The sequence below is a fragment of the Physcomitrium patens genome, chromosome 3 (genome assembly GCF_059467195.1).
Source record: "Physcomitrium patens ecotype Gransden chromosome 3, ASM5946719v1, whole genome shotgun sequence".
Taxonomy (NCBI): Eukaryota; Viridiplantae; Streptophyta; class Bryopsida; order Funariales; family Funariaceae; genus Physcomitrium; species Physcomitrium patens.
Genome location: NC_143412.1, coordinates 8960688 through 9032776, shown reverse-complemented (window position 1 = coordinate 9032776; position 72089 = coordinate 8960688). Strand labels below are relative to the sequence as shown.

At 30.0% G+C, this 72089-nt stretch overlaps 1 protein-coding gene and 2 long non-coding RNA genes across 8 annotated transcripts; 2 read left to right on the top strand and 1 right to left on the bottom strand.

Moving 5' to 3' along the window:
* The first annotated feature begins 36948 nt into the window (after positions 1 to 36948).
* On the top strand, positions 36949 to 42121 carry LOC112280598 (uncharacterized). 5 transcript variants are annotated; one of them, XM_024516244.3, is made up of 8 exons: positions 36949 to 37197; positions 37936 to 37999; positions 38092 to 38799; positions 39379 to 39429; positions 39591 to 39782; positions 40044 to 40149; positions 40301 to 40399; positions 40562 to 42121. In XM_024516244.3, exons 3-8 carry the CDS (start codon positions 38669 to 38671, stop codon positions 41549 to 41551), a joined length of 1569 nt encoding a protein of 522 aa, XP_024372012.1. In that variant the 5' UTR covers positions 36949 to 37197; positions 37936 to 37999; positions 38092 to 38668; the 3' UTR covers positions 41552 to 42121. The 5 variants fall into 5 exon arrangements, with proteins under 5 accessions (XP_024372012.1, XP_024372011.1, XP_090104826.1 ...); XM_024516243.3 differs by having other exon boundaries at positions 37932 to 37999; XM_090248700.1 differs by having other exon boundaries at positions 37932 to 38799.
* A 2097-nt stretch (positions 42122 to 44218) lies between these two features.
* On the bottom strand, positions 44219 to 47548 carry LOC112279531 (uncharacterized). 2 transcript variants are annotated; one of them, XR_016502062.1, is made up of 3 exons: positions 47028 to 47548; positions 44928 to 46657; positions 44219 to 44749 (listed from the first exon to the last, which is right to left on the bottom strand). It is a non-coding gene; the product is annotated as an uncharacterized LOC112279531 (long non-coding RNA). The 2 variants fall into 2 exon arrangements; XR_002969040.3 differs by having other exon boundaries at positions 44928 to 46621.
* A 22-nt stretch (positions 47549 to 47570) lies between these two features.
* Positions 47571 to 50058, top strand: LOC112279530 (uncharacterized). Its single transcript, XR_016502063.1, has 2 exons — positions 47571 to 47674; positions 49724 to 50058. It is a non-coding gene; the product is annotated as an uncharacterized LOC112279530 (long non-coding RNA).
* Positions 50059 to 72089: the final 22031 nt, after the last annotated feature.

The window sequence follows — 72089 nt, the reverse complement described above, 5'->3', positions numbered from 1 at the left end:
CCAAGTCAGGTCTCATACTAGGTAAGAGGCCCGTAATAGGACCAAGATTAGATGTCTTCTGAAATTGGATCTAATTGGCTCTCCGAACCAGGCTCATCCGACGTTGAATTGGTCCTTTCCCTTCCTGTTGACTCCCATTATTGGAATCGAATTGAGTATTTTGTTATTGGTGAGTATGCCCCGGCTGACTGTAACGGGGTTACTGAACCTGGCCTCTCAATATTTGCACTAGAATTGGCCGTCGCATCTAACATCCAAGGTGACTAAATATTAATAAATCTTCTTTATTTATATTTTCATCATATAGATGTGTTACAACACGACAATGCTATACTAGTACGCCAAAGACAACATCAACTTAATCCAAAATACTGATTTATGGTAAAAGAAGAACTGGATAAACTCTTAGAAGTTGGATTTATCTATTGAGTTCCTTTCAGTGAATGGATTTCACCAATTGTTATGGTACCAAAAAAGAATGAAAAAGTTTACATCTGTCAAGTTTTTCGTAAATTAAATGCAGCTACCAAAAAGGATTATTTTCCTTTACCATTCACAGATAGTATATTGGATGCTGTCGCTAGACATGAATGTTATTCATTTCTTGATGGATTCTCTAGTTATAATAAAGTTAAAATTACAAAAGAAGACCAGTTAAAAACTACTTTTATTACGGATTAGGGGACCTTTGCCTATAAGGTTATGCCGTTTGGGCTTTGTAATGCACCAACTACATTTCAAAGGATATTGACGTAAGCGTTTGAAGATTATCTATGAATTTCAATGGAAATATTTTTAGATGATTTTTATACATTTAGTATGAGAGCTAGGCATTTAGAATGTCTAGGTCAATGTTTGTATCAATGTACCAAATATGGAATTTCTTTAAATTCAATAAAGTATCAATTTGGTGTGCCTTATAATAAACTGTTGGATCATATAGTTTTGATGGCAGGCATTGCTACAGATCTAGATAAAATAAAGATTATAGTAGAATTAAAGCAACAGACACTGTTACGGGTGTTTGAGCATTTGTCGGCCATGTCAGTTATTATTGGCGATTTATTTATCTATTCATAGTTATATGCCTTTCCTTGATAAATCTCTTGAAGAAACCACCAATTGATGGAACCAATCTATTTTGGATAAAAGAATGTACAATTGCATTCGAAACATTGAAATAGAAATTAGTTTCAGCACCAATATTGATGGCACCTTATTGGACAAAACCATTCCAAGTTTATAAGGATGCATCTAATGTTGCCATTGATTCTGTATTAAGCCAAGAAGATGATCGAGATTTTGATCACCCTATTTATTATGCAAGTTGTCAATTGATAGCAGCTGAAACAAATTATATAACAACCGAAAGAGAAGCATTGAGGATGATTTATTCCGTACAAAAGTTTTGACATTATCTTCTTGGTTATAAATTTGTTTTTCATCTCGGCCATGATGCTTTAAAATATATGATTAATAAGCCTCAATTGAGTGGTTGTATTGCACGATGGGTTTTACTCTTGCAAGAATTTGACTTTACTATTCATGTAAGACCAAAAAAATCACATTCCAATGTGGACCATTTATCTCGGTTATCCAATATATTGGGTAATGAACCCATTAACAATGTACTACCCAATGTGGAACTATTTGCGGTAGATGTAATTACTCCGGAGTATAGTGAAATAGTTCAATACTTAACATTTCAAACCTTCCCATCCAATTTTAATGAAAAGCTTAAACGACGCTTATTATTAAAATGTACACCTTATATGATGATTGGTGAAGCTTTATATAAATTAGGCAAGGATGGAGTTTTGCGACGTTGTATTTATCAAACTAAAGTATGTATTATATTGGAAGGTTGCTACTTGGACAGTTGTGGTGGACATTTTGTGGAGGACAGCACGGCTCGTAAAGCTTTACAGACTGGTTATTGATAGCTAACAATATTTGTAGATGCCCACCAATTCGTCCATCATTGTAACCCATGACACAGAACATGTCGACCTACTGGAACTTCAAAAATGCCATTGGTACCAATTCTGGCTCAAGCGCCTTTTAAAAAATGGGAAATTGATTTTATGAGACCAATTACACCAACCTCGAGAAATGGATAAAAATGGTATATACTGGTAGCAACGGATTACATAACAAAATGGACTGAAGCCGTAGCTACAAAAACCGATAGTGCAAGTATAATAGCAATCTTTTTGTATGAAAACATTATTACATTGTTTGGTTGTCCACGAGAATTGGTTAGTGATCGAGAAACTCATTTTATAAATAGTACAATCGAAGTACTTACGGCTAAATACGAGATAAAACATCATAAGACTACACCGTATCATCTTAGAGCCAATGGACAAATAGAAAAGACTAATAGAATTTTATGTAAAATCTTAATAAAAATAGTTTCAGGAGCGGGAACAGATTGGGATACTAAGTTGTTCGCAACTTTATGGGCATACCATACTGCGTATGAAGTTATTACCAATGCTATCCCTTTTCAATTGATTTATGACCAGGAAGCAATATTACCTATTGAATTGGAAGTCCAAAGTTTACGAATTGTTATAGATAATAGATTGGGAGATCATGATTCATTACGGCACTTTTTAGAAGAATTGAAAAAATTAGATGAAACTAGAGCCAATGCATTAATGATCATGGAAACTACACAAAAACAAAGGAAGACTTATTATGATAATAAGCTTAAACCAAAGGCTTTTATGCCAAATGATTTGATACTTCTTTATGATAGTCAATTTAAAAATTTTCCAAGAAAATTTCAAGTTCGATGGCATGGGCCATATTGAGTTATTGACGGATTTCCAAATGGTTCAGTGCAATTGGAAGATTTTATGGATACTATATTTACGACATGGATCAATGGCAATCGGCTTAAATTTTACTATACATAAACTCAGGACGGGTTTTTTGTTACAAAAGGGGGAGTTGATCCAATTCATTAGACCATAGTAAGAAGTAGGAGGGGGGCTCTTGATAAGCATCATATTTTCTTTTGTGGTTAAGGAGAACTGGATGGCAAAAAAGGAGAAGATGGCAAATATGGTGTTTGAAAAAGCAAGGATGGAGACTGATTGGAAGGAATGGCAAGAGCGGCTGCAGATAGAGGTTGCCATGTTGCAGACTAAACTAGCCGCATTAGAGAAGGAAGCCAATAATTTAGTGCGGGTCAATACGCCAATTTCAGCGACAACACCTTTAGAGATACCTTTGAAACTGACAGAAGAATGGCAGAAGATGTTAGAGGAAGACGACAACCAAATTATCATCTTGAGTCTCAGGTATGGGAATTGGGTTTGTTGAATGAAGATCTGATGATGCATTTGGATGGAAAACCATCAAACATTGAGGTAAACGATGAAGATGTAGTAGAGGAGGAGGTCACCAATTCAAAGGGTGGTAAGCCAACGCCATTGACTGAAGAAGCCAACGCTGCTACGTCTTTATAAGTTGAAGCTAAATAATGTTTACGAGGGCTCTGCACAATTAGGAGTGGGGCTATGTAGAATAGGTAAATAAATTTTGTAGTAAGTTACTGGTTGGTTATTAACAACCTTAAAAATTAGACTTATAATTAGGTAATTTAGTTAGTAACAGTAAGTTGTTAGTAGAACAAATGATTAAGAACTCAAAAGTTCATAACCTTTGGAATCTGCTAGTTGATGGTCCACCTTTTGGTAGGATAAAAAGGTTGGGAAGAGGGAGATCAAGGCCAGACTGTGAGAGTCGTAAGCCGGAATAAGCTTGGTGCCACTTCTTTATTTTCTTTGCTTTTATTATTTACTTATGAAGAATTGTGATTGAGAGAAGTATTGTTGAAATTGTGATTAGAATATTATGGAATATGACTTTGGACTGACGGTTTTGGAGAAAATCTATGACCTTAAGAATTGAGATTATCGAATTGTGTTTTGTTAAGTGAAGATATTGAATTCTGTGTGATGAATTGAGAAACTGAATATAATAGATAAGCTGGAGATTAGTAATTGAATATATATAAACTGCAAAGAAAGTAAGTGGAAGATGAACCGATAAGAATATGGAAGTATTATTGAATTGATATTTGTAGAATGGATTATGTTTTGAATTAAGACGGAAGTAGTAAGCCTTGGTATTTTGTAGTTTGATAATTGATTTCAGATAGCTAGAATATAGTCAATTGTGACACTAACAGGCTGTTAGGGACATAGTCCTTAGACCTTTCTAGAGACAAGTTTCTAGAACCTTCTAAAAAGAAGTCTCTAGAAACTTCCAGAAGATTCTTTGAATATTCTCTTAGAATATTCTTCAAAGATTCCCTAAAGATTCTTTGAAGATTCCCTAAAGATTCCCTTAGAAGGCTCTAGAAGATTCTTAGAATATTCTAGTAGATTCTAGGAAGTTACTTGAGAAGCTTCCTAACTCTTGGGTAGTTGCTCGAGAAGCTTCACAGTTCTTGGGAAGCTTCTTGATGCGCTTCCTTAGAACCATAGGCCAGTAGTATATATAGGAGTCGAGGCTGGAGAGTTCTTCAGTCTCGACAACACATCTCTTGGAGTTCTAGCTCACCTTTCTGGTGTTGTTCTTGTACTCATCTGTTTAATCTAGTTCTGCCACTTCTTCTTGAACTTCTTATTAGATTTCAAGTCTGTATTTTGTATCCGTGACACAGACTCAATTCATATAACTAGTCTTTCTCCGTGTTCAAACCCACCTCTATTAATTCAATTGCTTTGGTATATTGAAGCTTGAACACAACAAGAACAACACATATTGACACTAGTAAAGAGAAATTAGGTAGAAATAAATAAAAATAGATAAATTTGATATTATCTAATGGAGAAGATTTTTTAAAGCTTTATATACATGGATTTGATTTTTTGTGTGTTTGTATGTGATTGATAGATTGAAAATTTGATCCACAAATTAGCCACTTGTTGTACAAATTGGACATGCAGTATACATATTGAAAACTTACTTTGTAAATTAATCATATATCGCATAACTAGGACATGTGTTGGATGACCTATAGAATATTGCTAACTAATTTCTTAATTAAATATTATATATAGAAGCAAGAGTAAAGTCTTTATTATTCTTGTGTCAAGGCTATAAATCTTAGAAAATTAAAAGATCAATACATTATTGTGTTTTTTGAAAAGATTAGAGAATCTTTTAAAGATGATATAATATTAAACTAAAATGCCTATTGTCAAAAACAAGAAGACTAAAAAGCCTTAAAATAAGACTAAAACTAGAAAAGTATTGATAAGAATGAAGAAGGCTTCATTCTTACCTTCATATATACTATCAACTAAGAGCTATGTGGCAATATCCTATAAGTTCTTCAACATGTGTCTAATTTACATAACACATGTTTTAACTTACAAAATATGTTTTTTATATGTATGCCACATTGTTAGCTTCTACCACAAATTATCTATAAGTGCGATATATGACTAACTTGGTGGCCAAGTTTCTAACCTACTAATCAACTATAAACATATATAAAATCAAATATGTATCAAAAAAGCTTCTAAGAAGCTATGCTATACAATAATATTAAATCTACCTATATTTATCTTCAACCTAGTACTTCTTATCTAGGTAAATATATATGTCTATGAAATTATCTTGCCTTCTAAGTATGAGTTCCATGAGGAGCAGTCATTATATATTGAAGAAGTTCAAGATGCGGAAAATTATATTTGCTACATACTTTGATCTTTGATTCCTTTGAAGGTGGTTGATATGTCCTCTCATTCATTAATAATATCTTATTCTAAGGCAAAAATACCACCATGTTATTTAATTGTTGTTGAGGCCTTTTTAACTTCGTGCAAAGAAAATATTGGTAAGACCATCACAAGTTGTTTCTACCTCTAATAAAATCACTAAACTTTAAAAGTTTCTTCTAAAGTCGTGATACCAAATGCATTGTATTTCACTATCTATTCGAAAAAGAACTTGTCATTTTTTAGGATCTTCATCTCAATTATGTTGTCTTGATGGTTGTCACAATTGTAATGTTTTTTTTGATAAGTCAACAAATAATAGATCTTAAATTGAATCAGTTGGTTGTTGATTTTCCATCTCTTTAGTACAACAAATATACATAAATTAAATATATATATATATATATATATATATATATATATATATATATAATCTTTCTTCAAATATATTTTTTTTTGTAGCAAAGATTTATTATTCTTCATTTTGATTTTGATAGAAGTCATCAATAAAAAGTCTCAATCCACTTTACTGCATTTATAAGATTCTTAGTTGGCTTCCATGTGCATTCTCACTAATATCATATCCACACTAATGAAAAAAATATTCTAACTTATTTCACTATTGCCTTGAATCTAAGATTTTTTCTTCATCAAACGCTTGATTATTATTCACTTCTATAAGAAGAGGTGGCATTTGTTATTTTTCCAATATATTCACTATCTTATATGGTTCAAGAAGAAATACATTGTTGTGTTGTAACATGACTATATGATAAAAATATAATCAAAAAATAAATATTTAATTAATATTTAATCATTTTGGTTCAATAGTAATTCAAGAAATTTGAATATGGCTTTTATAAAAGCTTCTTATTTTATTTTCTTCTCTTATTAGCTAATAGATTAAAGATTGTTTAGTAATTTTACCTTCTAAGTTGTAAAAATTCTTTTATTACCTTAAAAAGGCCGTAAATTAATAAAATTAGAATAAAATTTATAAATAATTAATATGGTTGATACTAAGATTGAATTGAAGATAAAGTTAGGCTTAATGATTTTTAGAATAGGTTGGATTGATATTCAAGGACCAACCATTTGTAAAATAGGATCAAAAACAAACCTCTAACTACTAAAATAGTGACTAAGAGCAGAATATGGGAGCATTTAGAGATTGACAATTGAGATTGGAGAATAAGCTTCAAGTTTGTTTCAAAGACATAAGGCCTATTTTTTTAGAATTTGGAATGACTTTACAATTATTGTTCAAAGTTAGAGTTTATATTAATGACTTTGGATTCATACAATACAATCAAGACTAGCACTCTGAATTAATTTGTGTAATTGGTATCACATCTATGGTTCAAAATTTTATTATACTTAGTTGATTGGATGTACTAAGTGTATATAAAATTTATTTTAATCTAAGTGTGAAATAGGAAGATATTTAGTTTTTGATACAAAAAGATATCAAAAGTTAGCAATTTGAAGTTAGATAGGATTTCTATGATATTTAAAAATCAACTAATTAGAATAAGGTGAAAATTTAGCATGATATTAAAAGACTTGAAGATCAAGCTATATACCTATTTTGAGCTGAAATTAATGATTGAAAAAAAATGGTATTAGAATATTTGTATTAACTTTTAAGTTAGCGACTAAGTGATATTAATGTAATATTTTGGAAATTTTTTCACAATTTATAAATTGGATTGAATTGAAATTTTCCTAGCATATAAAAGATTTATAATAGCATTTGTATGTAAAATTTTGCACCAAGTAGATGATTAAATTAGGAGTTACAACTTGCTGAAGGTTATTGACTAGAATTAAAGCTTATAAAGAAAAATTAAAATTATCTAATTATGAGAGTAATAAGGTAATTGGAGTTTGTATGTGGTTGAAGTTAGTAAAAAGAATATTTTTGAGTATTTTTTATTAGCTTTAAGCACTTTGGAATTAAAATTCAAATTATATTCTTCTTATATATGTGGACCCTATTAAGGTTTCTTAGATATTTATAAAACATAATTTCACCTTCCATAGTCAGGTGCCTAATATATTTTTGAATAAAATAATATATAATATGACAGTGTAAAATATGAAATAGATCTTCATAGACTTTGATAAATGTAATCAATAAGAAATTAGATTAATTTATTCACAAATAGGAAATCATTCAAGCTTAAAATAATTCAATCTATCACAAGGGTGGTTAGTCAAGATGCAATGAAGTAATCATATCTTATTGCCAATATGGAATTGAATTTATTCCTTGTGATAGGCATCTACATTAGTCTTTTGTTGTTCTTGAGTTTCTTTTAGTTGTGCCTTTATTGTTGTATGTAGCTCAGATAAACAATTTGTCAAAAAATCTACCATAAGATTATAAACTTTTGAGAAGTCAAAAGCATCAAATTATAGATATTAATCAAAATTAGCAAAAAATATATTTTTTTCATAAAATAATGTATTATATTGTTATAAAGAAATTATTTTAATAATAAAATAATTATCAAATCATCTTATTGGTAGTTGATAGTATACCTCAAATATTGCTTCAAAATTTGATTTAAGTTTATTTATATGATTTGTATAATATAATATAAGATTGGTGTAGATGCTATAATTTGAAATAAGTTCAATAGAGTATATCATCTATTATATATCAATAAGTTTATTTATATGATTTGTATATACACAATATAAGATTGAATTTTTTTAAAATAAGTTCAATAGAGTATATCATCTAATCTTCTTGTTTATGATATTAAAAATAATTCTTCTAAGTCTCATGAAAATTTTAGGTTTGGATTTTAAAATAATCTATTTTATTTCAAAGAAAAATTATATATTCCAAAAATCAAAGAACAATTATATGTTCTTCAAGTTTGTCACAATTTTTCAACAATCAAATATTTTGGATACAATAAGACTTTAGACCTAATATTAAGATATTCTTAATGGCTTCAAATGTAGAAGATATTCAAAGACTTTGTACAATCTTGTAATATTTTTTCAAAATTAAAAACTCCTTGTTATTGATTTTATGGACTTTTTCAACTATTATCTATTTTAGAACAATCATGGTCTTTTTTTTCTATGAATTTTATCATGGATCTTCTAGTCTCAAATTTATATGATTCTATATAAGATTGGTGTAGAAATAAATTTTGTCTTAAAGGCTTCAAAAGATGCATCAACTTCTTTGCTCCACTTAACTTTTGTCTTTACATGTCAAATGTATAACAAGAGCTATAACTTAAAAAAAGTTGTTGATAAAGATCTAATATTTGATAAATAATTAATAAATATCAAAAAATATTACATATTTCTAATTATTTTTTAGATTTTCCAATCTATGATAGTTTTGACATTCTTAGGATCCATGATAAGACCATCATTTAAAATGATGTATTATTAGAAATTAACTTAAATAATATAAAATATACACTATTTTATCTTGGCTTATAAACTTGAATCTTTGATAATATACATATATTTGCAAAGTTTTTTTTTTTTTTTTTTTTTTTTTATATATACTTCACAAATAAGATGAGAGCTCCTATTGGAGATTTAGAATGGCATATAAAGTTTTTAGTCAAGCTCTTATTAATGTACTCTTTGAGTACAACTAATTTATTTTATGATAAATTATAGATGGTTTCTAATGATTGTTGAGTTCTATGAGTCATCAAATTAATTCACTAGTTGTTTTAGGACAAAAAAAAGCATTTAGAATGCTTAAAATCATAATATATGGTGAATAGTATAGAAATCTTTAGACAAATAAAAAAATTAGAATATTAATTATAAAAATAGAATCTTAGTAAGTATTGGAGGTAATTATCTTAGTTGATTTAGTATTTCTATTTATTATTGAGTATTAAAGATTATTTATTAAGATCAATATTTATATTTTTTTATCTATCTATCTATTTCTATATATATATATATATATATATATATATATCACTTGTAAAAAAAACTATAAATATTAGTTAGTAGTTAAAAGAAGCATAAAAAGAACATCATATCTTTTTAATTATTTATATAAAAAGTAAGATTTATAGTAGATTTAAATTTATTTTATTATTAAAAAAAATTATAAAGATAGAAAATTATAGATTTAAATTGATAATAGTATTATAAAACCATTATAAGAATTTTTGAATATTATTTAGAATTTATTTAGAAGTTTTGAAGCATTTTTTAAGATTTTAATACAAAATAAATTTTACTACTTTGGGAGCCATTATGAAGAAATGGAATAAGATTTGAAGGTGACATAAGGTTTTTAAGCTGATTGGATATTTGTGAATGCCATAGTAAAGTCAAAATTAAAAAAATAGTGGATCTACTAATAGAAAATAGGAGGACTAGTAGCTAATATGGTCCTTGTAAGAAATGAAGTGCACAAATCCTATATGGGTTGTAATACCTTAAAACTAGTTAGGAAGATAAGACTAAGACCTTGTGGCCTCTCTTAGACATTCATATATACTACATGTGAGCCTTGGTGAGGCTCGAATCCTTAATCTATAAGCAAGTTATTTTTAAAGTAAAATATTTTAATATAATTTTTTATTTATTTACTTCTTATTTTTAAACCTTCATAAATTATTTATAATAATTTATATTTACATATTTATTATATCATTAAACAGATAAAATAATAATAATAATAATAATAATAATAAAACAGATTTTTATATTATTGGATAAAAATTCAATGAACAGATTATGATCAAGTTTTAAATTGTGTAATTGCTTGATTTTGCTTATTTCATTTGTTTTATGTTTGATTTTCTTTTTTTATTTCTATTTATTTCTTTTACTTTACATCACCAATTATAAGAAAATTTTAATTGAAGTTATCTAATAATTTGAATAAAAGGGTGAAATTTACCTTAATAAGCTCTACTTTGAAGATCAATAGAATAGTCATAGAAAAGATGCTTTAGAAGAGTAGTTTCATTCTTATCCTTAAAATTTTCTTAATAATCTTGATATTAGCTTGAAATGTCATTTGAATTCTTTTTTCTATCAAAAATAGTTATGGCATATATAGCAAAAGTTGACCCTTTTTTTTGTTGCATGCATAAAAGTTCTTGCATCTACTAATAAAGATATGGTTGTATTGAACTAATGGATTTTTATTCAACTCATAAGATCCTAAATTAAATTACAAGAAAATTCAAGGTTATAAGCAATCTAGTATAATTAAAGATTATACTTTTTTAGCCTAAATAATCCTAAAATAACTAGATTTCATCAAAATGTATTCTCATTGAATATTATTAAGCTATTGTGATCTTTAATTGCTATATCTAAAGGATCTACCTCATAGATAACATTTGCAAAGGATAACAAATAATCCATATCACTTCTACATGTATGAATTTATTTTTCTTGACTAAAGATATTCTTTATTTTTTTAACAAAGACTTTGTCTATAAAACAAGTTGAGGCTCTTGAATCTAATAAGGCAAAGACTTTGTAATTTTTTGGTTCCAAATAAATCCTTATTATAAAATAGAATCAAAGAACTAAGAAGAAAATAGGACCTTTACTACGTATTACATAAGGTTCTAACTACATTATTTCTATTGTAATTGAAAAAACTTATTTTCTGAAATATAATCCTCTTTAGTAATTATGCTCCTTATTTTGTCATTATGTTGCTTCTTTGGATAATATTGAACAATGTGTTTAGGTTCCCTACAATATAAGCATAAACCTTCTTGATAGCATTGAATTTTTTGTTACTTAGTAAGAGGCTTAAAATATACTATATCAATTTGTATAGGTTTCATTATTGATAAATTTAGAAGCTACCAATATAGCTTGATTTGTATTTTTTCAACTAGATCTTTGTTTTTGACATCTTTTAAAGAGTCAATTATTGCATGTAATATCTTAAGTAATAAATTCTTTTAATGAGCCTATTTTTAGTATTATCTATAATAAATCTGTGATTTTTTCTATTATTCCATATCAAAATTGATTGATAAGGATTTTGTCATTTTAATCTATATCATAAGTAAGATTTTAGAATTTTGTAGCATATATAATAATTGAGCATAATCTTTATCATTAAGACACAAGTTTAGTCTTTGCTATCTTTTTTTGATCACTTTTTCTTAAAATGGCTATAGGCACTTTTAAGCTTGAATTCAGATTATAAAAGAAATTCGAATCTTTTTCCATGAATGGTACAAACCAAGAGAGATCTTTTCTAAAAAGAAATATACCTATGAATCCAACTTGAATAAATCTATTAGGATATTAAGAAGGATGCAAAGTTAGATAGAACTTTATTTCTTCTAAAAATCCTTAAAATTTTGATCTTGTTCTTTTCAAACTTCTCAAGCATACTTATTCCTACCTCTCTCATATTTGGAATAATAAGACTTTTTAAATTTAGTTATTAGCTTAATTTACTTTCTGATCTTAATTACATAATTTTTTGACTTAGATTTTAAATTTTATTATTGATCTCTTCTATAGGTATCAAAATACTATCTCCATTATAGATATTAGAGATAAGTAAGATTTTGACCCTCAAAATATTGACAAGCTCATGAAGATCTACAATAGTTACAAATCTATTCTTACTTTGATCAAAAGTAGCATCTATAATTTTTCCTTCTATAGACAACTCAAAAAAATTTAGAAGTCAAATTAGAAGAGGATAATCTACAACCTCTAATATCAAATAAAAGTTTTTAAAAAGAAGAATAGTCCACTCTCTTTAAGAAAAACTAAAAATGAGTTTAAAAGTAGGTAGTTTATAACCTTTAAAATATAATAATAGAAGTGATGTAATTCATTCACTTTTAAAAAAAATAATGACAGTAAGTTATTACTTTTGTCAAACTATCAAAGATATAAATCTTAGAGAATAAAAGATTAATACACTCTCACATCATTCAAAAAGATTTGAAAATCTTTCAAAAATGATATAATATCAAATTAGAATGAATATTTCTAAAGATAAGAAAATTAGAAAGTTTTAAAACAAAACTAAAGACTAAAAAGGTGTTGATAAGAATGAAGAAGTCTTCTTTCTTGCTTCCATATATACTATCAACTAGGAGCTATGTGGCAAAATCTTATAGGACCTCTAATACTTGTATAATTTTCAAGACATGTGTCTTAACTTACAAGGCAAATTTCTTATATGCATGCCATATTGTTAGCTTATACGACAAGTTATCTACATATGTGATATATGGCTAATTTATTGGCCAAGTTTCTAACCTATCAATTAACTATAAACATGTAAAAAGTCAAATATACATCTATAAAGCTTTTAAGAAGCTACACAATAAAATAATATCAAATCTACCTACATTTACCTTCTATCTAGCACTTCTTATCCGTGATATCATGTTAACTCCATTTATATTCTTAATCTTGTTTTAAGGATATCTAATATTTTTATCTTTAGAAATAATTAATATTATTCCTTCTTATATATATATGTATTTTTTATTATGTCTCTTTAATAGAGACTTAATTTTTTTATTCATATTATTTAGATTTTTGTCCTTGTTCTACTAAAAAAAATATATTTGTAATATTGGAGTTTTTTTTTTTTTCTTGACATTAGAATTTTTTTTGATAAGACAAAATCATATTAGAAATTATAGATTATCCATTTCTAAATTAAAATTATTCTTAAAATTATTTTTAATCTAGAGTCCTCATTTCTACTTATTTCATGTGATATTGGATATTTTCTTTAATATTTTGTTATTATAGCAAAGTTTTTTGAAATGAAAAATAAAATCATACAAATAAAAGAGTTATTAAGATAATTAATGTATGCAATATATCAACTCAATGTTACAAACATATATTTATTGCAATTATTACCTAGACAATATGAATAGGTAGAAATAAATGAAAGTAGATTAATTTCATAATATCTTCTAGAAAAGCTTCTTAGAAGCTTTATTGATATTGATTTGACTTGATATGTGTTTTTAATTGATTGATAGGTTAAAAATTAGAAACTTAGTCAATAAGTTAATCACATACCACATATGTTGGTAGCTTATGGAACAAGCTAACTATATAGTGCCCATATAGAAAACTTGCAAGTTAAGATACATATTATACAAAGTCAACACATTTTGGTGGTCCTATAGAACGTTGCTATGTAGTTCCTAGATAGATAGTATATATAGAGGCAAGAGTAAAGTCTTATTTACTCTTGTCAATTCCTTTCTTGTTTCTAGTCTAGTTTCAAGAAGTATCTAGTTTTCTTGTCTTTTGGTAATAGCAATTCTAGTTTTTTTTTTTTTTTTTTTTTTTTTTTTAACATACATACTTTCTTACTTCTATTTTGTTATACTTCTTTAAAAAAGTTTCACTTATTTATTTGCTTTCATTAGGTTCTTGTTCTTGAGACCCAATTGACTACTACAAGAAACAATAAGATTTTTTGGAAATAAAGATATAGAAATAATTGGATTCCCTTCAACATCTATATTAAATCATATTGATTCTATTATTATAGAAAATTATTCAAACAACATCACAAGTATTAGAAAATCAAAATTGGTTTACTTTATAGATTTGATGGTATAAGTATAAATTTTTGAGAATTAATGAATTAATTATAATTAATAATTCTTCTTCAAATCTCAAAGTTATCTAACTTCTAAATCACAAGTTAGGTTTTTTGAAACATTGATTTTATATTCAATTTTTTTCTGATTTTTATCTTTTTTTAGCAATATTGTCATATTATAATATAATTATTAGATAAAAGAGAAATTAAAAAATTATATAAAAAGGTGATTAATTAAAAATAATATAAAAAATATCTTTAAATTATAGATAATAATTAAAGAGGTAGTAAAATTAATAAGTATTGATATTATTTTTTTACGAAATGAGCTTCTACTTATTTTTTATGGCAATAAATAAAGCAAAAAAAATTAATTGAAAAATGTCATTAATATAGATCTCTTAAGAAAAAAATTAAGAATAATTTTAGTAAAAATTATATTAAGAAATCAAGAATTGATATCTAGAGAGGACCAATTATCAATCAAAGGCTGAAATCAAATCTTGAGGCATAAAACCGTACTTCTATGGCAATTCTAGGATTCTTTAATTAATTAATACTTCTTTAATTTTGAGCTTAATTTGACATTTTATTCAAAGTTTATTGAAATTTAAAGAAATTGAGGTCTCAAGAATTAGAAATTAGAAGATCAATAAATTTTTTAAGTTTTTTAGTAATTAAGTATTAGAATTTGATTTAGATATAATTAAAATTTAATCAAGATTTATTTAGAATTTATTTAGAATTTTTAATTTTAATATTTCTATAAAATTTCATTACTATTTCTTTAGAATTTTTATAAAAGTTTGTATGATTTCCTTTAAAGTTTTTTAGGACTTCTTTATATTTTATTTATAATTTCATTAAGACTTCAATTAATTTGATCAATATTTGATTAGGATTATTAAATTTTAATTGGAATATTTAAAGTCCTATTAAAATTGTTAAGATGTTGTTCTTGCAATTTCTATTTTACCTTCCACAACCAAGTATCTAATGCATTTTCAAAGAAGACTTTAAATAATACAACATATTTGGTGAACACAACGTGAAAAGCTTAAGGTGGAAGGTATTTGGTTTCTTGGTTTGTTTGGATTGTAGAAAAGAATGGCAAGCATGTTGGAAGATGAGTTATGGATGGTAGTTCAATTAGAGCTTCAAATAGAATTACAAGTAAAGCTAAAAGTGGAGGTTCTATTGAAGGACAAGGTATTTATGTTGATCCTAATTCTAAAATCATGTTTGAAGCCTTTTCTTTATTTATGCTACAATAAAAAATTAAAGACTACAAAGAAGATATGGCAAACAAATCTTTATATGTAGTTGTAGACAAAATTGATCAATTTGAAGGAAATGATATTTCAAATAATTTAAAGTACTATGTTAAAAAGATGGAGTTGAAGTGTGATTTAAGATGAAGATGGCTAAATTATTTAAATCATCTTTTGCTCTAAAAACAAAAAAATCACATCAAGTCTATTACAAGTTATTTTAAAGATTCATAGAAAATAAATTTTCAAGTATTGAAAGAAGAAGTTTTTTTAAAAAATAGTGATTGGATTATAAAGAAGTTATTTTTTGAATGCATTAAAAGGTTTTAGAAGGATCTTTAAGTAATAAAATTATTGAGGGAGTTTAAAATATTATATTTTTATTTCTCAAAAAATATATATATTATTAGATCTGTATAAAATAGATTTTTTTTAAGTGGATAATAGAGAATTACAATAGTAGTTACAAATTTTGCTTAAAATTGAAGAAGAAGATGAAGGATGAATTAAAAAAATTAAAAAAAAGTGCAAGAAACTATAAGATTTTTTGCAAAAAAAAAAATGATAAGGTGGATATTCGAAGACCATTGTAAGCATGTAAGGTAAAAATACCTACTACCCATCATACTTCTATAATTCAAACTTCAATAGCTATATCAAAGATAGAAGAAATGAACATTGATGAAATCATACATAGAATGTGAGATTGGCAAATAAAATTTGTAAAACTTAAAAAGAATGGTTAATCATCAAAAGTATTAAGAAGAAGAGATAAAAATAGCAAAGAAGAGATAAAAATAATAAAAGATTATAAAAAAAAAAAAATGTAAGAAAATAAAAAAATATGATAACAAAAAAATCCTATGCATGAAGAAATAGTGGAGAAAGTTTCTACAAAAAAAAGAAATTTTTTTAAAGAAAAAAAAAATCCTTGTTTATAAATTATAATCAAATATTGAAGCTACTTTAGATTTGAAGAATATATTAAAAAAATGGATTTAAGGTAGAAAGGTTGAATTTATAATTAATAAAATTATAATTACAAAGCTTAAATTTTATGAAGTTTTCATTTATATAATAAAGAAAAAATAAAAACCTATAAAAGATACTATAATATCAAATATACAAGGAACAAAGATAATAGAAAGCAATGTAAATAAAAAAATTAAAACGTAATTTTTTGGAGATATTTTATAAGTTAGATTTAAATAAATAAATAAAAGATTCAAAATTTTAGTTATTATTTTCAAAATTATTAATCAAATTCTACTAAAAAAAACTTTAATAAAATTAGGAGAATTAAGAAGAATCAAGTATAGCATTGATTAATCAATGTTATAAAATCAATTTTATGTCAAATATATATATATATATATATATATATATATATAATAAAAAAATCACTTATTGATATTGAACATGGATAGATGATAAAATCAACAAATAATTCAAATAGAGATTTATATAAAGTTTGTTCAAATATCAAAATTGATTATTAGAGATTTTATTTATGAATAAAATTTCTTTGTATAAGTTATATTTACATATCCTATTATATTGGAACAATTATATATTATTGCCACATAAATAGAGACAAAGATTGTGGATGATGGTTCAGCTTATACAAGGATAAGAAGATAAGATGGAAAGAAGACAATTTAATTTCTAACAATGTGTACAAATCATTAAATAAAATTGTAATAAATTGAAAGAAAAGCCATTATTAAATGAAAATTTTGAATAACTTGAAGGTTATTATTAAACTCCGTTGTAAAATAGGATTGTAATGATTTAAAAAAAAAAAAAAAAAAAAAAAAAAAAAAACTTTTATTTAGTTTAAAAGATAGGATATTATCTACTAAACTTATCAGATTGATACAAGATAATTTATTGTCATTTAAGACTTTTAATGAGATGAAAAGGATGGAAAAATATTATATTAAAAATATTGAACAAATTTTGAAAGAAAATAGATATTTTTATGAAAATGAATTTATTTCAAGAACATTTTAAGAAGTAAGATTTTTAAATATTATAAGAAAATTAGATTATTTATTAAAATATGGATTATAAAAAAATATAGTTATTAATCTATATTTTCAATTATTTTATGATGAAATTAAAATATTTATAAAAAAATTAAGTGAATAAGAGGTATATATTGAAACTAAGTATAAATTAGTGGCAAAGAAGATTAAACTAGTGGCTTTACCACTACCATATAATTATAAAGAATAGATGAGTGGAGCATCTACGTAACCAAATTTAAGAGATCTTAGGAAGATAGCACATGAATTTTTTTAATTAAATAGTATATACAAAAGAAAGAGGGAGGCTTTTTTTATTCTTGTCAATGCTTTTCTTATTCTTAGGCTTATTGTAAGAATCCCTAGTCTTCTTATCTTTGGCAATAGCCATTATTATTTGTTCTTGAATATTCATATTTTTTCATTATTTTTTTGTCATCTCTTTTTGAAATATATCTCTTTTTTAATTTACATTCTTATTTTTGATATATAGTGATATAAGTTATATTATATATATATATATATATATATATATATTAGAATTATAAAAATATATTAAATTTCATATATTATTTTTTAACTCGTATTCTTAATATTTTGATCATATATAAATATGTATATTAATAAAAAAATTAAAAAAAATTATCTATTATTTTTATATCATTATTTTAAGAATTATTTAAACATATGTATCATTATATAAAGATTGTAATTTGATTGATATAAGTAATTATATTTTAATAATTAGTTATTTTTTATTATAATATCTACTTATATTAATAATAAATAATTTTTACATTGAATGGCCTAATTTATATTAAATATTATGGTTAAAGAAAACATTCAAATCTACAAAGGTGCAACAATGTTTAAAAGGAGAAAAAAAAAGTGTATCTATTTCATTTAACATATTACTTGTAAATATTACTTTTATATCACTAGTAATTTTTAATATACATACATACATACATACATACATACATACATACATACATACATAATTTTACAAAAAGATTAAAGAAAAAAAATATTAGACTACTATTTTAAAATAATATAATATATATTTATAATAAAAAAATAAATATTGATGCTACATATAAAAATAGCAACTAAAATTGTACATGTTCAAAAGAAATGAGCATCTGTTTGGATCTGAATCTCACCTCTATGGTCAATTAATACTCATTCCTTGGATTAGTTTACTGATGATGGTAGGGCCTTCGTTGGTCAATACTCTCCATGACCTAAATTTATCTGCTCATTGTAGAAGTTTTCACTAGCATTAAAAAAACAAATAATAGATAAATAAATATGCCTTGAAAACACTCTACTCATTCCAATCAATAAATAGAATTGACTTAATATAATCATGGCTCTCAAACTGGATAATCCTAAACTTTGTTTTCTAGTTCATTTCTCTTACTCATAATAACTTCATTAACAGTAACAACCTTAAATTTTAATTATATAATCAACTATCATATGAGAGGGGAGTAATCGGTAAGAAACTGTAGACTAAGAAAGTTACAAACATTCTCCGAAGAAGGCAAGCATGAGGATCTCTAACACCCTAAATGGATCTCTCCACTCCCCTCCCGGATTTAAGCCTTTACCCTAAAGCCACACCACACGTTGAACCCACCTCTATATTAAACCCACCCCCTTCAAATACAGGCCCCGGCATTTCATGGGCATGGATATATTTGCAGGCGCCAATGTTAACAAAAAAAGGAAAGAAGTAGAAAAATAACAATCCAACGGGATGCGTTGATGCCTTTGGTTCATGATGGTCAAGAAGTTGGAATCGGGAAATTGAAATCCGTCTATTTAAATTAGTTGGGCGCTAAGTGTCTGTCTTTGTTGGGGCCTTAACATGAGCGATCGGCCAGGGATTTTTTGCTTACTCGGGCAGGGATTTGCAAACCCTAAATGGAGAAGGGGCATGGGTAAAAATAGGAGTTTATTTTATTTTACTTTAACTCCAACTTCTTGACCATCAAATGATGCGTATATATGTAAAAATATATGAATTTTGCATGGATGTTTCCTTCTTCGTTGATTTTATCCTTCTATGTGGATGCAATTTTTTTTTCTTGGTGTAAAGCTTCATTTCAATGTGTTACTTCGAAACTATGGCCATAATTTACTTTTAAAAGCATATATATCGGAACAGTGAAAAAACATTCTTTGAGGCTGGTGGAATATCAGTGATAAAATCATGGATCCTTTCCTACCAAAATATTACATCATAAACAATGATTTGTTTTTTATTTAATAATTTATCATAGAGATTCACCCATGTTGAAACGAATATAACGTACTGATGCGACAGAATAAAATTGAGTTATTTGAAACCATGAGGAGATTTGGTGGAAAATAATCGAATATATAATATGTCCAATTTGTGAACATTATTTCTTTAAATAGATTTCAATTCAATATCACGTTAGTTTAGCCATAAACAAACTTTCTGTTCGTAATTTACTTTTTAAAACCACACATAAGGGTCATGGCAATGGGGAGTTTGAATGAATCTATTATAATATTGAAACATCCACACACACAAGATTACATACCGACCAATTTTAGATGAAGTAATATTCTCATTTCAAAAGCATTGATGGAATATTGCACAGAATATCCATTTAGTGGGATCTCTGGTGGTGAGGGAGGTTGATGATGTGTTAAAGAGTCTATTTGAAGACTATGGCAGTTGGAGGGAAACGGCTGTTGACCAATAGGCAGTTGGGATGTCAATTATAGTTAAATTTCATATATTCCTCCTCTTCTATTCTGTCTAAATTCTATGTATGAATGGAGAGATGAAAGGGAAGGGATCACACAAATGAAGCAATTGTGGGGAGGGGAATAGAGACATAGAACATTCTAGACCCTAAACGTGGCCCATAGTCCTTGGCAAGTGGAATGCATTTTGGTCTTCTTTGGTGGCCTTTGCCAACTCAGACAAGGAATGGGAATTCACTACACCAGAAACATATGCAGAAAATTGTATTTATGATCAGTATTCATTTTTCTTCAGCAAGTACAGTGTTCAATCTTTCCTTAATCTATACAGGAACCATAATGGACCCACATTTTTCATCACAAGTAGATATCATATTGCATGTTACAGGTTGATATGTGCTTCTGCCAACAGCGAACTTCAAATAAGTCAGGCATGGGGTTTCACTATAAATATAGAGTTTTCTGCAGTCACCCATGCCCAAAAGGAACCAGCAAATATAGGGAAATGATGTGGCATATGATATGGCATGCACTTTTAGGGATTTACAGTGTGAAAAATGAAGAAGCCTGTGCAACAACCTCCAGGATTGGTGCTGATAAGCAACGGTGCCCTATCACAATTGGAAAAGCTCTTTCTCACCCCCACCACACCCTAAAGCAGAGTGAAGCAGGATTGCCCTAAACAGGTGCCACAATTTTATGGCAAGCCCATGCTACTCCCCCACATCACCAACCCAATACTGTGCTAGAGTGGGGGAAAAAGCAGGTATTCTGTTGGAGTAGCCATCAATGGGGATATGTAATTGGCTCCACATGTTGGAACTGTTATTCTTGTCACATTAAAGTTCATACACTTGCCACTCACTTTATGTTGTTATCCATCTTCAGATAAAGTTGGCAGATCATGGCACCTGCACTCTCAACACTCATAAACCCCAGTGATAGAGAGGAAGCGGTTGGTTGTAGGAAGGGTATTAGCACCCACATCCTCCTCCTCCTCCTCCTCCAACCCCTACAACAACCAACTGCGAACCTGGCATGAATGCACCCTTGATTGAATGCCTTTGAAAAAGGGTGACAGTTAGCTGTAATTGTTGAATACCATGTGTTTGCAATAGAGTCCCTGGTTTTGGGGGAGGTTGAGCTAACTACTGGTATGGGCTGGTTGAATAGGGAAACAGTCCCAATTCTTGCTGTTCTCCATGTTGGACAAAGACCCAATTGCTCAATGTAGACACAAAGTAAATAATAATATCACAGCAGTAAGACTAAATGATTGGAAAGGGTTCAGCAGTTGTCTTGGATATTTGGGATGCTACTACATCAGTGGTCCACATGTGATTGTGTGGGAGTTGGGTTGCAAGTAACATAAATTTAGGGCACCAGATATTTAGACAGCTAATCAAGATCAAGTAATCCACATGCCCATATCCCATTGCCTTCTGACCATTTGCTTTCATGCTGTTTTGGGCATACAAATTTAGCAACATTCATTAACAAGCCTTTGGATCAGATCGTCATGTCCACAGGGTGTCATGAATGTAGGAAATAGGAATTATTCACAAACACACACACACACACCCTTGTGTTGTGAGTGCACTCATTCGAACAACATATTATTTATTTATTTATGTTGTTGATTTGCTTTTTGTTTCTGTTTTTGTTTTTTTGTTTTTTGTTTTTTGTTTTTTATTTCACTCCAGGGGTTCCTTGAAAATGTCCAGGGGGGCCTCTCTCCACGTCTGTTGTGGGGAACATTAAAATCGAAATTGAACCCAATCTACCTTAATTAAGAAGGTTTCCTTTTGCATTGAAGTGCGGGCCCATGTTAAGTGCTCCTAACTTATTATTATGGGCAAGAAGGGGAAGGGAGCCCAGCAAATAACCAATACAATATTGATAAACTGCCAAAAGTAGGAAGTGGGTGCATTTACCCCCCTGCACCATGTTGCGAATCTCTGAGCGGTCACGTTGGAAAAGCAGTTCGATTTTTGCGTTTTCCAATCGGAGCCGAGCCTCGTTCCAAGTCCACCAATCACTGGAGCACCCTCTTCTCCCCAATACACGTCTAGATAAAGATTGCACCCGCAACGCTCTCGTCTTCGTTCATCCGTCCAGCTCAATCCCTTCCTGTCGGTGAGTTCCGATGGGAAACAATTTTTCCTTCTCCATACTGCCTTGCAGCTCTCGTTCCCTATCGTCCAGCAAACAGAAAAGCTGCCCAGCCTGGCATTGGGCGGAACGATGTTGTGAGGATTGTGTGCGAAGGCTGGAATCAGGTGAAATTCGCTGGATGGACAATCTTGTGGGCATGATCCAAGCACTTCCCACGGCAAGGGATTCCGCAATCGATGCTGGATTCCTCCTCCCCTGTTTTAACCACTCACGCTCATTTCCACTATTATACGGAACATCAAATGATTTTTTATTTTATTCATATTTTCTTACAGCTGATCCTCGAGTTGGGTTCTGTTTTTCAACACAGATAGGGCATTGTAATAATAATAATAATAGTAACAACAACAACAACAACTATGTATATTAAGCTCGATGTCTTGTTGGACCCACCACTATTTTGTCAAGGATCTTCTGAAATCGTTGTAAGTGCTTGCTGTCTCTCTTTGCCTTGCGACAGAATTGGGCAAATGGGTTCATTGAGTATCAAGGAATCCTGGCTAGAGACAGCGTTTTTCTATTGCCAAGTTGGCAACTTCCCCTTCTTCCTCACTACGACAAAAAAGACGATCTCGCAACCAAGTGCTTCGCTGTGCTGATGAGGTGGTGGGCGCTGCCTCAGGAACATTCCACTTGTCGTCTTCGGCCTCTGCTGCCTGGACTCGTCAGAGTTTTCCACCATCTCCCGCATACAATGATGAAGGCAAGGTTGATTCTGTGAAAAGACTACAGCTAAGCACATTCTTCCCTCCTCCCCCACCCTTCCATTAATATCACTAATACTAGTTTCCCACAGAAGAACACAATGGTTTAAAAACCCTCTTCCCAGGGATTGGGTTATTTGAGTATGAACCCTAGTGAAAAGAGTTGGAGATCTATCTGTTTTTAATCCACTGAAGAAGAGAGCTGTCCGTGTGCTGTGCTGGTGGGAGAGCATACCCTTCAGGTTGGGCCTGTTCTCCCTGAGCCACAGTTTTGTAAGAGGCAATTCTGACCATTGTCCATATGCTTCGCAACATGTTTGTTGACAGGAGGGACAGCTGGGGTCCCAGCGGATCGCAGGAAACAAAATGTTGAGAGATTGTGAAGCTTGATGAGAAAGCAACATGTGTGTTTTTTCACCTCAAATTGGTATGTTCAGGGCTGGAAAAAGAAGAAGGAAGTTATTTTTCACTGTTCAGTCTCTAAGCTTGATGTGGATTGTGGTCATTATGCACTGCAAGAACAAGGAAATCAGTGTCAAGTGGACAAAATAACCCCTCAATCGTCACACCAATCACATATTTTTCCAAATCTTTGGTAGATTTTTGGCATCAACTGATTTGGACATTGTTGCACATCAACTAGGCCACATGCAATCACCACTTCCACACTTTTTAAGTTATTGAAGCTTGTAAGTTCAGTCCATTTAGCTTCAAGTGCATCGTTTGAGCTTTATCCTCAAGGTTCAATTAGTTGAAACACCTTCAAATTAGCAAACTGATCAAATACATTTTGTCATTTTATTTGTCTCTGAGGTAGTTATCAATGTCAGTGTTTGCTACGAAACTTAGAAGTTAAAAAAATGTACTGCAAAAGAAACAAGCAAACAAACAAACAAACAAACAAATAAATAAAATAAAATAATACACTTGGTCTTGATATGTAGATTTCTCTCCAGTGGAGATCACAGCGTGTGTCACACATTGGAACTTGAACTTGTCGTCGTCAGAGATGCATGAAAACGGAAGAAACATTTCACGTGCCCTGAGAACAAATGAATGGGTTAACACATCCAATGTTCCCCTTGCTCATGACACCGTTGCCAGGAAGTCTGTCAGGGTCACACTGGGCCCATTAGTATATTAGTTTGTATTGGTGAATTAATGGACACTTCAAAAAAGCAAAAATGTCAATATGCTAAAGTATTCAAAAATAATTAAATAAGAATATATAAACTCGCCTTACTGAAAAAATCACGTTTCTGCTTTTAAAACAAGAAATAAGAACAAAAAATCTACCTGTATTGTAACTAATAAAAGTTCTTCAATCTACTTCAGCCACGATTTTGGCGTCTCGGTATTCTAGAGTTTGACGGTTCTGTCGTCATCTTAAAATTTCTAAACTTGAACCACAACTTGTCACTAGATCCTAGATTCTATTTATTCAGCACATTGGTTACATTGTTTATATGTGTGCGTATATGTATGTATATATATGCATACACATTCGTATCCATCCAAAAATAATAATATAATTATCGAAGTATAAATTTGATACAAAAAACATAAGAACCGTACATTAAAAAAAACCATTCAACTGGAAGTTATTTATATTAATGTATTAATTGGTTACATAATCATTCCTAAAAATAGTTTCAAATCACAAAAATTCATCGAATTATGTTTATCACAATATTTATTACTTACTTCGGATTATTTATTTTATTTTGGTTGTTGGTTCAGTGATATTTAATTTAATTCGAACTAGTTTGCAATAAGAAGGTCGTTCTAACCAAGGTTTAATTTCCAAAACTGTATATGTTCAAAATAATCATGTATTATATTATTAAAATTTATGAAGAAAAGCTTTCTCTCTCTCTCTCTATATATATATAGAGAGAGAGTGAGAATTGATTATGATAAACTGAAATCATGGTTGAAATCATAGCATTATTGACAGGACGTCCAACTGTTTGTTTGATTTTTAAAATTCCATTTAAGGAATCTTGTAGTTTCTCATATGCGGCCTTCCGTTTAGTATTTCAGAAAACCAAGTTAAGTTGTCATTTGTATGTCAAGGTATTAAAGTACTTTTGTGAAAGAAATTTCCAGCACAACATTGTTGTAGACAATAGTTTTGCATGAATTATTATTTTTATTATTATTATCTATTTGCTACAACAAAATGAGTACAAATTCAGTTGTATATGTGGAACTGTTTTTTTGCTTTTTTGTTTCTTTTGGAGAACTTTCACATTCTAAATATGTTGGAATATTACTCTTATTCACGTATCTATACAATGGGTTTACTTCGTTGGTGTCAATATATATATATATATATATATTACTCTTCCACACCTGAAAATTCGATAAAGGTGGCTTGTTCCCTGAAGTTGTGTTGTTCCTTGCTCTAAATGGGATGAATGGACCTCATCCGTAGATATCATTTCTCTGTTCATCTTGGTTTCTGCAACTGATTTATCTATCTATAGACCCATCTACTTTTGTTACTGAATCCTTTCCTGCACATGGTTGTAGTTGAAACAGTATGGTACCCCCAAATTGTTGTTGTAGAGTGTAATGTAATTGAGCCAATATGTTCAATAATCATTATAATAATTTCGAGTTCATTGTCTTAGACTAATAAAAAAAAAACAGGAAACATGAGCTAACAATGCCTTCACATCCTATTACTTGGGCATGCATTGGAGTTGTTTAATGTATGGGTATTTGCTTCTTGTGTGTATACCATAGTGTTGAGAGTTCAAGTATTATAATTCTGTTGAGTGGAACTGTAATGTTCCATCTAATTAAATTTCAATTTCTATATCCAATTATTATTTAGCCATCCAATTTTTTCCCAGTTGCTCAAAGAACAAACAGTAAAATCTTGTTTTTTAAGCATTATTTATTTATTTATTTATTATCATTATTTTTATGATCTATTGATTGAACATTAATTTTTTAAACCAAAGATCTGATTTTGTCGCTATAATAGATTGATCTTTTGAAACTTCTTTCCAGTGCCTCCAACTACAAGAGCCTAAAATTATTGTATGTACAAGCAGTTTTTTTATGCTTGTATGATTCAAGCTAGTTATAGTTCCAAAATCTTTGTATTGCAATTTTTAGTATTAAAAAAATGTATAAATACCATATCACAGAGAAAATGGAATAAATTTGAGTCTTTAACACACATTTTGTGATATCTTTATGCAGGATTATTTGAGTGTTTGATACAAAGAGATGCAAAGATACATATTCCACTTATTCTAATTCTATCTAAATTCCTAGCATACTGAAGGGTATATTTCAAAAATAAGATGTAATATAATCATATTAAAAATAAATTATTTAAATTTTGCAATTAGATACAACATGATTTCTGTTCATGAAGTAATAAAATATTACATCTTGGTTAAAGGTTAAAAAGAATCCTTTTAATTTAAGTTCTTTCTTTTGGTTTTTTTTTAACATCTAATACTTTGTAATAAGATATTTAATTTTATTCAATAAATATTGAAAAAGATAAAAAAATGAGGTTTATAATGAAAATTATTTCCTTTAAAAAATCAAACCTTAAAGTTAAATGTTCCCTACAAATATGTATTAAAAAAACCACCACATCTTTGTTTTTTTGTTTTATTATTATTATTATTATTATTACTATTATAAATATGATTGGTAGAAAGAAATATTTTGTATTAAAACTTAGAAACTATTCTATCACATTTATTTATTTATTTTTATATGAATCCATATTAATTCTATTTATATTTATTTTTCTTCTATTATTATAATTACATAATATATATAGACATGAAAAGATTAATGAGGGTTTTTACTCAATACAATGATATATTTAAATTAATAAGATTTTTATTATTAATTTTATATTAGATATAATTTAATCTAATATTAAAGAATTTCTTACCTTTAATATAATTTATAAACTTATTTCTTTCACATGAATTGCTAAAAATGAATATACTTTATTTATTTTTATAAATTAATTATATGTCATTATTTTTAATTATTTTAATATAACTTTAAATTTAATTGTTGTCTACAATTCTTATAGTTTCAAGTGTAATTAGTATTGTGCTAAATATAATAAGACTTAATATATAATTTTTTTAAATGATTACAATTAAAGCATATTGTCTTAAAATTACAACATAAATATATTAAAATTTAATTATTACTATGTCATAGTAACATAGAATCTATACTTCTAATTGTGTTGCAATAATCATATTCAATATTTATTATTTTATCATAACTATCTTTTATATTTTTGGCACTAAGTAAGCAAATGGTATGCAAATGGTATGAAGGATATGAATCATAACAAAACTCTAAAGAAATAATACATTCTTGTGATATTAAAAAAAAAAAGGTAGATAATTCAGAAATATATATAAGATAGAAACTAAAATGATTATTATCAAATACAAAGAAACTAAAGGTTCTTGAGCTAAGACAAGAATACAAAAAGGCATTGATAAGAACAAAGAAGGCCTCTCTTTTGTCTCTATATATACCATGTAACTAAGAAGCTACATGGCAATGTTTTACAAATCATTTGATATATGTCCAACTATCAAAACTTGTGTTTAACTTGCAAGACAAGTTTTTCACATATTTTCTATACGGCCCATTGGTAAAATAAGTGGCCAACATATGCAACACATGACAAATTTGTTGGTCAAGTTTTTAACCTTATAATTACTTGCAAATACTTGTAAAGTCAAATCCATATCAATAAAGCTTTCAAGAAGCTTCTCCACAAGATATTATTAAATTTACTTGCTTAAATTATATTCCATTCTTTTTATTCTTCTAATTACTAATTCTAATATTAATATCTTTGACATTATTCTCTCTTCTAAAAACAAGTTCTACAATGAGAGGTGATGACATATTAAAGAAGTCCAAGTTGCGAAAAATTGTATTAGCCACATATTTTGATTTTTTATTTTATTTATATATTTTTAAGATACTTGATAGGTTTTTTTAATTAATAATAGTTTCTTATATTAGAGTAAAAATACCACCTTATTATTTGATCATTGTTGAAGTCTTTATAAAATTTTAAAAATAATACATTTGAAAGATCATTAAGAACAATTTTTATGTCTACCTTCAATAAATATTATCAAAAAAGAGTCACTATTTCTTTATGTCTAATAGTTTTTGTATATGGTATTATATGTTTCTTCTTAGTGAAATAATCTACTATCACAAATATAGAGTCATAAGAACTCAGAATTAAAAGATTTGTGATAAAACACATAGAAATAGATGACCATGGTTTTTTTGGTATATAATGTAGTTGGAAAAGTTTATAAGATTGATGGCAAGGAGTTTTTAATCTTGAAAAAATATCATATAATTGAATAAGGTTTTTGATTGCCTTTCACATTTAAGACCATCAATAATCTCTTGAAATTAATTCTAATTTCTTATTATATCTAAAATATCATATATCTAAAAAAATTATGATAAGTTTTAAAAAAATTTAAATACACTTTGCCTTTTGAAACATATAAGTCTCTCTTAAAATATAAAAGATTGTCCTTAAAATGAAACTTAGAAGCATAATAGAATTTTAAAGAATTATTTTTAATATTATGCATAAAAAATTTTGAAAAAAAAAATAATTTAATTTAATTAATAAATATTGAATCAATATTCAATATTGATTTTATTGCTTGAAAATAAAAATTCTTTGGCTTTTAAAGAATAGTTTGTTGTTGATTAAAAGATACGTTTTCTTTTTTTGATGTAAGATAAGAATAACTAAAAAGATCATTTGATAAACCTTATTGTTTTATTAGTTGATAAGTAATTTTAAATACAAGTTTTGACAATGACATGCTTCAAATAGCTTGGAAATAATTTAAAACGAGTACTAACATAAAATACTTGAGGTTCTTATGGTATGTATGAATAATTTTTAGATTATAAGGACCTTTCAAATAATGATGTTATACTTAAAATAAATCTATAATTATAAGAAGTTTAATTTTTATTTTTTTTGTGGATCTTATAATTGATATTGGCTATTAATTTTTTTTTTTGAATGTAAATCTATAAGGTGAAATTTTTCATCTACTCTTATTTGTAATAACACCACACCTTAGGCAAAGACCAATATATTTAGTATTATAAAAAATACCTTAAAAAATTAAATGCAATACAAGATTGATTTTACAATAAAGAAATAACTTTAATGTTTCAAATATTATTTTGGCTTCTTTATTTCATTCAAATTTGTCTTTACAAGTTAAAAAGTAAATAGATTTGTGACTTAAGAAAAATTCTTGATAAAAGTCTAATATTGTTGAAATCATCCAATCCATAATAGTTTGAACTTTTTCAAAATCCATCATAATGCCATCTTTTGAAATGATATATTTTGAGAAATTAACTTATTTTATAAAAATATAAACTTCTTTCTTCTTACATATAACTTTTCATCTTTTAGTTTTTTTAATACATAAAGAATATAAAGTTCATATTCTTTTGTATATTTAGAGTAAATTAAAATATTATCTAAATAAAAAATAATAAAATTATCTATTTAATTAAAAATAAATATTATTTATTAAATATTAAAAAAAGCACATTTAAGAGTAAAAAAAAGCATGAAATTATATTTCAAATGCTCATACTTGATTCAAAATACAACCTTCTATTTATTCTTTTTTTTAAAAAAAAATATGCATCAGATTATATGTTCTTCATACATCTATTTTTGTATAGATATTTGTTTGATTTAATTTATTAAAAATTATATCAAAAATAGAAGATACTTGTTCTTCATGGTAATCTTATTAAGTCTTCAATAATCTAAACATATATGCAATGATTTGTCTTTTATATTTATAAATAATATAGAGACTCTTGTTGGAAATTTAAATGATATATGAAGTTTTTGGCCAAGTTATCATAAATATACTCGTTAGATAAAGCCAATTCATTTTGTGATAAGTTGGAAATTAATTCAAATAGCAGTTGAGCTCTTTCTTATAGATTAATTAAGTAGCTATAAAAATGATACTCTATAAAAATATCTTGTTTTTTTTTCAAAAAAGCTTAATAATCCTTATATTGGCTTAAAATATTGCTTGAAGTCTTTTCACTATTAGATTTATGTATATCATAAATAAAAAAAGAAGATTTTTTTTTTTTGCAATATACATAAAAGCTCTTGCATCTACAAATATAGATTTATTTGTACTAAACTTGTAATTTTTTACTTCATTAATGAAATTCTTAATTATTTATTAGATAAAATTAAAATAATGAGAAATAAAATCTATATAGGACTTATATATTTTTAGCTAAAAAACATCTAAGATGATTGGATTACAAAAAATCTAATAATATTAAATATTACTAAGCTATTATGATCATTTATTACTATATATATATAGAAATGGTTTTATAGATAATATATTTAGATTTCAATAAATAATTAATTTTTTTTTGAAATAAATATATTTTATGTCTTTTAATAAATTCTTCATCTAAAAAATTAATTGATACTTTTGAATTTATAAAGTTAAAGGCTTTATGATTTTTAGATCCTAAAAAATATTTATTATAAAACAAAGTGAAGATTTTGATGAAAGAACATGACATTCATTAGGTATTGTATGAGTTTCTAATCACATGACCTCTATTATAACTAGACAAATTTGATTTTTAACACATTATCTTTGTTGACACTCATACTTCTCATTTTATTGTTGTATTACTTTTTTAAATAATATTTATTACTATATTTAGATTCTCTATAATATAAGTCAATCCTTCTTAATAACCTTGAGTCTTTTTCTACTTTGTAATAGATTTAAAGAGTATCACATTGATTTCTATACGTATTATTTTTAATGAATAATTTTTTAAAAACTTAAGAGTTATTTTCATGACTTGATTTGACTTTCTTTAATCAATATTTTTGTTCTTGATGCCTTCTAAAGAGTAAATTTTTACATGTAATGGCTTGAGTAATAAATTGATTTAATGATTTTTAAAAATTATTAAAAATTAAATTTTAATATTTTTCTTCAATTCATATCAAAATTTATTGATAAGGGTTTTATTGTTTGAATCAACTTTAGAAGCAAGACTTTGGATTTGGCAACATAAATAACAACTAATTATAAAAATTAATATAAAAATAAGATTTTTATTTTGGCTTCTATTTATTAATTACTTTCTCCAAATATGACCATAAACACTTTCAAGAATGAATTTAGATTATATATGAAGCATGAATCTTTTTCTATCAAAGATACAAATTAAAAAAAAAAAAAAACACTCCTATACAAGAATGCACCCACAAATCCAACTTGATTCAAGCTTGTAGAGATCTATATTAATTATAAATCTATTTTTACTTCTACTAAGAATAGCATTCATAATTTTATTTCTTTTCATCTTTATAAATAACTTTAAAAAATCCAAAAATCAAATTAGTAGAGAATAAACTACAACTTCTAATATCATATCAAAAATTTCTAAAAAAAATAATAGGTAAATATTTTAAAAAACATAATCAATGATAGAAAAAAATTAAAAATGAATTTGAAGTTGAATATTTTATAACCTTTAAAACACTATAATAAAAAATAAATAATATTTTTATTTTTAAAATAAAATTAAATTAAAAATTAATATTCTTGTCAAAATTTTAAAGACATCAATTATAACAAACTATAAATAAGCAATACATTCTTATGACACTCAAAAATAGAAAGTAGATAAATTAAAGGTAGATATAAGAAATAAATTATAATGATCATTGTCAAATATAAAGAGACTAGAATTCTTGAGTTAAGATAAGAACACAAGAAAAGCATTAATAAGTGTGAAAAATATCTCACTCATGCTTCTATATATACTATCTAAATACGAATGTATATGAAAATCTTTGCAAATCATCTTGCATATATCCAACTTACATGATATGTAATTAATTTACAAAGAAAGTTTTTTTTTTATAGATTTGCAACATATGGCTAATATTTTGGCCATATTTTCAACTTAATGAATTTCTTATAAATACTTTTAAGATTAAATCCATATCAACAAAGCTCTTAAGAAGCTTTTCTATAAGTTATTATTATTTCTATTTATTTTTATTTCTTTCTAATTCATATTATCTTTTCAGTTACTAATTCCAATATTCATATCTATGATAATTGGTTCTTTTAGTGGACTTAAAATTTTTAGAAAGAAGAGAAAATAAAAAGGTATCTCTATAAAATAATCAAATAAATAAATCAAAACATAAATAAATATCTAACTTTATTTAATTTACTTATGTTTAAATTTTAATTATATATATATATATATATATATATATTGTTAGATTTTATCAATCTTTTAGTAACACCATGTCTTAGTTCAAGCTTCAGGTAAGCATTTATAATTTTTTGGTTGAATTTTTTTCTTTCCATATGAATTTGAAATAAAAAATTATATATATATATATATATATATATATATATCTATATATATATATATATCTATATATATATATATATATCTATATATATACAGAAGTTTTAAGAGGAATTAAATATTTTTTCTTATATATATATATATATATATATATAATATTCTACGATTTTTTCTTATTTCTATAAATAAATCTTACAGCAATAATTGTTTTTTAAAGAATAAATTAAAAGCTTGTCGTATTGTGTAGCTCATAGAAAATTATTTTTGTACATATTTATTATAATGTATTTGTTCTTTTAATTCTAAAACAAATTTTTTATTTTCACTCCACTAATTTATTGTTTTTAAGATTGAATCATATCTCTTGTCTAATGTTTGTTGCAACTTGATGTTTGCCATTAAAAAACTCCTCTAAATTCTACTGAAAATTACTTATATTAAGATTTTAATAGATTAAAATTTGTTCCTTATAAATCTAGAATTTAAAATTCTATAGAAATTAATATTAAATTAATTTATTTAATCATCTGTTTTACTATTAATTTATTTATTAATTTATCTAATTTTAAAAGATACATGTACTTGATGTAACATAGAATATTAAAAGATTAGTCTTCTTGATAATATCTCTTTTAGATTAAACTTTAATTAAAAAAATTCATTCTAATATAATTCACTTATAATATTATATATAATAATTTACAGTTCAAGTTAACTAGATATAATTCAAGTTCTCTTTTAATTGGTTTTTTTCTTACAAAGCAAGCTATTACCATATATTTAGAAAAAAACTTTATATCTTAGTTAAAATTGTTTTTATTATTTGTAATTTCTCATGCATTTTTTCTACCAAAAAACTTGCATAGCTTCTAATAGAATTTTTGGATAGATATTCTTTTGATATTACTTTAATTGGATGAAACTGATTAGTATTGTGTTAAATATTGAATATATCTATAATGTTAGATATTTTGTATGTAACTTTAAAAAATTAAAGGTATATCACTTACATGTTTGTTGGTATTCTAAAACCAATTGATTACATGTTTGATACTAATTTTACTTTATTTGCACACAAATCTAGAATTTTGCTAATGCCACTAATTGTTTTGCTATTACCACCATAATTTTCCACCTACAATAACATACTACCCATTGGACATATTTCTTTAGTTTTAGTTTTTTTAGTTTTAGTATTTAGTTTTTTTTTTTCAATAAAAAATTTCATAACATTTCCATTTTTTTCTTGTTTTTAAATCAAATAAAAAATATAATTAATATAAAATTAATAAAACAATTTGAGAAAACAATAAAAACAAGTTGTAGTGACAGTAGCAAAAACTTTGGTGGCATTAACAAAACCCTAAGTCTATTACAACCATGGTAATTTTGAACTTACTCAATTTTCTAAAACCCTGTTAGTGTACATAAATATGTGAGATATTCATGTTAATCAAACCTAAAATGCTTTGACCCAAATGCCCTTCACAGTACATGCACCTCTGTCCTACTACTGTCAAAGCTCTGTCTATATTCTCCCATTCATCTATTCTTTGTAATAACTACCTCATTTAGTCACAAGCATCATGTCCATTGCCTACACAACCTACATGTTTAATATGATGTATGCTTTTGAAAGTGTTTCTGTTGTAAGTCTACCCACATTTCCAGATTGATAGCATGATAACAGAGCTACGCATCCTCTCAAAAGCATTGGTTGTATCTATCCTCTAGTTGTTGACTCACAACATTTCTTCATGTAGAGAGTAATGGCAATTTGTTCCAGGGGTGAGTAGCAGTACCCACAAAAGAGTCAGTTGTAAGGAACATTTTGGGGAACAGTTATATTCCTGCTGTGGTGTCTAAGGCTTTTTAATAGTGCCTTAGCAATGAATAATTGAAAGATCTTGCTATGTGAGTTTTAGGCCATCATGTTCTGTGAAAACACAGCTAAGTGGCTGCAAATGTGAGTATGGCCACCTACTAATTCCAAGTGTAGAAATGGGGTAAATATTTAAATAAAATATATAATAAACATATTCTTTCTGTTCAAAGATAAGCATATCTAGACTGCAAATTTCTACTCTGAATTTCAAAACTATTAATGAGATCAAACTAAATAGTACATGGATGAGGTCAATGGATGCTGTGAAACTTTTTAAAAATGGTTATTTAATGCAGTAACTGGTTCCATGGTGTAAGCTTTTCCACAAGCTTGATCATCACAAAACTCCAAATGTTGGACAAAGCAACTTCTGACCACTGGAATGGGAGATCATCCTTTGAATGGTCTCATTCATCATGGGTTCACTTTGATGAGGCAAAATAAAGGCCCATTTGAACAACTATACTTTTTAAAAAGAAAAAGAAAATAAAATGCTGTTGAGAGATTGTTGTGGAAAGCTGAACTGTGCCGGTTTGTCAAGAAGGAAGAATAGAAAAAAATTAAAAAATAAAAATAAACAGAAAAAAATAAAAAGAAAAAAAGTCAAAAGTTATTTGTGCTGAGAGCCAACATGACTAAATACAATCTTATCATCTTTTGCAAGAGAATGAATATGCAGATGGTTAATTCAAGTCCACTTGGATGTTTCTTCATGGAAGAAAGACTTTTAACTTTCAACTTTTCCATTAATAATAATATTTTTTCTGTTTTCTTACGTTACTGCTGCAGTTATTACAATTGTTGTTATTCCCCAAAGGTTCTGATTGGTGTTTTGTTTTTTTTCTTAACCCACCATGCAACTTTTGATGCTTGCTGCCTCCTCCTCCACAGACCTTTTGTGTTTGACATTTTGTATTTGACATTTTGTGTTTCTGCACAGCTGCCAACAAGGTTTTTCAGCAATGCAAAAAGATAAGAAAAGCAGCTGGACTTATCCCAGTGTGAAAGAGGGTGACTCAATTTCTGAGTCTTTTTGCAGGTTGCAAGAGTGTGGACACTGAAGCATGAACTGAATGTCGTATGAGTAAAGGTTCTCCAAAGTTCAACAAAGCTTCCTGTAAGAGCATATCATTGATTATACAATCATACAAGTATTTTTTTATTGGTGTGTCAATAGGAGACATCTTTCTATTGAATAAGCAGAATTGACTGCAGCACTTTGTTCCCCACCTGCAGTGCATGGGCACTGCACTTGTAGACATTTGTTGACAATGTTCTCTCTCTCTCTCTCTCCCCCCCCCCCCATAAATGAAAAATCAGAGACTTTTGATTTTGATTTTTTATTTTGTTGTTGTTATTGTTGTTGTTGTTGTTAAAGAACTGGTTTCCTGTGTGGCAGAAGAGAGTTTGTTGAGCTATTGCATGAATTATCCTCTTCCTCATCATCACAGGAGCCCTTGGCTGGCTTTCCAGACTTTTGATTAGCTGGCAACTTTCCTTTGATAAATGTGTTCCATCACAAGACTCCTCCTCATCTCCATTCATTCGTTCATTCATTCATTCATTTGTAAATGCTTGTCGTTGTTGATCAATAAAACTCAGAAATGCCTCTTGGTAGTACCAAGAATGATCTTTGACAAAAAATAAAATAAAAATTAATAAAAAAAACTGTTATATAGAATAAAGGGGGTATCAACCAACCAACCAACCAAAAAATAGATGTCGTATGAAAGTCTCTGCCAAAAAGAAAGACACAGGTCCATTCAATAAATGAGACTGGGATTTTCTTATAGAATTCCAAAAGGGAGTGAGTTGTAGTAGCAGCAGCAGTAGAAGCACCAGCACAAGTACAAATGGAGCAGAAAAGTTAGTTGTCATGGCCTCTGAATCCCACATGAATGCCCTTTCACCACAAGTTCAGAAAAACCAAACTAACAAATAAGCAAATACCATAAGAAAAAAGGCTCACTATCTCATTTTTTTCTAAAAAGAAATAACTAAAGTAAGCAGGAGTCACCCACGGAGAGATCCATTCCAACGCAAGAGCGGACGAATGAAACTGGAACAGGAAGGGGATTATAGATACCATCCATCCACATTCATCCATAACGATATCCGAGGTGGCGTGGCAGAGGATGCAGCTGCCGGTGCTGGTGGCCGTGAAAGCGCAGATTGGTTTTGTTTTACCTTTCTCTAGATTATTACCACAATAGTAAAAGTGAATCAAGGTAGTAAAAGTGAATTGGGACAGGGGGCAGCAAACCGGTGAGAACGGGGAGGGGGCAGCAGCGCCCCTCATCAGTCGGCGTCTTATAAGCCGTTCCCGCGTCACCTGGGGCCCAGACTTCCCTCGCTGCGAGCTCCGAGTCCGCGACTCCCACTTGACTTGACGATCCGTCCATCGCCATCTGAGATTGAGCGACCTTTCCTCTTGCTCCTCCTCCAGTTCCTCCTCTTGCTCCTTCTTCCTCTCGTTCTAGAGCAACATTACCAACAATCGATTCATTGCTCTTCGACCACTCACAGCTTGGCAATCTGATCCATCGGTGGAACACACTCCTCACACCGTGTCTTTACTCAGGGTTGCGCAAGAGGTGGGGGCAGCATTACCAGCAGCATCAGAATGTCATTGTCATCTTGTTGAAGTTGGATGTGGAACGCGGTTGAAAGCCCTTAATGGTGTTAGCTAGTAGTGTGTGCGCCGCGGGTGGAGTAGTTGGTTACTGTACTGTTGGTTTTTCTAATTAGTGATGTGAAGGTCATCATAATGGTAGAGGAGTGGTGCTTGGCGCCTCTTCGTCTGGAAGCTTAGAAGGATCTAGCCAGGGTCTGTTGAATTCCGATTACCAGAAGTTGGGTGGCCGAGTGTGGAGACGTAAATGTCGTGGTCTGTGGAGTGTCGTGGTGCTTGTGGGTGCAAGTGACGCCGTGTCGGATCGCTGGGAGGTTTTATTCCATTTTTTTCTTCATTTTACTGAGGGAGGAGTGAATAAGTTGTAGTTCTTGTTGGACTTAGTGTTTGGGTTCTTGCAACCGCGAGGGGATCGTAATCCACCGGTAGGAGTGAAAAAATCAGGGACAGATAGATGACTATCACTCTGGCTAACAGTAGCCATTTGGCTTTGATGAAATATTTTTAACTGTGAATAGCGCGGATGCAAGCAAGGCATTATGTTTTGTGAGCAGTAAGGGTGTTGTTACGACTGCTGGAGACAAAGTGCGAGTATTGAGTGTTCTTGGGTATTACAAGGGTTTTCTTAGAAGCTGAGTGCATTCTTTTATCGCATCATCGTTGACAGTTGCAGGCTTTGCTTTCTGAGTGGGGCAGCCAGGTCTTTGCAGTCCTTAACACGGCAACAGCAGAAAGAGCATAGCAGCGGCAGACATCGCCGAAAGGTCAGTCTTTGCTAAGACGCGTCGGTGATTCAATCTAGGTTCGTACTCAGCTGCATTGACGGCCACGATTCACAGCCCATTAATTTTGACAGGTCCTTAATCAACCTCAGTCCCAAGACGGCGCTGCCCCTGCATTAGGATTGAAAGTTAGTCGTTGCTGCAACCATTTTTTTTTTGATTTATGCTCGGAGGCGCGTCACCGCAAATCTCTTCTATTTTTGGCCCAATCATCAGTCGCCCATCCTGCTCTTATTGCTTCACAACTATTCTTTCCACAGCTGATTTGTCAGGTTGAGGTACTATTTACCTTGATAAGGACCATGCACATAGAAGTGCCAAAAATCATTTGAGAACCTGCACTTTTACTGTCCGCTGAGGAAACCAGAGGCTCGTTGGGTTCGCTGGGCATTCAATCGAAGATGCACTCAGATTGCCTGATCTCCGTCTGAACTCTGGATCAACCTCTTTAAAGTTTGCTTCGAAGTCGAGAGGCCCCAGATCTTTCCTTCTGAAATTCTCCAACAGTTTTGGCAGCTATTACGGCCCTCCAACCTCTTCGATGGCGGTACTTTGCTGATAGTCGACCTGCCGATAGACTCAAAATTTAGTATTTGTGAGGCAGCTTACTACTTAACGGACTAGAACCGTGAGAATTATTCGCATCCCAGAATGGATACCAAGCAAGGATTGCCGACGCTGAACCATTTGCTCCAGCATACCCTTCGCAGGCTTTGCACCGAGTCACAGTGGGTTTATGCAGTCTTCTGGCGCATCTTGCCGCGCAATTATCCTCCTCCACAGTACGTTCCTTCTCACAAGCTTTTGTGACTTTTGTTTGTTCAATTCTGCTAAGAAACTTTCTATCGTTAGTTTCACAAGCCTTCAGCTGGATTCTTGGGTGTAACTCTTGTCATGTGCTATAAATTGCCTGGAAAGTGAATCATGCACCTTGGAGACTTCTCTTACAGCCTTCAATCTCTAGTCTTAGTGGCACATTGACAAGTAAAAGTTGAATTGGTTTTGAGAATCGGATCTCCATTGCCAATACTTTTACTGAGATCTGGAGAGAAGTCTGTAGCAAGTAACTGCGATTCAGGTGTCAGTATATTTGGGTGATCTTGAATTGTCAATGATCTGTCTTGTGCATTGCTTACACACTTGTCGTCGGCGGTCAACTTGTCACAGAAGGTGATTTGGTTTTAGTGAATCCAATAGTGTAGCAAGTCATTGCAGTTCTGGTCGCGTACTCACAATGCTCGTTAAAAAAAGAAAAAAAAGAAAAAAAAGAGTAGTTTGCAGTGGGACTTCGTAGCGAAGACAGTGAATAATGACTTGGACAATGTATATGAAAAGCTCATGGAATTGGGCTTGCTCTGCAGATGGGATTCTCAAGGTGGCATGGACAGATCCAAGGGCAACAAACGCAACTGGTATGCATCTTCCATCGCTCAACATATGGTGGCTTCTGGAGTTGTACCTAACACTTGTTGATATAATTTCTGGCCACAACATACAGTAACTTAAGAATTTGCGAATCAATCATGCATTTGTGGGATGCTGGGCACTTACTGAGGGAGAGGACGATCTGCAGGATTTTGGTGTGGGAGGATGGCTTTTGCAATTTCTCAGCATGTGCTGCTGGTGTAGCGAAAGACACAAGAGGAGGGCCTCCGTCTTACCCGGCTGCTCAGTCGAAGCAACGAGGCAACAGCGACGAATGTGAAGCAATGAGCCCCGAGCTTTTCTTCAAAATGTCTCACGAAGTTTACAATTACGGAGAAGGGTACCCCTCGTTCCTTCATCCACCCCTCACATCTCGAGATGTCGACCTTCTCTGGCCTGAACCTGTCATTATCTTATTTTTCCTCCATGTTTTTTTTTTTTTTTTTTTTTTTTTTTTTTTTTTTTGTTTTTCTGCTGACACTTATGAAGATGCTACGTCGCCTTTTTCCTCTATGTTTGTGTGATACGATTCTGAAAACCACGTAATAATTGTGAGGGGTTGAATATTAACAGAGTAGTGTTTGGTTGTTATTTTTCACAGTTTGATGGGAAAGGTCGCCGCTGACAGTAGCCACAAGTGGGTTTACCGGGAGCCGGTAGAGCACGAAATTAGCTTCCTTTCTCCATGGCACAGCTCCCTTGATCCTGTAAGTTCCTCCTTCCTAGGAAACTCACAATGTTCACCGTAGGTTTTCACATTCCACTGCCATGGTCAATTACACCAGAATCATTATGGCCTTAGACCTCCCAGATTCGCATTTCTCTTTGACTGATTCTTCAGATCTTGATTTAAAACAGCATCCACGCACATGGGAAGCGCAGTTTAAGTCTGGAATCCAGACCATTGCAGTGGTGGCAGTTCAGGAAGGTGTTCTTCAGTTGGGTTCCACTAAGAAGGTACTTCCACCTCTCTTTTACTCTGTGTTGATTTGGCGAAGACATTGTTCATGGTGTTTGTTTGCCTCAAATATAATCATTTTCTACATATGGCGATATTGGAAAATTGGTGTATCACTACTGCAGCGCCTCTTACCCTTAACCTGTTCTGTTGTATGACAGATAATGGAGGACCTGAACTTTGTACTTCACATGCAACGGAAGTTCAACTACCTGCAATCTATTCCCGGGGTTTTTGTTCCACACCCAATGTCATGTGCAGGCAAGAAGCGACCGAATGGCGATGGCTCCCCACCATCTGATCGTAACAACTGGATGCCAATGGTAGGATCCGACTACGACAGGCCTACGTCAAATTCTCATATGACTGCTCGCTCGATCGACCAGTTCTTGTCGCCACGAATTGGCCCACAGCTATGGCGCTCTCCAAGCGACACTACCGTACTCGGAGCGAAGCGGCCACCGGATTCGGAGCCTCTGATCTTGAATTTCAAGGATTATCCCTACAAGAATGGCAGCGATGGATTTCACCACCGGCCTGAATGTCCATCTCCCCCCAAATCCTTGAACACCGGGCACAATAGTCCACAAGGGGCAACGAGTCCAACCATTCCCAACCTTCTTCCGTCAATGTCAAGCTTGCAAGCTCTACTATCCAAGCTGCCGAGCGTGACACCCACGGAAGGGGAGAGCACCTGCACAAGTACCATGCCAACCACCAGTAGCTTCGATGGGAGCACTACCTTCGTGAGCAGCAGTCGTCCTCCTGTCAGCCGGCCTGCCGTGACGAAACCCCCTGTGGTTGATTCCAGGCCAAATCCTTCCACAGAGAGTCCTTCAATCGAGAATGGCAACGGACACATGCCGGAAGTTGTTTTGGCCAAGACGGAAACGGAACCATTGCAGGAGAAGATCGGCGCCGCTGTAAGCTCCTCCCCTAGCTCGGGCAACTCCGATGTGGCTTCGGTGGAGCATACATCTGACGACACTGAGGGACACGAGGCTACGGGGACATCGAAGTTCAAGGACAGCCACAAGTTCAGCAGCTCCTTTCTCGACACGTTCGACAACCTCGCCGACTTCGGTGCTCATCTGGAATCCTTGGAGACCGGTGACTCGTATCACTCATTCTTAAACGAGATCTACAGATGATGAAGTCGTCGCCGTTGCCGTTACCGCCGCCGACCGACCATCACACTCTGCAGATATAAATCATTGGCAGGCCCTGTACAATTCCCCTGCTGATTTCTCGTCCGACTGCAAACCATCTGGGTGAAACCAGGACTTCACGATTGATGCAGCATCATGTAAGATTTAAGATTGAATTAGCTCCTGGGGGACCTCCATCAAGAATGTAGATCTCATCTAGATCAGCTATTTGATCCCGGGCTGGTTGCTTTGTGCTGTGCTGTTCAATGATTGCAAGGGGAGCATGGATCACGGTGCAGTGGCCTTAGCTTGCGGGACTTAGAATTAACCGGGATTTATTGTACAGCTCTTTAGATAGTGGGACACCATTGATTTCACAGTGCTCACTGACGCAAGTTTCCTTTCGTGTGTGGTGTGCTTTACCGATTTAGACGATTGCAAATTGGTAGATTTTTGTGCCAAAGGCGTGCAGAGCACACATACTTGATTCATCATTTTCCTTTCATTCGAATTGCCTCTCTTAATATCCATTTCTGACAGCCTACGTAGCCTGGTCTACAGCGCTTTGGTCGACTTTTGCATCAGTGATTCTGTATGTTGACTCCTGTTCCATACTGTCGATCTCTTCGTGGATTGTCGCTGCGACTTTGTGCCATTGGTCATGTTGAGGTTCTCATACACATGTTGTATCTTCCATTGTCCACGTTTCCTGTCACCTGCAATGTCGATTCTAGCGCAATGTTGTTGTCAGCATGGAGCTAATGCTGGTGAATCTTTATGTTGCCGCACCCATACTGTGATATACATGTACATCCAACTTCACCTTGTGACTTGGAAAGAGGTTTCAACACTAGTTTCCAACTGCAAATTAAGGTACAGTTACGGTTGCGTTTTGCACTTCTTTGAGAAATATTCAATATGAATTTGTTTGTTTGTTTTTTTTATTTGTTGGGGGGGGGGGGAGGTTGCACATCTTGTAAAAGGGTGTCTTAAGCATAAGTATATGGATGGTTCTGATTTTCCAGTTGGTATTTAAACCGTCAACCTTAGGTAGTTTAGGATGATTCTAGCCCAATAATTTGTTGGTCTTGTTTGCTCGTCAACAAGAAATGTATTCGTGAAAGTAAATGAGATGTTTAGTTTAAAACAACACCAGTTATATCTTTGTAGAAAGAAACATTTAAAATTAATTAAGTAAAATTAGTACATCAATCATTTAAAACTGGATACTGTTTTTTTCATAATTTTATAAAATTTAGTTTCTTGTGTTGTTATATGTATATACAAGTACTAGTTATTTATTTTAAACGTTAATTTGTCTTTATAAAAGTTTAACTGAACAATACATTGTTTATAAATTAATTGTTCAAATCATGATGCAATACTAGAATGTTATCAAATTATTTTTAGAGTTATCTGATAAAGAATTTAAAAGAGATGATCACTAAAACTTAGGATGCTTGGGTTGAATGTACAAAAAAATATCTCATATTTTTTTTTATTGATAAGATTAAAAAATAAATATAAAAAACAGATATATAATAAAATAAAGAGCATGGTTATGGTTATCAAGTACTCACATATAGACTTGTAATTTTTTTGCAGAACCTTCCTTACTAGATGGGATCCTTCAAAAATTTATAAATAAATTGCAAAAGTTTATATTCCAAAAATTAGAAAAAAAGTTTAATAATAAATAATAAAATAATTATCTTAGGATTTATCTAAAATAAATAAGATTTTAAAACTGAGAAATTTCTTGAATACTTTTTTAACAGCTCAAGAAAAATTTAATTTAAGCTATGCAAGTATGAAGTAAGAATTCAACATAAAAATAGAAAAGTAAATAAATATTGAAGTACAATTGGTGCTACTTTAAGCCTTGTAATATTTTTTCTTGAGTCTTATTTATCTTCTAGCTTGACACACAAAAATAAAGTTGTATACATTTTTTCTTTTATATAAATATGCAAAGTAATATCCTTGATGGTTTAAGAAGATAAGTTGAAACTATTATAGGACTTGATTTTTTTAAAATTTTATTGCAAATAGTAATTTGATTTATTTACTTTTCAAAAAAATGTTACGACACTTTAGAAGTAATACTTAGTATTCTTAGCTTTTTATACTTGGAAAAATATATGCTTAGATATCACCATGTTGTAAAGGTGCATAGATTGTTAGCACTAAATCATCTGCACAAATAAATTATTCCACATAATAATGATGTGATAATTCAATCCAAACAGCAGTCATAAACGGTGTGAACCAAGTTGAATGGTTCAAGATGAATACTTGACCACGCCAAGTGCCAATTGCTAACAACTATTTTTCTTCACAGCATCAAATACCAAATTTTCCAACGAACAATATTCCTAAGATGCCATGCAATTAGGCTATCCAACCAAAATGACCCAACAAATATGGATCCAATTTGGTTTGGGCAAATAATCAGTTAAGTTCAGATGATAAACAGCCCTCAAATGCTTCCATCAGTAACAAAAAGAAGGCTGACAAGTGATCACAACACAGTAATCACCAAGGACCCAGCACAAAGACAAATAGCTTCAACTCCATAATTTCAAGTTCACTGAGCCACCACACAGATCCACATATTTTCATGAAAGGGAGATCATTATCTAGCATCGTAAGACCACAAGCAGAAAGATGTCAGACCCAAATACTTCAGATTCCAGAAAGATACTGCAGCAAAAACATGCAGTCCTCGTTAATCATCCGCATTGCAAGCCTTCATTATCACCGTACTGATGTGAGCCACTGCTCTTCCCTTGTCTGCTTTCTCACGATACCTGTCCTCTGACCCCTCACGCTTTCTTTTTTCTGGACATCTCGTCTAGGGCAGCTTGTTTAAGCATATACACCTTCCGCTTCTTATTTTGCTCGATCTGGCGCTTATTTGCCTGTTCAGATAAACAAATAAATGAACATGGGTAGCAACACAACTCGTCCAGAGATGATTGTTAGATCAAAACATGAAGACCATTAGAGGTTGCTGAAGCACATCCCTGGCAGAAAAAAATAGTCCAAATGGTAAGTGTATCTGTGATGAGTGCATAGAAATAACAATTAGGAGGTTAACGTCATAATAAATTGAGCCGACTTATCAGTATGGTGCCATGCTGCTCATAAGGATTTGGGAGCTTTTAGAGTGTTGAAACACCGAGGTTTTCTCTTGATATTCTGCATCATCATGACAGCCTCCTTGAGAACATGACACAAAAGGTGGTACTAAAGCATCAGTTATTTCGAATTCCTTCAATCGTTGACACACGTCTCCAAAAGATCCTTAACGATTATCGAAGAGAAGGTTATTACTGTTGTTTCATAAGATAAAGATCCCTTGAACTTGAATGTATACCTTGTAAAGTGAATCATGGTTAACAGGAACCGGCAGCGTCTTTTTGCTTCGAAGCGCCCCAACTGTCTTCATACTCTTCCATTGAGCATCTTTTGCTTGAAGTAATGTAGTAACCCGATTGAAGAATTTAGGAACATCAACTTGTCCAGGCACGAAGGAACACAATGTCACTCATTCAACTTTTGTCTTCAAACGTACACCTAACGCTGCCCTCTCTCCAAGCTTTCCTTCTTTCCCTTGACCTGCTTTCAGTGACTACACCATTTCCAGATAATGAAACGAATTTGCATGCTTCGCTGAATCAGCTTGCATGGCGTTCCACATATGACCTCGCTTGTTTAGACTTAAGCGGTTCAGTACGGAGTTGATAATCTGTTTGATTTTGTTGTCAAAGAGACAAACCTGCATAATGATTACTCTCATCTGACTACTCTTGTAGAAGTTTGATCGTTATCAACAAAAAATACGAATGGCGAACTTGAACCCTGAGAAAACCACAATTTGAAGTTTTGAGTACATGGGGTATGTTCATGAAAATTCAGTAAAGAGAAGCAGGCATAATTTTTCTAGTACGCCAGTATCTTGAGATTCATCGTTGGAATCAACATGTTCCACATTTTTTCCCATTATCCAGCACGTTTATCCAGCATCTGTCTCTTCATCGTCCTAAAAAGCAGATCTACGTCTTATCATGCCACTATAAATTTCATTCACTACGATTGTTAAAATCTTTCAGGAACTGCCTTCAAAACTGTTGTCCTAAAAATATGCCTCTTTACATCCTCAAGATCCTTTTCGTCCTCGCCATCCACATAGCCACCCTCTGAATTATCACTTTTCCTCACAATCTTACTATTGGATGGAAAGAGGGCCTATCTCTGGGTCTCCAATAATATCCACATAAGTAGCATCCTTGTCATGATCCACTTCCTCAACATCAGACCAGGGGGAATGTAGATGTTTTTCTTCCTCTTTTCGCCCCTTCTTCGTTGAGACCGAAGGGAGAGGGCAGGGGTCTTAAAGTGCCGAGACTCCAGCTAATTTGCAGACACCAACCCCTGTAATGTGCACCTGCAGTCAAAACTACTAAGTGCCAAGTTGTAAATCTCTCGCGTTGAATATCTGCCTATTGACACAAAATCATGAGACACTACAAGGAATTAAGTCTGGAGAATCCCTAACCAGCACCAAGAAAGCACCAGCACAACATCGATGCCAAGGCTGAGGAGTGCTAGTTAAACTTTCTTTCCATAGACAAGCCCAGAGAGATAGAGCAATTTGAACGCGTCGCAGATCTCTGTCCAAAATCGATTCTTCAACATTTTTTGTCTTCTACAGACGCTTGGCATCCTCGAATTTATCCATAAGCGTTAGCACTTCCATGACCTTTGGAATACCATGAATCTGAAGAACATTAAGAAACTCAAGTGTTTTCTGCATAGTCAACTATAGTCAAAACGAAACATATCCTCAAAATCTATGCAAGTGACTCCAGTGCGAACCGGAGTGTATAATCTTCATTTAGTTTCGATCAACCCTTTCCAGTTCACAGAACCAGTTCTGCATTTCAAGTGAACCAGGATTTCAGCTGGTACTTACCAGCGGTGGTCTATGGACAACGATAATATATAGTCGAGGTTCACCAGCAGTTCGATCTCCCATTGGCACATGAAATCTTCCCTGGCCTTTCTCCGCTGTAAGGGCCATGTTGGCTGTGTTAAGATAAAAGACTGATCACGACGAAAGACACAACAGCATCAGGTGCAAAATAATCAATTAATTGCAGATTGCAAAAGCATTCATCTAAAGCCAGGAAGAAATCCGTTTCGGTCACTTATCTTAATTGCAAATTACCCTTCAGATTTTCATTGGGACCTCACAACTTAAAGTACATAAGTGGAAGTGCCGAGGACACATAGGGATATACATCGGTGGCGTGGAAAATACGAAAATGAAGTATTATATCATTTTACAGACGCTGATGCTTCATGTTACAGCATAATAATCAGAATTCAGAGAGATACAGTTGCCAACTTATAGAGCAACGCCGACCGCAGACATCCACTGCGAGGGGTTGAAATGGGAACAAGATGCCCCCACCTTACTAGGTCCAAGGCGAAAGCCAAACAGCACGGTAAGTTGACTATCACGGAGCAGTCACCGAATTTAATCGCTCAATCAGGGCACCAGTGCATACTGAGCAGCCTTCTCTGGTTTTCTCAACACATGACTTTGAAGAAATGGCTTAATCATTCACCACGTAAAATATTCTACATTATTACTCCGAGTGTTAAAATTGGTTGTGGAGGGACACACACAGAGAGACCAGCTTAAAGCCCACGGTACTGCTGCTGCTTACCCTAAGGACTATTCTCTAAGGCTGACACAATCGTGATCGATGATATCAAGCGACCACCACAAATTCAATCCTAACAAATTTCATGGAACAGAAACTCTCTTTCCACATTCTGCAGTAAGCGGCACTTTTGGAATACCAGAGATTCAATTATGGATGAACTTTCGAGGATGTCCATTGCATACCAATCGAAATTTTATTAGGATTTACAGGTCAAAAGTAGCGTAAAACCTAAAGTCCAGCAAGTGCTTATTGACTGCTGGGACCTTGTTCTGTGAGATTTGAATTGCAGGAGATGACCTAAACTTTAAAGTTATTCTTTCACCCCTGGGCTATAAATTCCAGCTACGCCCATAGAACTCGATCCTGGTGAAGCACCCACAATCCGCAGGTAAGGCGTAACCTAGGCTGGTTCATATCTGAGTGTTGTTTAGGGTTTCTCTACGGTAGCACGTTAGCATTCTGTGCCAATCTAAACTATGAGTTCTGAATCCATTAGTACACCACGTTTAGTGTTAAGGGGAAGTTTGCAGGGCACATGGTGGATTGTTTAGGTGATGTAGCAGTTTCTCTGCTGAAGGTGTGCGACTTCGTATGCAGTTTGTAGAGCCGCCCTGGTGTTTGAGAGCGTTTGTTTTGTTACCTTTCCTACCTTAGAGATTTCTTTGGTGTTTGTTGTATGTTAGAATGTGTCAGTATGTTACAATGTTCGACGAATGTGTAGAGCGATATTGTAACAAAAATAACTATTTGTGACACAAACAAGTTTAAGAGAACATGTAGTGGAATCAAAGCTAATGGTTTGACTCAGCCCGGTCAAGCCATCACTGCAATCTTCAACTTCTCTGTAGAATCTTACACATGTCTGATTTGATTGTACTAGCACCGACCCAATGGAGCTCTCATGCTTATCTAGCCACTGCCTTTGTTGCGCAGCGTCACTTTTCTTCTTCTGAAAAGTGCCATCTCCGCACGACTACCTGATCTTTCTCTCGTATTCGCCATCTCTAAGAAGTCTACCTCTTGGTTCAAAGTCTCTTAATCAGGTCATGTTTGGTTTCTTTCGCTGGCGCTTCAGTTTGCGATATTAGTATACACATTTCGATAGTCCGTACAATGATATACTAGGGGATGGGTCTACTTCAGACAGATGTTTTGCAGTTCTCACTTTTGTTTTATGCTAAACTGCTTCTGCAGATGTGTTTTATAAGTTTTTTACATTATTGAAGGGAATCCGTCTCGTTGATTAGGAGTTCAGAATAAAAACTGGGTGATTCTTAACATCCCTGACTGGGCTGAGCATGAGCGGAGCAATATACCTAAAACCCTATTACTACGCTCATGTGTCTGCCCGGTTTAGGTTCTGTCGAGGCATGAACGATAATGGCGCAAGGAGGAAGCTTGATACGCCATTTCACTTCCATGTACTGTCACACTGTTTAAAGAAACTTATGCTAAGATCTAGGTGATTTATGATCGTATAATTTTCGCTTGAGGGCTTTGCCACTTAACTTGAACAAATGTCTTCAGTTAGTGAGGCTTGATTCCCAATCTTTTTTCTTTTCCCGACACGAATCTTTCTGACCTGCCTAAATTGTTCTTTCTAGAAATTTGGGAGTACTTTGGTCTTAATTATCTAGGTATGTGTAGCGCTGCGGTTCAAAATCATAAGTTCTTTGATCACAAATGACGACAATTTTTTTATCTGAGCTCAGTCCAGGACATGAGCTGTAACTGGTTAGAGGGTAACCTCTGTAGGTGTGGCCCTGATGTTGAATATCACAGTTTGTCTGATTCTATCTGACGACATATACTTGTTTCCTGAGCCACTTCAATGAAGACGGTTCGTTTCTTGCAAGTCATAGAGGTTATTTCTGGTTTGTGTGGCGCTGATGTTCAATATCACAGTTTGTCTGATCATAGATGACGACAAAAGTATTTTTTCTGAGCTCACACTCTAGAACGTTTCCAGTGAGAGAGTAGAGAGTTAACCTGGTGCATGTGACGCTGATGTTTAATATCACAGTTTGTCTGATTGTAAATGACGACAATACCTTATTTCCTGAGCCACAGCAATGGATACGGATAACAACTTTTAATTCAGAGAGGTTGACCTTGGTTTATGTGTCACTGATGCTGAATATTAAAGATGTCCAAGCATTTATCCTGAGCTCATTCTTCAGGGCATGGCGTGATTAGAGAATAATCTCAGTACATGTGGCGCTTATGTTGAATATCACAGTTTGTCTGATTGTAAATGTCGACAACAATTTATCGCCTGAGCCACAATTGGTGTTGATAGCACCCATTCGAAAGGATAATGTATCAATTGTAAACTGTTTGTTAAAAAACTCAAAGTTGGCAAGAGCCGAAATCGTTTCAAGATTAAAGATGCAAAGGATCATTCTTAATAGGTTTGAATGTGTGTATATATATGTAGGGAAATGTTCAAATTACCCACCCATTTACAAAATCGTCCCTCCACCCCATCATGGAAAACGAGGGAGAACGAGTGGGTGAAGATAAGGGCTAGGAACAGAGGGAGGGCAACGGATAGAGTAATACTTCCTTCATTCGGTATAGAATGCTTAAATCTATAACAATTAAGAAGCAGTCAAATGTTATGCTTCTGTTTTATTTGTTTTGAAAGATACCAAGTTTTTATTAAAGTGGTATCTTCGGAATAGTATAGATGTTCTAAAAAAACATTTTTTCCCAAATTCGAATATTACTGGTTCCTAATTAAAGTAAAGACATTATTGTGTTCAAAATATCTTTATCATGAATGAAATACTATATTCTATAACTTTGTTTGTTTCAAATAAATAAGATTGTAAATTCTCTTTGAAGTAATCTTAGCTTGGATTTTTGTTTACTAATGTTCTTCTAAATATTTCAAAAATTATTGGAAATGAATATTAATCTTTCTTGACAAAAATATTAAATATATGATAATTGATTCATATTTATTGAAGCTATTTTTTCTAATTGGCAAATAAATCAAGAGTTTTAACATGTGATTTGATATGCTAAATAAATTCCTTGATTATGTTTATATGGGCCATTTTTATATTTGTAATAACTCTAGTTTTAGTAAGCAAGAAATGAAGCAATGTAGAAGTTAGCACATCTTATAGGACTATAGCACAATTATAAGATCAAGGTTGTAACAAGATGTTTGCATTTTCTTCAAATACATTCTTAAGTTTTAATATTTGTGTATATTTATATATATTCACAAAAAATACTTATAAAAAAATAATAGTAAAATTTTTTTATATATTTTTTTACAACATGTCTATAATTTTAATTCAAAAAAATAGAATATTAAATCCTTTCAAAACTTCAATGTAAAAAATTAGAATGTTTGTAATGTATTTTGAATAAAAAAATTAAAATAAGCACAAATTTCTAAAGTATTGAACATAGTATCAAAAAAATACATATTTATTTAGATTAAAGGAATTAGATAGAATGTCACAGACATATACATTTACCTCAATAATTACTTATATAAGTAGGTAGAAGTAGGTAAATATAGATTAATTTCATAAAGTCTTCTAGATAAGCTTCCTAAAAGCTTCATAAATGCGGTTTTGACTTTAGATGTATTTATAGGATAGAAACTTGGCCAACAAGTTAGTCACATATTGGTAGCTTATGGAATAAGCTAACTATGTGGCACATACATAGATAACTTGCCTTGCAAGTTAAGACATGTAAGTAGCAAAGTCAACACGTTTGAAGGTCCTATAGGATATTGCCATGTAGCTCCTAGTTAAGAGTATATAAAGAGGCAAGAGTGAAGCCTTCTTCACTCTTGTCAATGCCTTTCTAATCTTTAGTCTTATTTCAAGACTTTCTAATCTTTTTGTTTTTGGCAATAGCCATTCTAGTTTAATATTACATCACCTTTTGAGTGACTTTGTAGTTCTCTTCAGTGATACAAGAGTGTGTTGAGGATTTTCTTTCTTTGAGTTTCATATTCTTGACATAGAAATATATAGGAGTAAATTTTTTAATATCTTATGGATTAGCTTTTTAGAAGCTAAATCCTAAACCTGGTCCTAAACCCTAAACCCTAAACTTGGTCTTCTTGTCTTTGACAATAGCTATTATGATTTTAATATTATACTATCTTTAAGTGATTGTTTATTTTCTTCAAGTGACACAAGAATGTATTGATGCTTTGATTTTTTGTGATTCATATCCTTAATAATTTGATATAGGTTTTTATTTATTATTCTTATTTTGTTTGAGAAGTTAGTGAATTATCACACTTCTCTTATTGTATTTTAAAGGTTGCTTACTATCCACCTTTAAATTAATAATTTTATTTTCTTACCATTAATTATTTTTTTAAAAATAATAAATTATTATTTTTATGAAAAAAATATTTAATATTAAAGATTGTTGATTATTCTCTTCTACTTTGACTTGTAAATTTATTAAAGTTTATTATAGATTTTTTTTTTTTAAATTTATTTTTAGATATTATACTTAGCAGGTAAGAGAATAGATTTGTAACTATTGTATATCTTCATAAGCTTGTCAATACTTTTAGAGTAGATATTTACTATATTAATAACATCAACTATGTAACTATATATCATACAACTTTTAAGATTAATTTAGAAGCCTTATGGTTTTTATAAAGCATCTATATATCATTCAAGTTATTTTTTTTTTTTTTTATATATATATATATATATATATATATATATATATGTAAAATTAAAATAATTTTTTATTAAAAATATGAATCATAATTAATTTTAAAAATAAAAGTATATTCTTATATCATCAAAAGAAAGAAAATAGATATTTAAAAAATAGATATGAAATTGAAATTAGAATGACTACTATCAAATGCAAAAGGATTAAGAAACTTAAACCTAGATAGATCATAAAAAAGATATTTTCAAAAGTAAAAAAAGCCTCATATTTTCCTCTACATATATTATATGCTAAAGAATTATATAACTATGTTTTATAGGCCATATGACAAGTGTTCAACTTGTTAGTCACATATCAAATTTATAGAATAAGTTTCCAACATATATACCACATGGCCAATTTGAAATACAAGTGGCTAAATGTGCAATATATAGCCAAGTTGTCAATCTATCAATTATCTATAAATACATGTAATGTCTATAAAGCTTCTAAAAAGCTTCTCAACAAGAAAGTGATAATTTTATTTACTTTTGCTTACTTCTATTTGATTCAACTTTTCTAAGTAAATATAATTATATGTTACATTTTCATTCTTATCAATATCTTTCTTATAATTTAATTTTGGTTTAAAAATCTTTAATTTTTAATACCTAGCAATAGTTTTTTTATAAATATATATTTTTTATTATCTAGTTTTTTTCATTCTTAATTATATGTAGATATATTTTTTTGAATAAATTTATCATAATTTATGTTATTAACTATTAAAATCTTATATTTACTTTATTTAATTTAATAATTTTATATCATATGATTTATTTTACTACAAATAAAAAATAATTATTTCTTATTATTACTATTATTAAAATAATATTAATTTATATTAATTAATTAATTATTAATATTATGTATTTATTATTGATTGTAGTATTGTTAGGAACCATATATAAGACAAGGATTCAAGATCAAGGAATAAAGTTAACTGGACATTAAAACAACAACTAGATACAAGGTAAGAAGATCTTGGCTAGACCACAAGAAGTAAGTTGTTGAGATTGAGGATCCCCTCAGCGTCGACTCCTATATATATTAGGTCCTATGAAGCTTCTTAAGAAGTTTCTATGACGTTTAAGAACGAAGTAAGCCTAAGATCCTTCTTCAGCAACTTCCTAAATCACCTAAAGCCTCTTAGGATCTTCTAGAACCTCCTATGACCTTCTAAAACTTTCTTAGAATCTATTGAAACCTTTCAAAACCTTCTGGAACCTCCTAGAATCTCCTAAAACCTTCAAGAGCCTTCTTAGAACCTACTAGTACCTTCTGGAACCTTCTTTAGTTGTATGTCCATAACATCACCTCTTCTTCTAGCTTTGAGGTCTCCAAAAAGTAATGTTGCAGTAAGCTAGTATATACACAAGAAATTGAAGATCTGCCGCATGGTGTCTACTATATATTTTATTTTATTTTTACAAGGTAAATGATTTATAGGCCTTTATAGCCATCGATAGTGCTCCAAGGCTTCTACTTGTGACCAAGCATGAACTTCAATATCTTCATTATGGAATTGTCTTGCAAACACTCCTTCTGGACGTCCTTCATATGCAAATTCTACCTCAAACACAATTACCAGTAACCTATTACTAGGTATCCTTTGACATCTTCATGGTTCAGGTAGCTCTTCATCTCAAGGTCATCTCCGCGAGCTACTTGGTTGAGATGGTATGAACTGCAAAGTATCTATCTCTTGACTATGCATATCATATAAAGTAGACAAGACCAAAAGAATATAAACAAGTTATGGTTGTAAATTCAAAATACTGATTTATACTATTCTAAATACTTGACAATAACTACCACTTTAGAGGTTGCCCCCTCTCCTTTTTTATGAGGCCAAGAACTAAAAATCTTCATGGTAAAGCCATCTTACCAAGCTATTGTTCTTCATTTTGTTGCTTTTGGTCTGGATGGATGTCATTGATGGAAATTTCGAACCTTCATTTGTGCATTTATAAAGTTACCAATTAGTTCCCATGTGGAATCATGGATATCATATCTACAGCAATGGACAATATATTCAAGACTTCCATATCTTATCCTTGAATTTAATACCTCTTCTATCTCAAATTCAATATGATCATTGATTTTAACAATAGGAGGTGGTGGTTTTCTTTGACCTGGTATGTTTGATTCTTTATACCTTTCAAAAAGTGAAACATGAAAGATTTAATGAATCTTTATGGATGAAAGTAACTCCAAGTAATAAATTACGTAATTAATTTGTTTTTGAATTATAAATGGTCCCAACCTTTGATAGTCCAACTTATAATATGGCTTGTTGGTTTTTATATTCTGCCAAAGAAGCCATACTTTGTCACCAACTTGGAATGTATGATGTTCCTTCATCAATTCATCTACTAATAGTTTATAATATTTTTGAGTCATTTTTAGGTGAGTCTTTATGATTGCTTGAAGTTAGGCCATTTTCGTAGCAAACTCCTCTGCTGTTGGATTTGCCAACTTTGAAGGCTATATCATATCCAACTTTGGATAATGACCATAATTTGAGTAGAATGACATTTACTGCGTAGATGCATGGATTGTGTTATTATATGCAAACTGTGCCAATAACAAGTAGGAAGTTCAATCGTCTTATTGATAATTGATGGTACACCTCAAATATTGTTCAAGGATTTGGTTGAACCACTTTGTTTGGCCATTAGTTTGAGGGTGGAGGCAAAAGAAAGATTGATATCAATCTTAAGAATCTTGAAAAGTGCATTCAAAAATCTTAATACAAATTGTGGTCCATGATCCAACAGAATGTCATCTGGCAATCCATGGTAACGATAGACATTTTATAACCATATGTAATAAAGAGTCTTGTCATCTCTTCACCAATAATTGACTTCTTGTAAGGTATAAAATGTGCCATCTTGGTCAATCAATCAACAACTACAAAGATAATATTAAATGAATTTGATGGTGGAAGATCTGTAATGAAATCTATAGAGATATATGACCATGATTGTTTTGGAATAGGAAGAGGTTGAAGAAGTCCATTTGGTCGATGTCAAGGATTTTTTGACCTTAAACAAGTATTACATGATAGTAAAAATTCCTTAATGTCCTTCCACATTTTATGCCACCAAAAGTCTCTAGATAGAAGTTCCAAGGTCTTGTTGAATTCAAAATATCCAACTACAAAGAAGTCATGGCCTATTTGAAGAATGCGTAGGCGAGTTGGTCCTTCAAGAATGAACAAATATTTTTCAAAGAACAAAAGATTGTCTTCATACTTGAATTTGGAAGACTCTTTAGGAAGGTTGTTGGTAAGATGGTTGATATTAAAAAAAAGAGGGTTTGTATTTTTAGGCTTTACAAACCAAATCAAAAAATGATAAATCCACAGGCATTGATACATTGATTGCTCAAAGATGAAATTATTCAAGTTTTAAGAAGGTTGCCCATTATTAATCATGTGCTATCTTGCATTCTTTTGGTTCAAGATAGAAATATCTTGATAATGCATCTGATAACCTTTGTTGGCTCTCGGATTGATATGTGATGCAAAAATAAAATTATAATAAAGATATATTCCAAAATGCTTGACAATGGTTTAATACTCGAGCTAACATGAAGTATTCAAGATTCTTGTGATTTGTATATGTAGTCATTTGATGAGAGGAGCCTTCAAGAAAGTGGCACAATTCTTGAAAAGAATCTTTAATAGAAATAGCTCTTTATCATGGATTTTGTAATTAACTTCTATCATTAAAAATTTTCTAGAATGGAATATAATTGAATGAAGTTTGCCATCTTCTCCATATTGTGATAAAACTGCTCCCAATGCAAAGTCTGAGGCATTGGTCTTCATAAAATAGGGCTTGTTGAAATCTGGATGTATCAAAATTGGAGCTCTTGTAAAAGCATCTTTTAAGCTTTGAAAATTTTCCTCTACTTTAGGACCTCAGTCTACTTTTTTCTTATGTGTCAACCGCATAAGTGGAGCAGCAATCTTGGAATAATTCTTAACTAAAATCTTGTAGAAGTTTGTAAATCCAAGAAAGCATTGGACATCACATACACTTTTTGGCTTTGCCCAATCGATGATTACTTGTACCTTCTTTGGATCTAAAAAAGGCCTTTGTTGGAAATAATATATCCAACAAATTTGACTTGAGGTGCATGAAATACATACTTCTCTAATTTTCATATAACCCAATATTTTGTAGCTTTTTCAGTACAAGGCCGACATGTTTTTTGTGGTCTTTGAGATTCTTAGAAAAGATCAAAATATCATCCAAATAAATCACAACAAAGTCATCAAGATACTCGCAAAATATGTCATTCATTAAGTGTTGGAATATGGCTGGAATATTAGTAAGTCCAAAAGGCATGATATTGTATTCAAAATGTCCATACCTGGTACAAAATGCCATCTTCTATTTATCTCCTTCTTTAATGCATACCAAATCATATGTGCTTCATAGATCAGTCTTTATAAAGATCTTTGGTTGGCTAAGTTGATCAAAAAATCTAGATATGAATGGCTATGGATATTGATTCTTTACGATGATTTTATTAAGATTGCAATAATTGAAACACATTTGTAAGGATCCATCTTTCTTCTTCTCAAATAATATCAGAGCACTAGTTGGTGACTTGGAATGTTGAATAAAATTCTTAGCCATATATTCTTCAATGTACTCTTTTAAAGTTACAAGCTTATTTTAGGATAAATTATAGATGGGTTCAAACAATGGTTGAACACCTTCTTGAAGGTCAATCGCACAATCATAAGGGTGATGCTTTGACAAGATATCAACATTTTTCTTTTCAAATACATCTACAAAATCCTTATATGCCTCTGGAATTGTTATTGTAGCAACCATAGGTTCCAGTTGTAGACTTGTATAGACAACAAACATAGTACCTTGTTTGGCTGTGCTCACAAATGCTCTAGCTCTGATAAATAAATATTATTTAAGTTTTGGCTTATCGCATGTTAGAAGCTTTTTTATAAATCTAGGGAGTCCATGATCTACTAGAGGAAATTCTAACTTTTGTGATATCCAATCTATTCGTAGATTGTATTTTTCAAGGGATGAGAGTCCTAAATTGATTGGACTTGATGGTGATCTTATGATGTTGAATACTACTTGGATGCTATAGTTGTCAAAGGTTATTTCTAATGGAATTGTTTCATAAGTGACATCTCCAGAGGATAAAGGCCGACCATCTATTACTTCTACATGTACAGCTTTGGATTTTTTGACTGTACAGATTTTGTGTGATCTAAAAAATTCTTCATCAATAAAACATGCAAAGGCTCCTAAGTCAAGTAATGCATGACAATCTAGTTTTGTGACTCCTAACCATACATGTATAGTAAAACAATGAGAAGGATTAGCAAAGAATACAAGATTTTTTTTAGTTTGTGATAGTGAAGAATCCAGTGCACGGTTTCTACTATGGCTAGACGCCCTCATTTTCTTGTAATGCTTTTGATGATGTAGCCGCACTTCTTGGTCGATATGTACATTGGCATTTTGTTGAATAATTATTAATCTTATGGTCAAGTTTTTTGTAATATAAGCATAGGCCAAGTTCCCTTCGATGCTTTTTTTCTTACTCAAAAAGAAGTTTGAAGCAAACTACATCAATCTACATATCTTTTGCTTCAAACTGCTCATTATAATTAGATGGTGAAGAAGTTGCAGAATAATTGGTGTATACATGTGGCATAATTGAAGAATGTTTATCTTGTCGTCATTGAAATAAACGATTGTTGTACTTCACAACTTGACTAATGACTTCATTTAGTGTTAGAGGATCTAACATAGACAACAAGAAGTCCTTGACATCATCTCATAATCTCTATTGAAATTGGCTCATCAATATATCTTTTTTTCAATTTATATTACATGCTAATTGTTGGAAATCTGAAGCATACATTGATGCAAAGTAAGTTCCTTGTCAAAGGCTTCGAATTTTAATTGTTGAAGAATAAATCTTATCATGTTCACCAAATGTTTCCTCTAATACTGCCAAAAATGTTTCAAAATTATGTAATATAGGAGAATTCTTTTTAATAATAGAGAAAACTAGGATAAAGCTTGATTCAAGAGCAAGATTCCAACCAAACCTAAACAAGAGGCTTCAATAGAATATTTTTGAAGTTGAAGCAAGGTGATTACTTATACTTAGTTTACAAAGCCATAAAATTTTGAGCGGGTGCCATTGAACTTTTTCAGAAGGCTGATCCTTTTTTTTTGTTGTTATTGTTGTCAGATCATTGCCTTGAGTAGATGCACCTCCCATGTTTGAAGTAGACAAAGTCGTTTGAGAATTCAAAACCTCTATTGTGATTTGATGTGGTGGTTGAGGCACTCCTTCTCCTTGACTATTATGTATGGTCATATATAGTTCTTCATTTTTCTTTAACAAAGTCTATATCTTAATCCTCAATACTTCAAGAGTATTAATAATAGAATATAATTTGATCTCTTTTGAGTTTTTTGTATTTACTTTTCCACCTTCTATTATAAAAAATAAAAAAAATATATGCCTTCAAAAAAAAAAAAAAAAAAAAAAAAAAAAAAAAACTTGATCTATGATATAAAGAAAAGAAATAAAAAGAGTATTAAGAAAAAAATAATATTAGACTAAAGGAAGATAATCCGCAATCTCTAGAATCCTATAGTACTTCTAAGAAAATGGATAATACATTCTTTGTCAAGAAAGACCAAGCTCCTAATATTGTTTTATAGCAATCTCGACAAACTGTTAAGAACTATATACAAGACAAGGATTCCAAATGAAGGAATGGAGTTAATTCGACATTAAAACAATAACTAGATACAAGGCAAGAAGGTCTTGGCTAAACCACAAGAAGTGAGTGGTCGAGATTGAGAATCCCCTCAGCCTTAACTCTTATATATATTAGATCTTAAGAAGCTTTTTAAGAAGTTTCTATGAAGCTTGAGAACAATGTAAGCCTAAGATCCTTCTTTAACAACTTCATAAATCATCTTAAGCCTCATAGAACCTTCTAGGAGCTCCTATGACCTTCTAAAACTTTCTTAGAATCTACTGGAACCTTCCAAAATCTTCTGGAACCTCCTAATACCTCCTAGAACCTTTAAGAGCCTTCTTAGAACCTACTGGTATCTTCTAGAACCTTCTAGAACCTTCTAAAATCTTTTGGAATCTTCTAAAATCTTCTGGAACCGTTTGGAACCTTCTTCAGTTATATGTTCGTGACAAGTATAATATAATTTTTAATTTTTAAAATTATTCAAACATAAAATTTAAATAATTAAATTTAAAAAAAAATCCAATGTTTTTATTTTATTTAAAACAACTTAATAGATAATTTAAATCAATTTATATTTATAAATTTGTTTTATAAAAGATATTAGTAATAATAAAATATTAGATTAAAAATTATTTTGATAAGATGTATTTAAGTGATGTTAGAATATTCAATGTAATATTAAAAAATTAATGATATGAATGATTTTGAATGATATAAATCATGATGATTTTATCAATTTTTTAATCATTCTAAACTCCAATTTTATATTTTATGATGTCAATAAATTTTATGATATTTTCATGCATTGTGTAGTTTTTACAATTTTTTCTTTTTTTACAAATGTAAAATCTATAAATATAATTTTTTTATTAATATTTTGATATTTTAAAAAACTTATAGTTTTATATTTTTTCTGGAATTTTTTAGAATAAAATAAATTATCCTGGATACTATTATGTAATAATTAATAATTATTTAGTTATGTTTATTTTAATTTTTAATTTTTTAATTTTTCAATTTAGGTAATTGTTTTTCATTCTACTTTATTGTTAAGTAATCATCATTTGAATTACCAGTCAAATAATTCTTATATATTTCAAATTTCAATATTTGATAAAAATTAAGTTTTATAATTTTTTTAATAGAAGAATTTTTTATTTTCTATAGAATAAAAAAAATTAAAAACTAAATTTTTTTATAAAGAGATCTAAAAATAAAAATATCTTATGATATCCTATTATGTGATTTTAAAAATTGATAAATTTTTATAATATATAAAGATTTGTTTTTCAACAATAATCTTAATATAAATCTATCTATGTATATATATATATCTATATATATTAAATCTGTAATATAAAATTATTTTATGACTATTTAGTATTTATAAATGGTAGGAAAAATTCTTATTGTTGATAGTTAAATATTAAATAGTCTTTTTTAGTTTATATAAAAATAGTTTTATTATTGAGTAGCAATTCAACAAAGGACTACTCAATATGCTCATACATTCTTTATTCCAACATCATATTTATCCAAATCTTCTATTTTACTTGTTATTTTATATTTAAAAATACTTATAACTATTTATAATTTATTTTAAAGTATAATCTCGTTTAATTGGTCCCACTATGCCAATTATAGAAACTGTTATTTCTTAAAATCTTCTATTTAAAAAATTCACACAAGGCATTGTAAGTCTTATTTTATTATATAAATTTCAACCTTTTCCAAAAATAATGATTACAAAATATTACTCTTACATTTATCATGTATAATATTAGAATACATCTAACCATCTATTTTTAATATAATATATTTAATGTCTTACATTTCTTACTTTCTAATCCTATCAACTGATTTTTATATATTTTATATATAATTTTATTTATAAATAAGGTCCTATCATAATAATACTTATTGTTTAAATTTAATTACACCTTGCAATGCTATCTCTTTAGTCTATAATATCTATATTTGCTACATATAGTTTAGATTATTCTAGATTTTTATTAAGTTTGTAATGCAAAAGTATAAAAATACAATTATAGAAGTCCCTTACTGATAATTAAGAGTATTATGTAATTTAATTGATTCTAAGAGCATAAAATATACAAATTTAAGTAATAATGAAAGATCAACATTATCTATAATATTTTTTGGATTTTCTAAATACTTTCATAGTAATCTATATGAGTTAGAAAGGCCATCTTTTCTTATTAGTACTCTCTATAGAATCAAGTAATTTATTAGTTATAAATCAAATATGTATTTTAAAATTTATATTTATTTTATTAAAAAAAACTCTTTATTAATTTATATATTTTAATAATAAAAACTTTAAATATATATTATTATATTATATTTTAAATAATAATTATATATATATATATATATATATATATATATATATATATATATATATATATATATATATACTAACAAAATATTTGTTTGCTCTATTTTAATATAGTACAAAGAACTTTATTGTCATTGAAAGACTTGAATTTTAGAAGAAATCATTCATTCTCAATATGTTTTTGGATATTTTGTCAAATCTAAAATTCTATTATACCTTTGGAAAATGAGTATTGTTGTGCCAAAAGAAAATCTAGCTTTCTAAATCTTAATACTTTTTAAGGGCATTGTAAAGAAAAAATAGAATTGGATTAGTTATAATGACTAAATGAATTTTAATCTAATATTTTCATTCACTTGATGTATCTAAATTGCAAGAGCAAGTAGTCCAATTTGAAATATGCAATGTTACTACTAACAAGAATTTGATAGGAGTTATACAAGAAAAAGCATTATGAAGCTCTAGAGGGCCTAATCTAATGTGGCTATGGATTTCTAAGCTAAATAGTAAATTAATAGTTCTAAAATATGCTTTTATTCTACTCTATCATTAATTGTACATATTTGATGCATAATATATTATAAAATCTTTTTTGGTAGTTGTAATTTAGTGATAAGTGGAATAAAAAAGAAAATTAATTTAATAGATTAGGATTAAGATTAAGATGTGGTTAGTTTTTTGATATTTTTATTAATAAAAGATGCTTTATCTTATATAGACTCCATGTGTACTAAGTTAGTATATGCTTGGATTGAACCATCTACTTTGGAAGGCAATAGAGACTATTGTAGAGTAGTCACAAATGATGACACAATCAAATTGGAGTTAGTAGCTACAATCATTAATATGGATAAGTTTACTTAAATCCACTCAATAATTTTGTCAATAGATAAAATCGTTCTCTCAAAGTATGTCTGTAGCTGCATGAGTTTTCTTTTCTATATTATAAAATTGGCAATACAAGTGGATTAGTCATAAAGATGTAATGAAATAAGAATTAAAGTACCTACCAAAACATGTTGTAGTAATATACTTTGTTGGAGGTAAGCAATATTTTCAAATTCTAGCTAAATGGATTGAATAAGTGGATGCATTAATTATGTTAGAGTGCAATTTAGGTAGAAGATTTTTCCAAAATCTTTAATCAATATACCACCACAATCCAAAAGATGCTTATGCTCACTTTCCACTAATTGTAGTAGAGAACTTGCATAATATAGACTTTGATTCTTGGCTTCAATTCAAGTCATTGAAAAAGACTTACAAATCTTATTAAGTAACATTAAAAGGTATTTCTAGTAAGTTCATAAAAGTGGCATTACAAATTGTAGAACTTGTGGTGGTATTTGGTAGTAACTCATGTAATGCAATAAATCAATATTTTTGTTTAGCCATGGAAGCAAGCATTAGATGGCCCACATTGCTTTTAATTACTAATATATTTACTAAAATGGCATCAAAAATTATAATAGATTATTATAACTTACCTATAAAATATCACTTTTGTTTAAGTACAAAGCATCTAATAAAAGAGTGCAAAGATATAAAGACACAAAAAGATAATGCAAAGAATAAAGTAATTCCTTCATTTAAAGAATAACCAATTGCACTTGTATCTACATCTAAACCTACTAATTTTTCTCATCAATGGATGGCAATTGATCCTAAAACAATTTTTTTTCTCTATCAATGATTCATGGTCACAATCTTACCATCTTCTTAGGCTTATCAGTAGAAGGAATATAGTGTAGCATAGATTCATTGAGTCAAGATACAATGAGGTCTAAAAACCACTATTTTAAAGATGAATCTAAAATTATTTCAAAATTCTAGTTGAATAAATGAGAGAAGATTTATAGAAGAAAGAAGCTAGTATAGGGCTTCTATCAAGAGCACATCTCCAACCTCAAGCCAAAAAGTCAATGATAGTCTAATACCTAGTAACAAAAAGAAGGTCAAGGAGCCTAATAATGGATTTTGATGGACTGCTCTATCCATCCATAGGATAAGAGATCCATCACATCTTTTCAATATTCTTTGATTTTGTCAATCTCATCTAATAGGATTGCTACATCCTTCACCTTTTATTGGATCACTTCACAAATCATTTCTTTGACTTCAAATGAAGAAAGGAATAATATTCCTTTCTAATATGGCTTGATTTCCTATTCAACAAGAAGAAAAAGTTGCTATTCCGCTATCCAAAGATTAGATATGCATATAAGTCTTACCTGTATTAGAAAAAATAATAAGACACTTCTATAAAAACCATATCTAGTCTTCTCTAGTAAAGCTGTAAGTTGAATTTAAAGAAATTATTATCAAAATCTAGCCATCTATAGGAGATATATTTAGTAAAATTAGGCTCTTAACAAAATAAGCCTTGAGTTTGCCTTCCTATTTTATTCTCTACTAATCTTAGAGTAGAATTCACATTGAGTCACCATTAGTCTATAATAATAAAAAAATAGTGAGATAACTCAAACAAGCTCTATTTAGAGCCAGTCTACTAGTTAAGAAGAAAAATAAGACATTCTTGTTATATTCATTTGTAGCATCCTTTCCATTGCAACAGATTTGATTCCACCTCTAATTCACTTCAATGCTATTAACATTGCTGTCCTACTTAGTATATTAGCTATGGTGTAATACCTAAACATTAATCTCAATAGAATAGCATTCTTTTTTCATTTAATACACATAGGTAGTATTAGTGATAAATCCATTTTTTACCTAATAAAATTCTAAATTGACATTGGTGATATGCACATTCTTTGTTTTGATGCATCAATACTTAGAATGTCAACTTGGCTGGTAGAAGGGCTTTCCAAGTATCTTTATATCTAGCCCTATAATTTATTAAATGACATAAACATATTATAGATTTTTCACTCTCCAACTATGATGTCTCACTGATCGATAGCTACTCCGTAGATAAGATATATCAACATTGTCTTCAACGCAATAAGACTTGTTGTTCTAAAGATGTTAAAATTTTTAAAAAAAATTGCTAGCCTATCCAACAATCATGAAACTTTTCCTTCTTCTACCATTATAATGAAGATTTTTGTATTTTCATATAACCTTCAAAGGCTCAATGATCCAAAAGATTAATTTTTCCAAAAGATATTATGGTCTAATATACAATAATTTGGACATCTTTTGTTTCTAAGAGCATCAGTTGTAAGGTATAAGGCTCTTAGCTTTGAAGGAATAAATCTAGTTTTAATTAGTTTTATAGGAAAAGAAACTATTATTAGATATAATTATAATAATGACAATATATAAGCTAAGAAGGGAGGAGTTTGTATATAGATATCTCTCCATTTCTTTCTACTAATATTATGTTCTAGGCATTGTTGATATGAGAGAGCCATTTGGATGAAGCTAAAAGACCTCTTTTTAGGAGACATTTTCTATCAATATCTACACATCTATCTTCTCATTTAAACAAATAATTATATAAAAAGAGCCTACTTCTTCTCTCCTCTATAAGTATTGGTGGATGCTCTACAAAGATTAAAATTTTATTGAGAAGAAAAAGAACAAGTCCACCTTTTATAGGAAATTGATTCCAAAAGGAGAGAAACAAGCTTTTAAGACCTTTATCTTGCAAATAGAGGACTGCTTCTCATTAAATAGTAGGATTAAATTTTCAAAGAATAATTGCAAAAAAGATGGTGTGCAGATTATTTCCTACATCAATTCAATTTATATATTTAAGCTTTAAGATGTTGGTATTGTATAATTTAAATTCTTGCTTGAAAATGTATTAGGCACTTAGGTTTGGAAAGTAAATGGAAAATGCAACAACAAGATCTTACCAAGTTTTATAGAATCTTAAATAAAATCTAAATAATCTTTAACAATCTTAATCAAATTTTAACCAATCTGAAAGAAATTTAAAAGAAATTACAAAAGAAACATAAAGAAGTCATAAATTAATTTTAAAAAAATAATAAAAAAATTCTAAAGAAATATAAAAATAAAAATCTTAAAGAAATATTAATAATTTTAAAAAATACTAAATAAAAATCTTTAAAGAAATAATGAAGAATATTTTTAAAATATTAAAAATAAAAATCCTAAATAAATCCTAATTAAATCTTAATTTAGCCCTAAATAAATCCTAATGAAATTACAATAATTTCAAAAAATCTTGACAAAATCTTAAACAAATCTTTAAAAAATCTTAATCAAATTTTAAATTCTAGATTGAATCTTAATAAATCATAACTAAATTCTAAATTCTAGATTAAATCCTAATAGAATTATATTAAGAATTTAATTTAATCTTAATAAAATTCTAATTAAATCTTTAATAAAATTCTAAATTCTAATCAAATCCTAATCAAACCTTAAACAACCATAAGAAAATCCTAAGTAAATATTAATCAATTATTATAAATATTATAAAACCTCAATAAATATTAATTGAATTATTAATCTTGACTAAAATTTTACTCAAATTTCAATCCACATGTAATTAACAAGCACAAAATTTTTGAATAGAATCAAATTTATCAATTGAAAGAAAAGCTCTCAAAACCTCTTGGATGTTGGCTGCATTTCTTCTCCAATTTAAATGTTAATATTCTACCAGAAATTTCTCTTTGTTGAATTAGAAAATTGCTTCAAAATTTGATTGATGTATAGATTGCTAAATCTAAATAGCACTCACTAATTTTTGCTTCAAGCAAATTAGCAGATGGTAGAAGATCACAAAAATCCTTACTAATCCTAAATTTCAATTATTTAAGACCATAACCTACAAAATCTCTCATAATCTTCAATTTAACTACTTAGTTGATATCAAATTTTTTACATACATTCAAAATAAGCATAGTAATAAATTAAAAAAAATTTAGTCATAAATATATTATAAAATTCACAAAAATATCAAATTTGCAAATTTATTTTTATTTTTTAAAATCTAAATCCTTTGAGTACATTTATTTTTTTGAAAAACCCTCAAAACCTCAATATGCCTTCAAATCACATTAAATGAACTTTCAAAAATCCTCTCATAAGCCTTCTTCCATATTTCATTCTTTGATCAATCAAAGAATCCTTAAGTCGCTATCAATCCATGATTTTATACTTTGAGGTTTGATTTCGACTTTGATTTACGACCAATCCTCTTTGGATATCAATTCTTTATATTTTGAAGTAATTTTTATTAAAGTCTATTTTTAATCTCTTTCTAAAAATACTTACATGAATTATTTATCTCATTTATTTTAATTTGGCTTACTTATGCTCCTATAGAGTAAATAGAAGTCTCATCTTAAAGAAAATAGTATTAGAATGTATTAATTTTTATTACTTCTTTATCTATTATCTATATTTTAAAGATAATTTACTAAAATATTTTTTATTTAAGTTTCTCTATAATATAATCTTTTTTTCTTTCTTTTATCATATAATTGTGTTACCACATGATATTGGAGCTCATTTGGTAATAGTCTATTCTATCTAGAGTGATTGTACTCTATATGACTACCTCACAATATTTTATGTAATATAGGTTGAAACTCCAAGGCTTAGCTAGTCTTTTTTTAATATGAGCATTGTATACCTGTAAGTTGTGGTAGTCCAAAGTAGAGTAGAAAAAAATTGGTTTATCTACCTCCACCTTTGCTTTTTTAGTAAACATTGTGAAGTGGATTTTTTTTATTTTTTATTTTTTTTTATTTTTTTTTATTGTGACTATTATATCCAAAAAATTAAATTATTTTAGCATGAAAAAATCTAATAGAGACTTATCCTGTCAAAAACTATAGCCGAACTTTAAGCTAAATTGCTAAATCCAAAATTACAAGGCGTATTTGGAATGATGGCCAAAAAGTTACAAGATATAAAACAATAAGAAAGTTATGATTGTAAAATCCACAAAAGACTAAATGGATGCAAATATTCTATCTATATCTCTATAAAAATATCATACAAATATTCTATCTATATCTTATTACAACTAATGTCCCTCTACTAATATGGAATGTCTTTATTTTATTCCCAATTATATATTTAAATGGTTTTTTAACAACAAGTGAAGTTATGAGCTAGTTTCTACATTGCATTATGGATAGAATAATCTCTCTAAAATACTTTGTACTAAAGTTATGGACGTCCATTGCTAGGACAAAGATAGCAAAGTTCCAAAATATTGTCCACTTTATACCCTTATTGGTCATCAATCACAATTGATAGTAGTATTGGTGATTGATGTCGGTCTAGAAAGTGCCTTAATTCAATATAAAATTCCTTAAGCTATGAAATATGGAAGATTGGATAGATCCAAATACATGGCAGAAGCTCAAGGTGGTATGTAATATCAAAAATTATTCTAAAAATAGAAAAAGGTTTAAACCATCAAGGTGCTTGCTTATGGACTTGGATTGATATAGCAAGTAGAAGGTTGGCGTTGGAGAGTAATACCTAGTTATCCTCCCAAAAGATCTTGTATTGCCAGTGGTTATTTGTATATTGCTTCTATTGATTTTGTATTATAAGAAGACAATATTGTGTCTCTTATAAAGCCATTATAAGACATTGTATAAACTCTTCTATTGTTGAATTGTTCGTATTGATGGGACAATGGAGGATTGTTGGCATAATTGGATAGTCATTGGTATTAATGAAGAATGGTAAATGATTGATACTTGCTTGAATATTATCATTATAGGCAAATTCTAAGAGTATAAAATTTTCATCTTAGACATTATGATGAATCGCCACAAATGTCCGTAGCATATCCTCTAGGATTCGATTAGCATACTCAATTTTTTCATATATTTGAGTATAAAAGGCCATAGATATGGCAATTCATGTATCTAATAGCTTGAATAAAGTTTACCAAAAACTCTCCATAAAGCACAAATCTTAATTTAAACTGATGACATGAGATAATCCATAATGACGAAAGACAATATCAAAAAAGACTAATGCAAGTTCTGGGACATCAATATCAGAGTGCACTACAACCAAGTGAAGTTGCTTCAAGAATTGGTCCACAAAAATTATAACTATTGTCATACTGTAATTGATTATAATATGTAAAAAATAATTAAAACATATAATATGTTCATAAGTCTTGGTATATATTAGAATAGTTAATAGATTAATTCAAAGAGAGTAGATATAAGAAACTTTATTTTAAATTTTATCTATTTTGATTATAATATTTAAAATAATTATAAAATCAAAATATTTAGTATGAAGCATTAAGAAGAAATTAGAGCCTAAAGATGAAAATCTTAACTACTAAGAGGCTTATTGGAAGAAGTGAAAGCAAAGCATGGTTGAATGAAAGCAAGAAATAGAGATTTTCATTCCTATTGATCGAAGGCCATGTCCAATGGACTTCAAGGAGGCTACCTGAGGCTTTATTGAAAAATTAGGATTTCTCTTTTGAGGTCATTTGAGCTTTAGAAGCTAGCATCAGAAAGTTTAGGTTTTTGGATATGGATTAGATGCAAATTTTGTGTGATTTGGAGTTTTATGAAGGAGTTATTGGTGCTCAAAATTAAGGTGTCAATTTTGTATCTATTGTCACTCTTTGGAATATAACATACGTTTACATAGAGTAACAAAGAATCAGCGACTAGAATTGAAGAGAGTACTTTTTTGACTACATTTTTTACATACTATTTAATGAATTTGGAGTTCAAAAAAAGATGTTATGGAGGATTGAAGTCAGTGCATGCAAATCAAAGGCAATAAGTAAGTGATTTTATTCATAGTAATAGTTGGAGCCATATCTTGAGTTTTTAGACAAATTTTTGGCTCAAATCTTTTGAAGAAGATAGATTATTGTATTAAGAAGCTATAAATATAAATTTTGTAGCATTTAAGTACTTAATTTGTGAGATATGAAGATAATTGTATACTAGTATATAAAAACTAGGGTTTAAAACTACTATTAAGATTTTGGTGATATCTTAAGATCTGCAATGAATTTGTAGTTGAAATTTGTTATGATAGTTGTTAGAAGTACATTAGTACTTTATGTAAAATTTGAGTATATTTTAACGGTCCAATTGGAAGATATGAGTTATTGAAATTTGGAAATAATATCCTATAAGGATATATAAGGATTTAGAATTTTTTCTACCATGACATCGTATTGTAATTGTCAATTATCTACATCAAACACGTAATGAGATCCATAATTACTTGCTTTCAATATCCCATAAATAGTAGAATTGGCTGCAATATCTTAAGAGATATTATATTGTATGTATTTTTATACTAGCATGATTTAAAAGAATCTAATAAAGATTGAACATGATAACCTAATCCTAACCAAAATCATGTCTTTGAGATCTGTTCTAGAATTTTCTCGCACCTTCAGTATTGAGATATTAGGATGTCATGTCTCTCTTGAAGTATATGCATCTAAAATATAGCATTGATAAGTAAAAAAAATTATTTCTTAAAATAGAGTAAGCTATCATAAATTTGATAATTTTAATATTACACATCGTCCATTTGCAATCAATTAGTAACTATTTTAAAATAAGAATCGCAATATTTATCTTCCTTCTATTCTATTATTTTTATTAAGTTTGAAATGATACTACTAATAGTAGCGACTTCTGTCTTATCATTTGATTTGGATATTAAGTCAAGTTTATATGATAAGGTGTCTGATATGGTGTATTGTTGCCTTTACTTATATTCAAGTTGAATGTCAGAGAACTACAATTGCTCTTTCCAATGATGATGTTATGATTTCATATTTTTTAAATGCAAATTATGTAACAAGGATCTGTGGTAAGTCTGAACAATCACTAGTTTTTCCAACAAATAGTATTGTCATAACTTTGTAATATGTACAATTACTAGTTACTCTTGAGAAGTACAGAATAATTTTACTTTATCTTGATGAATTTGTATAATTCATATGTCATAGGTTGAAGGCCTCTATCAAAGTCTTATTAGAAAACCGTGCTAATAGCAAAGTTAGAAGTATCAATATTAAGTGTATATGGAAGGTTGAGATCATACGGTTGCAATATTGGAGTAGTAATTAGTGTCTCCTTTAATTCCTCAAATACCTTTTTTGTTTCAATTTTTATTCAAATAGGACACCTTCCTCTAATAACCTTGTCAATGAAGCAGCAATGTCTATAGATTGTTGAACAAAATAGCAATAATATATAGCAAGGAATAAAAATGAGTAGACTTCAGAAGAATCTTTGGAAGTTGGGTAATCATCTACTACTTTCACCTTCTCTTGCTTCATGCACATGCCTTTGAAAGATAACACAAGCCACTCAAAATGTCTATAGTGTGTACAAAATGTCTTCTTTTTTATATCTTCTTTAGCAATAGAGATCTGCCAATAACCACTTTGAAGGTCCAATTTCTTAGTCTCATGATGTTTCAAATTTTGAATTCAAGAACAACCTTCTCTACTTTGAAGGATGTCTATATATTCTAAAAGGAGAAGTACATTTATGTGTTCTTCAAGAACATCATGACTTTCTTGCAAGAGGATATTTTGGGTATAAACAAGACTTTAGAGCTTATATTTAGAGTTTTTTGGTGGCCACAAATGTGAAAGGTGGTAAAAGACTTTGTCTAGTCATATGACATGTATTCAAGATTAAAAACTCCTCATTATCAATTCTGTAGACTTCTTCAACTATTGCCTATACTTAAAAAATCATGATCTTTTATTTCTATGGATTTTATTACAAATCTTTTTAGTTCAAGTTTATGACTCTATATTCATAATTATAGATCGCTTCACCAAAATAACACATTTTGTATAATATACAAAATCTATTTCAAGTGAAGAAATAGCTAAGCTTTTCATTGATAATATCTATCACTATCATGGATCGCCAAAAGATATTATATCAAATAGGGAGACTCAATATGTATCAAGATTTTAGAAAATCCTATTCAAGATTCTAAAGGTTGATATAAAGCTCTCTTCAACTTATTATCCTCAAACTGATGGATAAACGGAAGGGGTGAATCTTATTCTTAAGTAATATTTAAGGTATACCATCAACTATCATCAAGATAATTGGACAAATCTTTTGATAGTCGCAAAATTTGCATACAATAATTTGGTACATTCTTCCACTCAAAAAATACCTTTCTTTATAAATTATGGTTATCAACTATGACTTGATATTTTTGACTTTTTAAAAATTGATAATCCTATGCCAAAAGGTTTAGCAATTTTTTTTCAGAGCTACATATAACAATGAAGACACAATTAAAAGAAGCTCAAGAACAACAAAAGACCAATGCGGATGTCTATTGCACAAAGCAATCACAATTCAATGTTGGTAAAAAGGTATGATTATTTTGTCGTAATATCAAGACTACTTGTCCTTGTGATAAGTTGAACTATCGTAGGCTAGAACCTATTATATTATTTATCAATTATATCTACTATAGTCTATAAAGATCCATTGTATATTTCAAGTATTTTTTTTTGAGCTATATAAGATAGTGAATATCTCGGAAAGAAGACAAATGCCACCTCTTTTTATAGAAGTGGATAATAATCAAGAGTTTGAGGCGGAAGAAGTCTTAGACTCAAAGAGGTGCTAAAATAGGTTGAAATATCTTATTCATTGGGGCGGATATGATGTTAGTGAATGCACATGGGAGCCATTAAAGAATCTTATAAATGCAGCAAAGAAAATTGGTGCCTTTCATCAACTACATCCATAAAAACCAAGATAAAAAATAGTAAATCTTTGTTATAAAAGAGACAAGACCAAAAGAAGATAACACTCTATTTTCTATCTTTTTTTGTAACTTGTGTATAGTTAAGGAGATGGAGAATCAAGAACTAATAGATTCAATTCAAGAGCTTTCATTTGTATACTAATTAGATGAGATATTATAATTGTCACAACCTTCAAGACGACGAAATCGAGATGAAGATCCTCAAGAATGACATGTTCTTCCTTGAATAGATGGCGA

Excerpts from the sequence above, each read along its gene's own strand:
- LOC112280598 (XM_024516244.3), top strand. The coding sequence starts at position 38,669 with ATGGATACCAAGCAAGGATTGCCGACGCTGAACCATTTGCTCCAGCAT. Across the intron at positions 38,800-39,378 it reads CGCAATTATCCTCCTCCACA|ATGGGATTCTCAAGGTGGCA; the intron begins GTACGTTCCTTC and ends CTTGCTCTGCAG. Across the intron at positions 40,150-40,300 it reads GGCACAGCTCCCTTGATCCT|CATCCACGCACATGGGAAGC; the intron begins GTAAGTTCCTCC and ends GATTTAAAACAG.